We start from the raw sequence: 72089 nt of genomic DNA, 5'->3' as shown, positions 1-72089 counted from the left end.
ATATCACAGAGCTAAGAGAGGTAAGAATACCTGCCCTTAAAAAGGGTGAGAGGTGGACAGAGGGTCTGGAAATTTACAACTTAGAGAGCTTTGCAATGATTTACAGTTATTAAAATAAATGCACATATTTAGGAGCACCTAGAGAAAAAATATTATAAGAAACAGGAGCATGGAATTGTCAAGAACAGGTAATGTTAAAGTAATGTACTTTCCCGCTTTGAAAAGAAATTTACATCATGGAAAAGGGGAAGTAGGTATGATGTGTCTCAACTTTAGTAATATTTTTTTACATTTTTCTGATGTTCTCATGCAGAAACTTCGCAGTTTGGCCTAGCTGAAACTGCTGTGGGAAGGATGCACAAATACTTGGAAAATGCAATTACAAGGTACTCAGAAATTAGTTCTTAATAATTTCCTGACAAACAGGAATAGCTGCATACATGAGTTTTCATAAAAATCTGTCCTAAGCTTGGTACCATCCTTCATTTTCATAAATGATTTGAATGATGGAAGACCAAACATACTTGTGAAATTCACACATGACCACCACATTGGCAGGCTTTTGGGGGGGCCAGGAGAGGAATTTAAAATGATCTAGATAAATTTAAGAAATGGTCTGAAAGCAATTAAGTGAAATTCAATAAGGACAAGCACAAGGTCCTAGACTCAAGATGGGAAAAATCTATCACATAAAGACAAAATAAATGAAGGAATGTCTCTTTCCAAAAATAAGGCAATTTTTGAAGCAGAAAGGAATCAAAATTGCAGTCCAATTTTTGTGAATCCTGTGGGCTTTGAGAGTATCAGGTAATAAATGGGCAATCCTGTAAGACTTAAGCCTTAACTTTTCACCTTCATGAAAGATCACAGAAGTTCTCACATTTCCATTTCCTAAAAGACTGGAAAGGAGCAGTAGGCTGGCTTTGTTCTTCCCTGATACTGAGACTCTTCCCTACTGTGTTACTGCTATAAGTTAAGGTGCATTTGGAAACCCTAGGAGGAAAGAATGAGGAAAAATATATGCCTTTTGTTTGCTTCATAAATATCGGTATATCAATATTGTGATCCTCTCTGTTTTCCTGGCTGATAATATCCTGCTTGCATGGAGTTAAATCAAAGCAGGCTGTTGGTGAGAAGCTAGCAGGAAATGAAACAATGTAGGGCCATAAGTAAATATAAATATATAAGGTCCCATGATGGGGAGCACCGAGACTCCCTGAGAAAGCAATGGGAATTGATCCATGAGAAGCTGCCCTTTCCACGGCTCTGAGTGTGCGCGAGGTTTGTCACTGAAGGGAGATTTTGTCTCCTGGTGGGGAGGCACGATGGCCACCACAAGACATCTTTGTTGAATGCCAGCTTTCCAAAGAGTTATTCTGCCCTCATCCCAGCATAAGATCAAAAGGAGTGCAGCAGGCCAGGGGGGCCCTGGTGTGGAAGGAAATTTGAGCAGGGCACCTGGAAGGGGCTGCAGCAGGACAGGCCATCCCCAGGGAGGGAAAGGGGCACCTGTCCTCTGTGCAGTGAGGAGGAAGGAGCTGCTGCTCTCACCTTTGCTGCTCTGCAGCCCAGCAAGAATGAAGAGATGAAGCTTCATTTTAATGGTGTTAATGATCTTGACTCCCTCAGACTTGTTTATAGTGTTAGCATTTTCATTATCCTTTCAGAGATCAAGGCAAACTCAGCTTTTAGAGCAACAGGAGGGAGACACGGGAGGCTTTCTCTGCAGAGCAGGATGCGCTGCCTACAGCTTCCTCCGCTCCCTGGGGACTGGGTGTCCTCTGCCTTCCCCACTTTGTGTGGTGGGGCTCTGCATCTGCTATAGTTTAAAAAAAACCCCAAAACATTCTAGTGGATATGAAGGGCGTAGGCATTTCAGAGACCTTGGGAGTTAAGTGGGTGTAGGAGGTAGCGTGTATGTCCTACACAGACCGGCAGAGAGAAAGGGAGAGACGGAGCAATGCTGGAAAAACTGAGCAAGTGACAAATGTTCTCTCTCTTAGCAAATGAGTAAGCAATAAAAGAAAATAAATACCAATTGTTTTAACTCAGAGGCAGCTTTTGCTGTCTTTGGTGTGCATGCTTTTTCCTGGGCACTGCAGCCTCCAGCACCATGCAGTTTTAATGATGTATCCACACAGATGAATTTTAAGGAGACCACTGGGACACATGGGTTGCTACTGTCTTCTTTGCAACCTATAAGAAATTGTTGGCAATTCTGCAAACAAGCCAAGGATCTCAATATGCCACTTAGAGCCACTCAGCAAATAACACCTGCTTTTCCAAGGATGGCACTTGATCAAAATAAAAGCTTCCATTAAACCCCCAAAGAATCTCACTGTTAAGTCCAACTATATTGCAAGCAGTGGCACATTTTTAACTTGTCATTATGCTTTAATGACAAAATAGAGATGTTATTTTGCCTTCTATTAATTTCTCTGGGTTTGATTACACTATTAGTCCTGTAAAGACTACCAACAGCCCCTAGAGAGAACCAGGTTCATGACAGTAGGTCTGATATAAATGAACTGTGGCTGTGTGGTCAGATGTGACAGTGTTAAACCAGTACTTGCTGCCTGAACAGAGACAATATTTGCAGAGGAAACTCTTTCCTGTGCAGAGGTGTTTAAATCTAATTCAAGCACTTAAGATTTTGCAGATGGCTGATTTTCACTCTGTGTGTATTTACCTTCTCTCCTGCTGGTACCAGCTAAAGAGCGACCATTGCTGCCAGCTCTGAAGTATCAGAGTGGGTTGGAGGGGGAAACATCACCTGAGGCTGTTGAACCCAGAGCCCTGCACAGCAGCACTGCAGGTAAAGGGAACACCTGCACCTGGGCTTTCCTCAGTGCCAGTGAACACTGCAGGGAGAGAGCTCAGGGCATCAAGCAATGCCCACAAGGCTGCAGCGATGCCTGTAGCCTGGCAAAGAGACACTGAATTCATATAGGATATGAAGGGAGAACATTTTACTTGCAGTTGTGGGTAGGACAGTGCTGAAATACAACCACCAGCCTTTCTTATAGCACCCCTTTCCAGGCCCAGGTTTTCTGTGTTTCCACCATAAACACAAATAAATTGCCCCTCCTAGCTGTCAAATGTGAAAAATCCTAATGTAGGAGTCAAGTGGTATCAAATGCTATGGAATTTATGTTTCCTAAATTCCTTAGCTGAAATCACAGTGGTATTCCAAGACCATGCTGTCTCTAGAGGTATGGACTTCAGGCTGTGGTGCCTTTGCTTGCCAACTCTAAAAGAAAAAGGAAGGATAAATTAATCTCTTATGCGGTGGGAATGTGCTCAGCGAGCCACCTAGCTTGGAGGGGTTTTATGAAAAGGCTCAGTTCTACAAACATTTATTGCCTTATTACTGTGACATTGTTCAGACACAAAATATGGGCTTACTATCAATTACCTAGGAGAGAGAAAAACATCCTAAACCAGGATTGCAACTCTAGATTCTCCTTTTTCTTTTGAGGAGTAAGTAATTGCAACAGCTTTGGCTTTTATTTGTTCAGGCCTAAATCAGTTGTAGTCAATTAAATTTTATGTAAGGGGAAAAAATCACAAATGAGACCAAGAAGCTCAGATAATCTCTTAGCCTCCCTGTGGACAGGGTGAGGTCAATTCTTGCTTTAACCTTGCACCATACCAGTTGCAAAGTATTATTATTGTTATTGCCATAGTATCTGTTTCCTCCTGCAGAATGCACCCACATGGCAAGATGCTGAGTACATCTAGGTGATTTTCAATGATCCTTTCATGCTCCCATGTTTTTGCTTCTCTGTCCCTCACCACACTGTCCTCAGATGATTCTTTGTCACATGTAAATGGTCGATTTTTTTTGTAAAGCTGAGGTCTTGTGATTTTGAAGTATCTGCTTTTGCCTGTGGGAAGTCATTAAGCACACTGGTCAGCTAAAGAGTTGGGGGAATGTCAGTATTTGTTGGTGTACACCTTATAAACCATAAAGTAACTCAGCTGCAGGACTGTGTAAGTGCCTTCGCTACCTAGGTGAAGGTTGCTGCTAAGATCCCTGCTCTCCCTTACTTTGCCCACCCTTGGAGGTATGTAGTGTGAGTTTTCCATCCTCTGCAGAGACAGACATCCTATTTAGGATCAGCTGTGTTGATGGAAAAGATGCAACACCTGTTCACACTCTTCATCCCTGCTCATGGGGATGCAGGTCATGCTTTGGAGCCTAACCTGGGGATTTGCTCAGGCCAGCAATTTAAACTTAACTAATCCTAAGTCATACAGTAGGATTTGGGCTTGCCTGTTTGGAAGCACAGGGATGCTCACATCCCCTTGGGTGCTTACAGAGGGGAGGACAGCAATCACAGCTGCTCACAGAAAAGCAGGCTGCAATCTTGAATCTGACAAGTGCACTGGCTTAATGGCATCCATTTAAAGCTGCCAGAATTAGTGCAGATGCAGAACAGATGTGAAGTCTCACCTGACATTTTACAGTTGCATCAAATTGAATTTGAAGCACATGAGGAAAGAGCTTGCACCTTCCTTGCACTGGCATCTTTGGACACTTGCAATCCTTAGAACTGAGCCCAACATGAATGTTGTTTGTTGGCCTTGAAAGTGGAAAGAGACATTAGTGGGATAGTTTTCACTTAGAAATTACATCATGTTAGAACATGTTGCTCGAGACTCCTGGTGACTACTACCACAGTGTAACTTCCTGCCACAAACAAGGCCTGTGAGACAGCTGTGGGGAGGCCAAGCCTCATCGGGCTGGGCTGGTCCTGCTCTCCTTTGGAGCTCCTTGGGCAGGGGGTGACTCAGCTGCAGCCAGTGCAGGGCAGAGCCCCAGCACCATTCCAGTGACATGGTGCAGACATGCTCTGCTTGCTGGCTCAGGTGCCAACAAGCTTTTTGTTTGGTTTGTGGTTTCGCTTTTGATTTTAACAGCCTATAAAGAAGTAGATCATGCTTTCTTTTTTAACAGTCTCAAAACAAGCAAAATCACCCCTCTTCTAAAAAGTTTGCCTATGAAACCTCTAGTAAATTCAAAGTGTTTGTCTAAGATTATTCTCCACCGGATAAAGAGGAAGCATAAACTGTGAGTAAGAGTTTAGGTCTTGTAGGGCTACAGTACTTGAGCCATCCCTTTGGATCTTTCTCTACTTTATTTATTTAAAAACACTTCCCTCTCAATTCTCTTGTGGTGATTATCACACACAATTTTACTGAGAAACAGCTCACAGCAAACCACTTCAAAGGCAACGCTACATTTGCAAAGGAAGGGATTTCTCTCTGACAGTTCAGCAGCATCAGCATGCGCTGGAAAATAAGCATGCATCACAAGACAGTGTGCTACACATGGGGAATCCTAAACAAATAACTGCTTATGATGAGACTGCACACAGAGAGCTCACATGATTCTGAAGTAGCTGCTTTCAATGCCTTGGAGCATTGAATTAAGCTGCTCACAGCAAAGAGAAGTTGCTCTAGGGCTTTATGTGAAAATCATTATTAGAGAAAAGAATTATCGATTCAGCATGTTTGTACAGTAGGGTCTTAGTCTGTGTTGCCAGAATGCAAATTTTTAACAGTAACAAACACCAAGTGCCCCTTTCTTTTTTGAAAATATGAGGATTACAACTTCAGACAACATATAATTGATCAACTGAACTAATTTAGTGCAAAAGCTTGATATTTGCAACATGCTATTTAAAACAACTGACACAGGGAACACTTGCAACCCATACCTGGGGCTGATGGGTGACCTACAAAAGCTAAAATGCCTGGCAAATATGTTTCCCTTTTTCAAATTAGATATTTAGTTTTCTTCATTATTCTTTCTCTTTTTTGTGGGAAGATGTTTTTTCCTGGCCAATTTTTAAATGTTCATTTAGAAACCTGAGACTGGGTTCTGCTTTTTATTAGGTTTAATTTTAAAAACAAACAAAAAAAGCATGATTGAAAAAAAAATAAATCCATTTTGCAAGCAGCTTTACCACTGCTATGAGTTCTAATGGTAGTAAATACACATCTGGGGACATGCAAGACAAAAATAGCTCAAAGTTATTTTAGACCACTTAGACCCTGAAGGTTTGTGCAGTGCTACAAGCCCAAACAGATCCCACTCAGCAGGCTGTACCCCGAACCCCATCCTTGCACCCTGCAGCCCTGCAGGCAGCCTCCCCAGCAGGCTGCAGCAGAATCTGCCATGCAGCAATCCCAGCTGAAAGACAGTGTGTCCCAAATCCCTTTCCCTCTTGCCACCAGGGATGTACATCCATATTTTGACTAGGAAGGGCTTGTGACGCTGACTGGCTGCCTGCCTGACAATTGGGTTTTCTTGTCTAACCATGCAATACTTTTCACTAGCAATTTGAATTGTTTTTTTCTTCTTCTCTTCAGTAGTCTTTGTCTACACTTGGATTTTCAAAATGAGCAACCTCAAGAGCTATATAGGCTAAAAATTGCTATCTCAGAAGGATGGGATTACAGATAATGCTGTAATATATAAAGGATGGCTCAGAAGCCATGTTCAGGCTTTAGGGCATAATCTCTGCCATTCCCATATCCCAGGACAGAGGGGAAAAGGGGGATGTATACATACAAAAGATTCATCCTGACAGCATAAAAATAGAAAAGACAAGGGCCTGAGACAAGACTTTACAGAAATGATAAAACACAACTTGCATCCAATGTATAAAGTTATGGAAAATCTGTTATACCTTGCAAACTTCAAAATACTATTTCACTGAGAATTAAAATCACCCTCTAGGAAAAAAGGAAAAAATAAAACCTCCTCAAAATGTCAAAGACAAACTCCCCCTGGCTTACAGTTTCTGTGTGGATTTGAGCTATTTATAAAGCCAATCTCCACGGTTTCTGTCATGCATTGCTGTTACGCATGTCCTGAGCTAGCAAACTAGTGGATACAAACCTGATCTATATAACCATGGTAATAAGTGAAGATATCTGTGTACACTCCATGTTATGCTTATTAAAATAACAGGAATTGCTGCATTTGATTTATAAAGAGATGAGTAGGTTTCTGCATGAAACTCTACTAATAGTTGAAAAAGCCTGTTCCTACTATGGACTGAAAATGGTCTCTCCCCACCCACACATGCATCTGGGATTTGATCACCAACCTTTAGGAGAAATTCACAAAACCTATTCCACTTAGGAGATTATATTACAGGGCAAAGGAAAACCTTGCAGGCTCAAGATTTGGGTGGAATCCATTTATTCCATGTGTGCAAAGACTGGATGAGGAATTGGAGGATCCGCAACACCAAAACCTCTCCATGTGCTACATACATAAGCCATTCTTGATTGAAATCCTGTAAATCTTTTCCTTATATAATATATTTCCTTGCCTGGCATAGCTTGATTTCAATTTCAACTGCTCTTTTTTTCCTTTCCATCATGTTCAAAACTATCATAAACAGTCTGTAAACTCTGCATCACAAATGGCTTTCTAATAATAAAAAAGGTATTTTCAAAAGAAAGATCAGTTCCTCATGTCTTAGTTGAAAAAGGAACAGTATCATTCAGCTGGAGGTTAAAAAAAATCTATTAATCTTAAAATTATTATAATATGGTAAAAAATATAATAAATACAGAAAGGAATGTTCTGCAGACTCCCTATGAGAAACCAAATTTCTGGCAAGAAAATAAATACTCCAAAGAAAGTTAAAACTCATTAAGCATCCCTTATGGAGGTGTTTTTAATATATATATATATTATTTCTATTCTATTTTCTTGAATACATATTCTAACAAAATGGTCTATGTCTAAAAAACCCCATATCACAGTCAAAAATATTTTTCTCCACTAACAAAGTAAGGTTCCTCTTCAATGAAGTACTTAAAATCCATCATTTGCCTGAAGAAAATGTAATACACCCCCAGGACATACCCTTGCAAAATCCTGTTTACTTTCATGGTGATAGTATTCCTCACCAAAGCAAACATCTGCACTTCTGCAGCAAATGCTTCAGGGATCTCTACTTGCTCTTTCAGGAAACATCTGTGTCAATATACCTCATTGAAGATGTTCCCTGCAAAAGAATTCTATCACCATGTCCTTGATTTATTATCATTTATTGTTGTTCTGTCCAAATAATTCCAAATTTTATCTCCATCTCTGAAAATCTGTATGTCCTTTTCTTCCTTCAATGGCTTTACAAGGATGAAAGCAGCATTTCCAAAACATTACAGTGTGTATTTCTGTAGTTACAGCTGAAAAAAACCCCCAAAAACAACAAAACAAAACAAAAGGACTTTGATCTTTGGTATTTATAAAAGCTAGTTTATAATCAGGATATCTTATCTGTTCTTAGAGAATAAAATGGTACATTTATGAAAACAGAACTCCTAGGGAAATAAACCTATTAGATCTTAATTTAAGATGCAAAAGCATGAAAAGTCTTTGTCCTTCGTAATGTGAAGAAAGCTTGTTTCCAATTCTTCAAATATTTTAACAAGGAATATTGTGTATATACAAGGTTTGGGATATCAATTGACTGGTTATTAAATATATTTCAACTCTTCTCCTGCTCCCAGAACACTCACACACTCACAGACATATGTGATATTCATGTTAACAATTTATTTCTTGGAGGAAAGAAACCAGTGTGTTCTCAGTCCAGTTACCCCGGAGGTTGCCTCAGGTTATTTTACTTTTTATGTTTAATATTGCAGGGATTTTATGGATTTACCAAAATACCATAATTTTTATTTTTAAATCACTATTTTTTTAAAACAGATTCAATCCAGATCGGACCTTATCGTCCTCTGTTTCAGTTCACTGCCACCATATGTAAGTGTTGTCAAGGCTGTAATACATAAAGTATCTGGCTCCAGGGCTGGTTTCAGTGTGGTTTTGGAATACAGATTTTATAATATGCAGTTTCCTTCCTCTGAAGTCAGCGGGATATTCAGTGGAATAAGGTTTCTAAGGCACAGGTCAGCTCTTCAAAGGCACGTAGGCACCCAAATCCTGTTTAAGGATATTCCACTGATTTGAAACAAGGTGCCTGCCTTATTCCCTCCAAAGAGGGGGTATTTCCTAAACCATGGATAGAGCCAGGTTAAAGAGGCACTCAGGCACCCCCCAGGCAATCTCTCGACTACTCGTCCCCTACCCTTACTACTAGGCCACTTACATAAGATATAGGCAGGATGTGCCCCTCTTTTGAGACTCAATTTACGCAAGGAGGACCATCCTCAGGTTGATCCAACTCATGCCATGGATGAAACAGAAAGAACTGATGGATTGTTGCCCCTGGATTGCATGAGTTTCAGTGATGTTGCAGCATACACACGTGTGGTGAGTATGCAGCAGACCATCTGCATACACGTGGCTCCGGTGTGGACATCTGGTGCTTCTGGGGAACACCAGATTTGCTGAGCTGGAGCAAAGCAGCTGCATAGCATGCAGGCAATGGCGTTGATAGTGTCCAGAAGCACTGTGCTTTTTGTGTCTTCTCTATGAACGTACAACCTCTGAAGTTGCCTCAAAGCATCGTTTCCCCTCTGTTGGTGTGTGGTGACAACAGCACGTGCCTCCAGCAGAATTTATCTGCTGCAGCACAGTAGTCACGGCTGTGAAGTCTGGAGAGGTGCCAGTGCACTTGGAGCTGTTGCACTGGACCTTCAACTAAAGCTGCTCTACACCCAGAAAGTCAGCCAAACATAGTAAAATCCTCAAAACTAAATTAAAACTCCAAGACAGAATAAAGAGGACATGTGTTGGGAAACTTGGATGTATAGCTTTTTTGACTCATAGCACCAAAGGAATGTTATTTTGCTCAGTTGTCCCTTGGGTTCTGACTTTCTTATTTGGACTTTCTGATAGATCAATGTTTTGGGATGTCTGTGGACCGTGGCAAACCTAGGTCAGAACTTACAGTGGCAGAATAATGGTTTCAGCTCTGTACATGGTGATTAGGGAAAGCAGTTTTGAAGGGGCCTTGTTGCTTTAGCTATTTTAAATGGTACATATGACTGGAGGAAAACATACACAGAGAAATGTGTATATGTGTGTACAGAAGTCATCAAGCCATTATGATGTGGATTGGGCACATTTGGTTGTAGTACAGGTCCTGCCAAAAGACAGGTAATAAGAAGCAGGGAGGAAGCCTTGCTGCAGGCTACCTGACTCTGAAGAGCTGTGTCACTGATGTCAGTAGGAGCAAATACAACCCTCACATACCTACATTAAAGTAGAAAACTTCACTTGAGCAGATATCAAACTGGGTCATCCAAAGAACAGCTTTGGCCTTCTGGCATTTTTCAGACTAGGAAAGAGTATGTCAGGGAGTAAAAAAATTGCATCACAATTTTCCTGCTATTCATATTTTTTCCCTAAGTCATCAAAAACTATTCTCTGTGTCCACCTCCTTGGTGAGTTCTCATGTTCATTCATAGCCAGATACTGCTGCAGTTATTTGGGGTCAAGGTGTATCCTCCCTAACTACATATAGGAAAAGCAGGGCTCTGGATCCTCAGCAAGTTCTCTCCCTTCTTGTCCTGGATTTGAGGAAGATGCAGATCTTTGGGTCCATGATAGAATTCCCCATGGAGCTATAGGTTGAGGACAGGGCCAATCCAGGCCTCTCACAGACCTCTGGACAGGGAGAAGGGTTGAAGGCAGAGCAGATGGGCATGTCCCAAGGATGGAAGAAGTAAGCAGGTATTTAAGCAAAACATCGCAGACAATTTCTTCCAGCTAACCCCTGCCATAATTCTTCCCCCAGCAAGGCTGATCTGGTTCATCATTTCCATGAGACAGAAGGCATTTTTTACTGCTCACTTCTCAGAGGTCTTAGACACTTGCTTTTAATCATATAGTGTATGCTGACATCTGGTGGCATTCAGCAACAAAATCTTCATTAAACAAATACGTTTCAGTTTTAAGGAGTCGGCATCCTTACTTTCCCTTAGCTGTGTGCAGAAAAGAATTCCTCCCATACCACTTCAGACTGGGGATAACTTCAACACATGAGTGTGGGACTGACATGGTCCTGGAACTCCACATGTATGTGGGCACTGACCTCCAGATAAGGAAGGGACCATCAGCCAAGACACCTGACTGTGTTCAAACACAGTCACAAAATGGAAAACACTGCATCTTGTCATTCCCTCTTCTGAACACAGAGAAACAATGCACTAAAAGAAAAGTGATGCAAAACTACCACGGGTTTTAGCAGGAAGAGAACCACTGTAAAATCTTAGGTGGCAACGCTTCTGTCATTTCTTTTATCTTTATTTCCAATTGGAGAAAAAGAAACAAAACAGTATGTATAAATACCCAGAGAGATGTACTAAAACCTTGTTTCATGGTATGTAATAAGTAGTATGGAACCAGCTGTCATGGTTAAAAGATACCCATGATGTAGCTGTTCCATTAAAAGTTGGATTAAAATCACGTTTAAATTTCATTTCCTTCAGTCCTTATCCTGCTTTTGATTAGTTTTAAGAGCAGTTGATGGTCTTGTGATTTGAAGATTTTGCATTTTAAATTTTGTGTACATGGTCTGGAATTTTATGTGAAATTATGGGTTTGATCTTTGACCTCTGTTTACTACAGTCCTGATTTGCCACTAATTTGATAGCAAGACATAAGGGCCTACTGTAAACAAGCCGCTCACTTTACATAGCTGTGTTTGGCTCCTAAATGAAGAAGTATGTATGGAATATACTTTGAGTACTGTAGCCTCCTAAAGAAATAATAAAAACCACATCACTGCTTAGTTCTCCAGGTAACGTTTACATTTGGAGAAAATAAGCTGCATGCCTAATGGAGAGAGAAAATGCAGTTCTTATCCATTTTGGGTTTGTTTGCTTAAAATTATTCTTTAAAGTATTTGAAAGCTGAGGCTGGCTCTTTTGAAGTTAGTGGGAACTTTGACATTGATTTTAGAAGGATCAGGATTAAGCCTAAATTGGTAGGGTCTAAAAGGCAGAAATTAAAATGTCCAAAGTCTACAAATCTCTCATTGATCCACCATGCAGGAAGGACAAAAGCCTTCTCCAAGGTCTGTAACATACATCTTGATTCCAGGACTTGTATTTTTTATACTTTTGTAGACTTCAAGATGGAAAGCAACTTTCCAAAGGACTGTAATTGCTAGCATATGAAGTACATACTTGCACCTTAGTCTTGTAAAGCTGCTGGGGGAAGGGAGATGAAAGCTGCTTGTAAAAATCAACTGACTGTTGGTACACATCTTCCACAAATTGTCCTGCACTATCCATTACACAGTATTCTCTGCCTGCAACCCGCTCCAGGCAGATCCCCAGCTCACAGGTACAGCCTTACACAGAGTGAGTGACACAGCAAAAGTCTGCTTGTAGACATGTAACTCAGAAATACATCTGATCATCCTGCTCAAGCTCAGCACTTCTGGCACTCATCTGGCACTAGCAGCCAGCTCCTTTGAAGAGCAGGTAAAAGCAAGGTCTTCAACTCCTTCCTGTACCACCCAGCTGGAACCATCCACTCCAGGACTTCTCATCACCTGGGCTCTATCCTCACAGTGGAACACCGGAGTACCCTGGACAAAGGGCTGTTTTCTATTTGGCAGAGAAGGAAACCATTGACTCTTTAATTTTCTGTCTTAGGAAGTCTCAGTAACTGTGACCAGAGCCCAGTAGTCAAGGACAGGGGACCCTTCTCAGCTGGGACTGTGGCTCATCTACAGTGGCAAGGTGTAAGCTCAGAGAAGTGATGGAGCATGGGCAAGCAAACATGAAAAGCCCTCTTGTTTCCTCTTCAGACACCCAAGTGCATTGAGTATCCCCAATGAGGGGACACCAGGTCAAGCCCTTCATGGATGACTTCCAGAGGCTAAAGCCTCCAGGGGTAGGAAACTGCCTACTCTGTTGGTTTATGAGGTCCCAATGTCATACAAGCCAGAGTCCAGGGACACACACAGATCAGGCACTGTCCCACACCACCTGAAGCTGACAAAGCACCCATTGCACAAATCCTTGTGACCAAGCAGAGGAACACCATCTATTTTTAACAGCAACCAATGCTTGGCCCAAGAATATCAGATATATATGCAGCACCTGAGTGAGGGAATCCATGGAATTAACACCCAAAACAGTCTCTTGCATCTCCATTGTTCAGAAGTAACCCAAGGTGTTAAGAAGTGGATGGGAAGCACTAGAGAAGGTGGATGCAATCTCCCAGGCTGTGAAGTCCCTTCTCTTCTACCCAAAAATGATTGTCAATAGAATGAGAGCAGTCAAATTCTGTCACCATGCAGATTACTCTGTTTAACCAGCCTTGAGATTTTTCAGCAAACCAATTCAAGCAGCATCTACTCCATCTTCACAGGTGCTACCTTGTGCTGTGTGCTACTCCAAGGGAACAAGGTGCTTCTCACAGAGAGAAACAGTCCTGTCCTGATACTGATGTGGTCAGCCACCACAGACAGACACAAATCTGCACATCTGTTGCCTTTGCCCAGGTATAGAAACAGACAGATCCAGCAACAGCAAATCAGGTCCCCTTTCTGAAGATACTTTTCTTGAGGTATTTTTTTGAACTACCCTGGTTTTCCCACAGTACAACAAAGACAACAGCCAAAAATACACAGACAGGGATTTATACATGGTGCATTCTGCACCTATCCCCGATGATGTGACCTTCCTAATGTGTTGTACCCACTGAAAACACCTTATATTTTCATGCTTTTGAAATGGCTGTAGTCTATTTGGCTGGCCCAGCTGGCAGAGGACACCCCTGATTTGAAGGACCCTTAAATGGAACTTGGCTTTGGGAACAAATTTTCAGCACGGCTGTGCATCACTGAAAACTGTGAGTTTCTCAGTAAAATGTTCTCAGTTAAAACATCCTTCAGGTCCCATCTTCTGCTTTCTCTTCATAGGACATTTCCTCATGATATTTCAGGATCCAGTGCCAAGGACTTAATACCTTTATGCCAATGGTATAAATACCTCATACCTCAGCATCACTTTTAGCCTGAAAATAGAAATGCACAAGTATAGGGACTTTGACACATAGTTAGTTGTTTTTCCTAATGGAGGGTAGTAACTGAGCAGAAATACTTTTTAAAATATTCTTTAATATTTTAATGGGGTTGGGTTACAATGTAAAGAAAAGTTAAATTAACCTGAATAGCAGTTTTATATGTACGACAGTGAGAGATCTTTAACAAATAAAGATTGCCATAAGGGCCCCTGGCACATTTAGACAGAGTGGGTATGTCTGGACCCATCTGTGGAACAATGATCTGCCACCATTAGGTCAACTTCAAAAGCAATTCAACAAGGACTCCATGTAGACAGCATTACAGAAAACCTGTTCCAATAACTTTCTTATGCAAGAGAAAACCACAGTCACATTTGTATTTTAGGCAGTGAACCAACAAGAAGGAAGCAAAACAACAGCAACTGTCCCCGAGAGATAATTTGGGCTGCTCCTCTCCACCCACTCCCCTTACACTCCTTTTCAATCTCCTACCAATCTGGGCATTTTTGTTAACAGAGAACCATACTGCAAAGGTCATTGGCAGGCTGATAGGGACCACTGTGGCTTTTGGCTACCAAAACCAATTTCTCCAGCCCGGGGGAGCATCAACCTCTTTGCTCCCTATTTTGAGCTGGGGCAGAGGTGACTGTGTGAAGAAGGGTGAGGAATGGGAGAACTTTCCTCAGCTCAGCAACCTTTGACAATGCTGCTGCTTTTCCTCTTCACCCCAGGATCTGCTGTACAACAAGTGCAAATTGAGGATGACAAATAAGAACATTAGCCTGGTGTTTCTGCTCAAATGATCCGCCGTGAAGTAGCTGATGTTGACACTTAAATTGTCAGCAGACTCCCAGTTTAGCGCTCCAGTTAGAAGAATGGGTCCTTTCACACTTCCCTCTGGGCTATTGTTTCAACTCTCTTTAGACAGGAAAATATCATTGCAGCAGTTTACACTCCAGTTTCACTGCACTCGTTCTCTTGCAACCATAACCCAGATTGCCTAGAATTTTTTTCTATAATGTAAGTTTAGACTGCAGAGAATAATTACACAACACTGTAAAAATAATCTGCAGCAATTTACACAGCCATGAAATACTGGAGCTGTTTTTTTCCGGTGTACCTATATAGACATGGCTGCAGCTAATTCCAGTATTTACAAAGGACTCACTGGAGCTGTGATCACAGAAACTGGTATTTCAAGTTAGGCCACACACATGAACAAACCATTTATTTTTATAAGGCAAGATTTTGTATTTTGGGGTGTTAAACCATCATCTAACTGAAGCATTACCTTGCCACTTCTACCTTTTCTCTATCACCTTCTGTCTGGATTCAAATCACATCCTTGTTGCTAAGACATCATGAGTTCAAGCTGCAAAGTGTTAATTTAACTACAGTTTCTTTCCTGTAATTGTGTGTTTCTTCTATTTTTGACCAAATTAATCATACTGGCAGTCAGCTTTGCTGTTGCTCATTTCTCTTAGGGATCGTATCTCCTTGCCTGCTGGTAGCTGGGTCCCCAGCCTGCTATCCTGCATGCTGACTTGTTCTCTCTCCTGGTGCATCTTGCTGATGGTAGGACCACCAGCCCTACTGGGACTAAGCAATCAATGCCAGTTCTTCTTAAGGGCAGGAGAAAACCATTGTAGAAGGGATCAGAGTAACTGCCCATTGACCCTTGTCTGCTGCAGTAATTGTCAGGATTTTGGGTGTTCTCAAACCTAGCTAAGCAATGAAGCGAACTAATACAAGTCAGTTCCTCCAAGGTACAGTATGAGCTCCCTGGATTGTATTGTACTTGTATTGTCCAGAGCCTGAAGACGTGGTGTCTTAATATTCCATTCTATGCTTCTCTAGAAGCCTGCTTCTGTCTCCTGTGTAATTCTACCAAGCTCCTACCTTGCTAGGTCTACTCTCCCTTTAATGAGCTTGTTGAGTCGTTGTTTTTCCCAGAAGAAATAAATGATCAAATCAAAACTAAAAGAATGAATGAATAAAGCCACTGACTGGGAACAAAGACATGGCCTGAATTGTCTGCAAAGAAACTATTCAGGAAATAGTTAGAAGTGAAAAATACAGGACATAAGTGAGAATTTATGTGACCATCTGCCTTTGGGAAAACTTCTAAGTTTTGCAATCTAGCAGTGAAGAATTAATGCTTAACCATTAGATTTAGGCACTGATTTGAAGGAGTTAAATTCCCAGGCTGCCTCTTCAGAGCAGGGTGGGGCATTGGGGAAGTCAGAGACAGAAAAAAAGGCACCTGAATGCCCTGCGGAGGAGCAGGAAAACCTTCTGTCAAGCTCGCCTTCCTCTCCTATGCTCCAACTAGTCCCCAGCTAAGGGTGTCCTGGTGCCCACCAGCAACTGCAGCCTGGCCACACACACCTGTGTGCAGTGACCCATGTGAGGAGCCTTCCCCACACCAGGAAGAGTGCCACGTCCACCTCCTGTTCTCCTCCTCACAGCCACCCCTCCCCACTGGTGTGGCAGTGCATGGCATGGCCAGTGGCTGGGGCCTGAGGGCAGGGGCATGGACATCATCCCAGGCACATGGAATGCATCCTTTGGGGCACCGGGCACCGGGAGCGGGTCCCTGTCTGGCCCCTGGTACAGCACACACAAGGTAAGTGCCCACCGTGCAGCACAGGAGCAAGAGGGCTTGGGGAGAGGGGAGTACTAACTTCAGCCTCTCTCCTGTGTCCTCTGAAGAGCCCCATTCAGCACCTGTTTGCTGCTGGCTCTGCTCCTTCCTCACCCCATTGCTCAGCCTGCACCGCCCTGGCTCCCCTCCCCAAGCAGTCCTTTCTGAGTAGGAACTGGACAGAGCTGTTCAGTTCTGTGCTGAGCATCGCTGGTTTTTGTCATCTGCATTTCTGTCGCTGTCAGTGCTGACAATGGATTTAGGCAACTGCAAAAGAGAGACTGAAGCAGCCTCTGAGAACTAGCAATTTGAAGCATCTGCTAACAATAAAAATGAATTTGAGGTTGATTAAACCTTTTCTCTGCTTTTTGTTCCACAAACTAGATGGCATGGAAGGATACTCAACATTTTTTATTTTCTCTGCATAAGAAGCAAACCACTTTTTGATGATGTAAAGTATTGGTATAAATTGTGCATAAAATGACTTGCAACTAGCTGCTCTCCTTTTTCTAGGAGCAGCCCAATAGCAGGTGATAGCCTGAAGAAGATCCCAAAAACTTTCCCCTCTGGATTCTGCATTTGCTGCTGGGTGGATATCCATTTGGCAGCACACATTTTTCAGCCCCATGTTCTCAGAGCGAAGGAAAAGTGAGAATTCCTGTGCACAGGTCCCTGGTGCAGCAGGACTCCTGGCTGATGGCTGGTGGCAGTGCTTCCCAGGACCAGGGCTGGGGTCTCTTATTGGAGACATTGAATGTGGAGCCAGTGTTTTTACTGTGGGTTTATGAATTAGGGTCCCAAGGCTCTGAGCTTGCATAGCTGCCAAGAAGGTGGCAGCAGCAGGGAATTCCCTTGGCATGGGGATACCCACCTGCATATCAAGTTGGGGGGTTTTTGTTTGCTTGGAAAACCTCCCAGTCCTGCTCCTGTACTCCTTGGAGTCGCATGAGTATTTCTGTTTTTTAAACATAGTAATTTTTCTGGCTAGACTTTAATAATATTTTAGAGCCACTTGGGTGTCTGTGTGTGAAACTGATATTCTGTTCTTTTATTCACTTTAGTTGTAGCTTTGTAGCAGTAATGGGTAATGGTGGGTCATGTGTTGATGCCAACCTTAATTTTTCCAACAGTTAAATTCTTCTGCCCACCCCCATTTTCACATTTTACATTTTTGGAAGTCTCAGAAACAATTTCCTCCTCCCATTCATGGCTATCCTGGCTGTGATTCAGTGGATCATCCCATTTTCAGGTCTTCACATAGGGGCTCTTTCCCTTTTCCTTTTCCTGATGTCATTTCATCCTCTTGGTTTGAAAAGGAGCTCTTTGTTTTCTCCCTCTACAAGAGACCATAACTGCACTGGCTCTGGTCTGCATGGGAACATCCCAAGACAGCTGAGGTAAGTTACTTTTGAGGGAGTATTTTTCAGCCCCTTCAACCCCATCAGGAGGTGAAAGAGTGAGATCCCCTTTCAAGAGCCCCTAGACATGAGGGGCTTGGCAGGGCTGTCAGTCACATTGCCTAGTGCCACATGGGCATCAGACACATCCACAGAGGAGCAGCAGATCTGATACATTATTTAGGGAAATACATGGCACTAGAGTAGGCCTTCAATGATGTCTGTAAACACTCAGGTCCCTGGAAAAACTTGAAGTGGCTGTGTCCACATGGCTGTGTAATATAATCTTTGTGTTGGAATTTCTTTTCTTTGTCATTGATTTAATTGGAATTATTCTCCTGATTGGATGCTAGATGTTGGCATATTGGTAGAAGAGGGCACACATGGCCATGGGGAAAAAAAGGTGAAGGTAGGATTTCTCCTTGGCATCAGCATGGGTACATCTTGGTTGATACTGCTGGAGGAGCTGTATCTCTGAAACCAGCAACACACAAGCTGTGTTCCCACAGCCCTCCCTGTATAGGCATGGTGTGTTGTGGGACATGAATGTGTTTAATGGTGCAGTAAAACGTGATGAAATATGTACTTAGTTACCTGAAGTATTTCCTGCAAACTAATGTTGTAATATTTTTGTGTCTGCTGGAGTCATGAGTGTAGGAAGCCACAACATGTGGGCTTTGTCTGCTTAATAGAAAGTGTATGTAATTGCCTCAGTGTAATACATTTTTATTTCCCTCAGGACTTCTCATAGGTTTTTACTTATTTATGGTATTGTTGTTTATGGACAACACCAATTTGCAGGATTAGTTGAGATTATTATCTACAGTATTGATCTTGGTTTGACTTTGTATCAGAGCAGGAGAAAACAGCTGGATGAAAACAGTCACTGAGAGCTCAGATGTAATAGAATCATAGAATAGCTTGGTTGGAAAGGACCTTACAGGCCAGCTAGTTCCAAATCCCCTGCCATGGGCAGGATCGACTTCCAGTAGACCATGTTACTCAGAGCCTCATAACAACTCTTTTGTAACTCAGCATTTCACATTTCTGTTGTGTGTAGACCGTGTGTGTAATTGTTCAAGTGTAAGAAGCTGAGCCAGGATAGGAATTTATTTCACTTCTGCTTCTTTTTCCCTCTTTACCTGTCACGTCATAGACTCTGAGTTATTACTGGCTGCCCAGACGTCCGCCTCAAAAGATTGTCTTATTTTGTAGGTTGTAGGAATAAATATTTTCTGCTCTGTATTTAGGGGTTGACAGTGCTGACAGTTTCTTCAGATGGATCTGTGTCCCCTTGTTCCCTCACAGTCTGTCACAGCCTGTCAGGTGGTATGTTCCTGATCCCTTGTGTGGTCTCATCAGCAGTGGTGGCTGCTATCAGGTGTGATCAGAAATCCCACAGATTAAGCAGATTCTTGTAGAGATCTTTCTGCTCTGCCTTCTATTATATAGATGAAATCTAGATTTTGTGTGGAATGTCACAATCAAGGTTTTTAGCTCATTCTGTTCAAGAAGAATGTCTTCAGTGCTCCAACTTTCCCCTCTTTACTTGGGTCTCGAGGTCTACTGTTGCTGAGCCTCAGCAAGGTGAGAGCTTCGACTTTCAATTAGGAAAAGTTCCACAGCAAGTCAAGGTGTCCATAGGAAGTGTGGCTGGGAGTCAGAGAGCAGCATGACCACAACACAGGTGGATTTCAATCAGGACATCTTTCCTCTGCAAGAAGGAAGAGAAAGGCTGTTAAAGGTGAAGGCAAACCCTCCTGGGGTTTTTAATGCTATTTTCTCAGTCTCTATAGGATACTTCTTTCTCCAGTCTGCTCCCTGATGCACTGCAGACTTTAGCTTTTTCAGGTTAATCAGTAAACCACTCCATGGGGAAAGTAGAGACAAATGTCCTCACCCGGCTTTCACTGGTGTACTCATCTGTGAAGACTGCAGTGAAGTTTTTCCTGTTCAACACCATCCTTCCAGCTCTTTGTTCTAAAACTGTTCACTGAAAGCAGACAAGGATATCAAAACCCTGGGTCTATTTCATCCTGTTGTCCTTTACCTGTCAGATTTCAGACTTCATGCAGTTTCAGTTTCCTTTATCTTATTGGAAAATGTGTTTGGGAGAAAATGCATGCCATTACTCAGGTATTAGGGAAACATACATTCTTTTCAGCCCTAATAAATCAAAACTTAGGAAGAAGACTTTGTTCAGCCTTTCAAATACAACCTTTTTGAATCTCTCATAGGGGAATTCAAAACTTAAATGTTATAATGAAGCACGCGATCACAGAATGGGTATGGTTGTAAGGAATCACTGGAGATCATCTAGTTCAACCTCCCTGCTCAAGCAGGGACCCCTAGAGCACATTGCTCAGAATTTGTCCAAAAAGCTTTTGTATCATTCCAGAGAAGGAGACCTACAACCTCTCTGGGCAGCCTGTTTCAGTGCTCTGTCAGCCTCGTAGTAAAAAATTCTTCCTCATGTTCAGATGGAATCTCCTGTATTTCATTTTCTGTCCATTGTAGCTAGAAGAAAGAAGAAGCATTGCATGATTTTTCTGGTGTTGTTCTGCTGTCAAGAATCCAGCAACTTTCCATGGTTTAGTGCCCATTTAACTAGTTTCTGCTAGAAAACGATTTGTGGCTTTGGCTCATAAATGCAGGACTGTCAACTGGGCCGGTTTGCACACAAGCTCTCAGGCTCTGCCAGAGCTGTATGTCTGACCTGAGACACACAGAGAGCTCTGAGACACACAGAGAGCTGATCTGATCTGATCTGATCTGATCTGATCTGCTGAGGGTTGTGTTCTGATTAGCTCTAGTGTGACCAAAAAGCTGACACGAGAAGGCAAAATTGAACACTGGTTAGAAAATAGTGCCCATATTTTTTTCAACCTCATACATCCATTCTGCTGCGCTGAACATCAGCCATCCCTGCAGATGTAAAGATCACATCTCTGATGTGAAATGAGCACACAGCTTATAGACTGCAGCCTCCAGCTTAAAGAGAGATCAGCTGCTGCTTGGGAACTTACTCATTACTCAAAGGTAAGGGAAATAAGTACAGGAAAGCATTATCCCTTGCCTGTTCCTTTGCACAATAAGCATGTTTGTATCATCCCAGCTCTCAAATGCCATAGGGAAATACAGGGTTTTTCTATCAACCACTGCAAGCAGAGTGGGAATAAACCATGGAGCTGTTTATATCTCTGAATATGGAGGAGGCTGGACATGGGGCAGCAGGTCTGGAACAGTGGGGAAGTAGCTCAAAGACTGGAGGCAGTATGCAGTTTTATGAGTCTGCTTAAGGAGTGACCAGATTATCTGGTTTCCACCAGGCACTTCTCAGTGAAAATTCAGAACAGAATTTGTTATTGGTAGGCCAATAATAGTGCTTGGGTTCCCCCTACAAAGCTTGGAAGGAGTCATGTGCCCATGGCAGTTTCCCTGCCAAGACCAGCGTGGTGCTGGGCAGCAGAGAACAGCAAACCAACCCAGCTCCACATTCTGAGCTTGGCTCACACAGACTCAAAGCAAATGCTGATGATGGGAGGGCTCACAGTCCATCTATTCTGGACATTTTCTTCTCTTCAGCATTGCTGGCAGAGCTGCTTGCAGGAGTGTTGCCTTGCTTGATGGGCAACAGAAGCTGGTGAGCAAAACCCTTTTATTTAGGCTGATACCTCACAATTAATTTTGAAGAAGTCTTGGTAGCTCTTCCTGGACTCCTCATCCAGGACATTGGAAATGAATGCTCTTGCAGAGCTGGGGCCATGCTAAGCACCAGCTGTAGGTTGTCTGAGTGTTTGTTGTCTCATTCTCATTGGGCTATTTTTCACAAATCTCAGACTGTTTTCAATGCTTCCCTTCCCAGCAGATGCTATGGTAAAATGAGTTTTAATTTTTTTTCTGAGGACATTAAAGAACATTTGCATTTGTTTTTCTTTTTTTACTGATGATTGATTGAGGTGATTGCAAGTTAAACAGGAGCTTTGTAATTACACTAATCTGTTTTAAGAGGTGTGAGAATGTTAATTAAGAAATTTCTAGGCAGTAAGGAGCATTACAATACTTGTCATTTGTCAGAAAGTGGGGTGCAGAAGACAGATGCAAAGAAACTTGAGTCACTAATTACACATATCCTACCTAGTGCAGAATTCAGTTTTATTTCAGACTGCTTCAAAATAGTATGTTACAGAAAAATGGGGTGCATAGTGCAGGCTGTATCTAGTATCCAGCTTAGCCACTGACTAGAGGGCTTAAACTATGGAGCCAGCAGAGCAGGATGAGTCCTCCTCTTCCCTTAGTCAGCACTGTGGGAAAGACCAGGCCTGGGATGAATCTGAATCCCTACGCTGTTCTGGAGGTGCCTGGCTCAGTGTAGTGCTTTCCCTTCCTGTTCCCATCTTCTAGACTAGTCTACAAGTGATGACTTTAAATTAAATTGGCTGTGGCCACTGTGTAGATTTTTGAGTCTCACAGCAGGTCTGTGAGTTGCAAAGTGATGTAGGGTGAAAGTCTGGCTGTTCATACCAACACCTGTCTGTTCCTGAGATTTCCTGAGGTTGCTGTGTGGATCTGGGACACTGCTGTCACACAAAGGAGTAGTGTTGCTCCCACCTTGAATCTGTGCTTCTGCTGCTTCATTTGCCCTAGCACTCATTTGACTCCTTGATGAGACAATTTGTCTGGGTAAATTGATAGGAAAATTCTTATTGATTTAATTTTTAAAATACAAGTTGTCTTTCATGTAAAATCTCACCTGTAATACCAACCCCTTATGATTTTGTGATCCAAGACTTCATTGGTGTTTGGAGTTTAAGTATGATCCTTCTTTTACTATGGGCTTGAAGTCTGCTTTGGACACTGATAAAAAAGATGTCTGAATCTTATCTTTGCTTGACTCCAAGCCATATCTGCTTAAGTCCTCTTTAAGGAATCAAAAGAAAACAAATTACTCAAGCAGAAATCTGACCAAACTCAAAAAACAAGGCTTTAGAAAGATGAACAAACAGCAGACTGTGCACTTCAGTCATAAGGGAGGTGAGGAGCTTTGACTAACTTGGTAACTGAAGACTCTGATTATTTCATTTGCAGTTTTGGTGACATGTATAAACTGTTATGCTTATGTTTATAGTGTCACCACAGATTGTCCCAGAAGAATGACATTCACTAATGTGAGCAGCTTTCCATGCTTTGACTAATATGGACTTTGAAGCATGTGGCCAGCAGCTTCAAAGAGCAGCCATTTGGTATGTGAATCAACACCAGGCCTGGAGCAGAGCTCTTAAGAAATGGATATTTGCAGTGTGCTCAAAAGTAAATAGTCGATATCAAACTAAACATGTGTGTGCTGCTTAAACAGAGGTTATACTGGTATAACTCCACTCTCCTCAATGACGTTCATGGCTGATTTACCTTTGCCAGAAACTTCAGCTTTGTTTGGTGATGTGAACTGTTTTGCCCATAAAGGGGAAATGAAGAGAGGTTATGGAGCTATGATAGCAAGAAATCACAGAATTGTAAGAGTTTGAGTTTGTGCCTTGGACGAGGCACAGAGCCACTCTCTGGCTATATTTCCCTTTGTATCCTGCTGTATTTTGCAGAAGCAGCTCTGTAGTGTAGAGATCTATGGTGAAGTACAAAGTTTGTAGGAAGTTCCTCCACACTACTACTTGAAAACAATGACTCACAACAAAGCAAATACTGGCTCCTTGGACAGGACTTCTTCATGGTGGCTGAGGTAGAAACATAGCATATCCCTTTGTGGACAAGTCTCCCTCTTGCTGACATTTAATTCAGTCGAATCAAATCAACCTCATGGGAACTGAAATCTACACTAGAAACAAAGTAATTTTGCCAGCTGATACATATTGTAGTTGAAGCCCTTTTCTTCTACAACCAAGGATATCTCCACTGTAAAGATGTTCCTGTGAAAAACAACCAAAATATGGGGTTTGTGTGCATAACTTGTACCCACACAGTTAAATCCCAATTAAAAAATTTAACTCCTAGTTTAATTTGTTGGGCTCCAGTTTTGGAATAAATAGATGGTGGCTACATTTACTTTGCTTTATGACTCTAACCTACTATTTCTTAATGTTTCTTTTCCATTTTTATTTGGAGTATTGTTGTGAGTTTAGGGATATTTTTTCTGCTTTGTAAGTGTCACAAGGTTCTTGTATTTATTGACTTTTCATATAATTTTCTTTCCTCTGTTTCTCTTTCTTTCACTAAGTCTTTCTCCCAGCTGTGACTAAAGCACCATGAACATTTTCGTTCAGTGTCTATGTTTTCACATAGCAGTGACTCAGTCATCATGTCAAGATGACCAAGAGCAAAGCTTGTAGTGTCTGAAGAAGCTTCAGTCAAACAAATCATAGCAGCTTTCACCTGATCAAGACTTGCTCCGTCTCTTGACTATTGAACTGGTTCTCGCCAGAGTTAATGTTCTTCATAGTAATTTGTGTGATCTATCTTTTGGATTTGTGGTGAAAAAAGTATTGCTAGCAGTCAGGATGTTTAGTTACTGCTGAACAGTGCTTGCACAGCAATGAGGTGTGTTTTGTTTCTTATACTGCCCCATCAATGTGTAGGCTGGGGATGCACAAGAAGCCGGGCAAGGACACAGCTGGGACAATTGACCCCAAGTGACCAAAGGAATATTCCATATCACATGGTGTCATGCTCAGCATGTAAAGCAGGGGGAAGAAGGGAAAAAGGGGGCATTTGGCATTGGTGCTCCTATGTAACCATTACCCATGATGGAGCCATGCTTTTGTAGAGAGGAAACTGAGCACTTAGCAATGGGAAGCAGTGAATGAATTCCTGGTATTGCTTTGCTTCTCTTGCAGTGTTTGCTTTATCTATTAAACTGTTTCTATCTCAAGCCACACGTTTTTGTGCTTTTACCCTTCCAATTTTCTCCCCCATCTTGCTGGAAGAGTGGCTCCAGCTGTGTGAGGCTGAGCTGCTGGCTGCTGTGATAACCACACATCAGAGACTGCCAGGACAAACTGAAGAGCAATGCATGGTTTAACAAGCATGCATGTGAGAGATAATAGCATCTGGCTCATGAAGAGGATACTCAGTTCTCCTTCATCTCTTTAATTCCTGAAAAGGGATTTATCTTCCTGACCCCATTGCCACAGTCATGTCATCCCTGTCAAGAAGAAACTCTATAAGCATTATATTCTATACTAATGCTAAAATAGCAGAAAAAAAAGACAGCAAGTTCTATATTGGACAATCCACATTAGATACAGTTGCTGAAAGACCAACAATACTCAAAACTAGGGGGAGAAATATCACCACCTTGCTATCTCTGTAAATACAACAGAGCATATAAAAAAAGTGTTAAAGGTACATAGAAGGGATCATTCAGCTACACTGATCTTAGTTTTCTCTTGCAGAAGGCAGCTGTGAAATAGATGCTTTGGATTTTTGTGAACTAAACAGCTCCTCTTTATATCAGCATTCACTGTGAATTACAAAATGCTAATAATACTTTTATGCTTTAAACCAGTAAACTACAGCTTGTAGGAAAATGTCAAAGTGTACAACTGCAGTGTGTCACAGGGAGACAGCTGAGCAAACACGAGCCTGCTACCTCTATCTCAGGCCCTTGCAAGCAACTTGAATGTGAGGCCATTTCTTTAGACTTTATTTTTTTTATTCTGAGAATTGCATCTTATAGTTTTGAACATAAGTATCTGCAAATTAAAATCATCCAGATATGTGTTTGTGTGTATGCACCCATCTACATACGTGTGAATATTTCAGAGAGTGCAGGACCTCTTGTTTTAAATCACCACTGACAATCTAGCAGTTGTTTGTATTTAAATTAATAATGCTGTTAAGCAGAAGGATCTGACTTCTGGAGTCCACTATTTTTTTTTTGTTTTGTTTTGTTAGGAGCTATCTGTAAATGATTAACACTCTCTCTGGAAATGAAACTAGGAGAGCCAAGTGTAAGAGGTGCAGGAAGGAAAGCAAGGAACTACTGCAGAGGACCCCTCCTCTGCAGGAACAGCAGACTGGAAGGGCCTTTGCTCCTTCCCCTGCCATCAAATCAAATAATTATTTTAAAAACATATGGGCCTAACTTAATTCTTAATGCAGCCAAGTATTTTCTTTTTTCCCTGCCCTGTTGTTACTCTTGTTAGAATATTTCTGGCATGCCACTGGCTTGGAAGCATAGTGATTTCCTGCCTGTGTTTACCCCTGTCTGACATGGGTGACTCCATGTTTCAACAACTGAGCACGTTCACTCAGGTTGTGACATGGAGAAGCATTTCCAGTGAAGATCAAAGGAAGGGTTAGTTACAGCTAACAGAAGATTATTTGAGTTAGAATGGGAGACAAGCCTGCCTTTGTTTGAAAGTGATGCTGGAGAGGTGCATGCTGGAAGAGGCATGCCATTCCTCTCAGCTGGTAAAGGGAGATTTTTACGCAAAAATTCTTTTGAGGATTTGCTAAATAATGTATTAAGCTGGTTTTCTGTCAGGGTTTTCTGTTTCTGATTGAGGTGGAGTCAGAAATAGCTCATTTATACTTCAGCAGGACTTGTACTACAATAACAGGAGGGAACAAGCTCTCTGTGCTTGGCTTGGAGGCACATTTGTGTGTACATGCAGAGGTTGTGTGTACATGTGGAGTGAGACATCTCCAAGAGTACTCCTTGTGCCTTTCCCTGCCTGATGAAACACAACACTATTTACTCAGTTGTTCAGACAGGTCCCTTTTGAGCTCACCTCCAGCTTCCCATAAGCCTTGTGTCACCTCCTTGGCTCTCAGTTTAGGGGTCCAGGGAGCCACATTAAGCAGAGATAGGAACAGCAAAGCCTCTCAGTGTGAGCCAGACTGTAGCTTCTGGGGATTAATATTCCTGGGCTTGGAGTGGTCTGGCTTGGACCTTACCCTGTATACCAGGAATTAACCTAGGTCACACAGGAATATTCAGAAAGTCTGCTCCTGGGCAGCAATAGAAACGTATCCCCAAGCCAGCTGTCCATTTTGTGGGAGAAGCTGCTCAGACAGTGCTAGCTTGCCTCCCTGTTTCTCCTGTGGAACCTGGAAACTGGCAAAAGTTTATAATCCTATTCTTGCTTTTCCTGGTATGTAATTTCTGTAGTTGCCATGGAGATGATATGTGATAGTACTTGAGAAAATCTTTTATTAAGATGTTTTCAGCTATGATTGAGGTTTTTATACAGTCATGGGAGAGGTTTTTATTTGCAATCTAGCAGGCATTATTAAAAACATGAAATTGTCTTTGATTATGCAGCAAAATATCCCAGGAACTAAAGTGTCCCGAAGTATCACAGGCTGTTCATGGAAACAGTGTAAAAATCCATTCTGCCCCTTCTCTATTCTCCCATTTATTTCTAATTTTAAGATTTCATTCCTGAGAATAAGAAATTGAAATGTAGAAGTTGAGAGGTTTGGTTTTAACTCCTCAAAAAGGAAAAAAAAATTGCTACTCATAATGGTCTCTTAAAACTGCCTGAAGGTCAGTTGTAGTGAGGCGGGTGATTCTTGTCTCCTGAGTAACAAGTGATGGAACAAGAAGAAATGGCCTCAGGTTGGGAAGGTTTAAATAGCACGGTAGGAAAAGTTTCTTCCCAGATAAGGTTCTCAAACACTGGAACAGTGTGCCCAGGAAGGAGGTTGAATCATCATCCCTGAAGGTGTTTAAAAGACATGTAGGTGTGGTGCTCAGGGTTGAAGTGGTGGACTTGGCAGTTCTGGATTACTGTATTAATTGGTCTGAATTATCCTAGAGATCTTTTTCAACTTAAATAACTATGATTCTAGGCTTGTTAACAATACAGTGGGTGTATATGTCTGTATATAACCTTAGTAAGCACATAAAAAATTACTTTAGTTACTTTATTTCACAGTTCATATTCTCCAGCTTGGTTTGTTACCTGCTGTGTATATTAACTAAAATAATCGGAGTGATGAATATAAATAGGTTCTCATGAAAGTGATTAAAACACAGAGGTAAATAAGAGTCCCACTTCTGTGGCTGCTGTATCCTCTAAAGTTCCCCCACCTTTTCATAACTTACCAGGCTCTCATTCCAGCCTTTAAAGTTTGTAACTGTTCTGGAAAAAGATATATTTTAAATCTGTGAGCTGATGTAGTTACCAAGTCTATTCTCTCTAATCCTAACAACAATGATGCCAAATGTTTTAATTCTCTCCTTCTCATATATTGAACAATGTCCTTTTTCTTTTATGTCACAATGAACAAATCAAATGTATTTTCATTCCATGTTCTCACAATGGTAATTGCCCTCTTACTCTTATTTCAGCTGTTCTTCAGTACTTCATATGGACCTTAACTCATATCTGAGTATATGAATTGCACTATGAAAACCACTGGAACAAGGACCTTGTTTTATTTATACATCTGTAAAGTACTGAGTACAGCCAGAGCTCTGTGAATAATAATAGCTAAATGATAAGCCCCTCCCAATTCCACATGGTAGCTCTTTGAAAAATATGGTTTTTGTTAAGGACTCTGAATTCCTCTTGCTTCAGAGTTAACTCATAATTGGAAGTTTAGAACATGTTCCATCCCTTTCTCTTTTTTTAAATAAGATCCATTGAGGTCTGACAAAATCCCAATTATTGGAAATGGTGCATAGCTTTTGAAACAGTACAAGCCATTAAATTTGTTGGGAGCACCTTTAGATCATGAATACATAGAGAAATCAAGAAAAAATAGGAGCAACAGTTTAACTATCCTTGATGAGTGAACCGACAAGAGACATTTAAAGTGTTTGGGGTTTTTTCAGCTCATCAGTTCAATTTATAGGCATAGCAGGTTTCCATAAATAATAGCGTATACCTTTTAGTCAATGCAAATTAAGTTCCTTTTTCTAAGTTTTTATTTCACAGATCTGGCAACTGCAGTTTAATGTGCTTTAGGAAAACACACATGTAATATGGATAAATTGCATTTCACCATATTACTGGGTCTCCAATGCAGATTTTAGTCTGCAAGTGATAAACGTACTAGAATTGTTGCCAAATATACAGATTTCAGCCTGGATTTCATTTGCCATAAACCCCTTATTTTACTTTGACAATAAATAGAGACTTTGCATGTAAAATATAATTTCAAAATACTGTCAGAATGATGTGCAAAGGTGCTCTGGTAATTGAGCATCAGGTCCTACCTGAGTGCTGAGAGCAGGACCGTACCCAGCCACGTGCCACACCGCCACTCACTTCTTTTGAATAGCAGTGTGCTGCTACTCCATGTGACAAATGGATTTCTCCTGACTCATGGTTCAAACTTCCCTCCCCCATGCCTCAGCTTGTGCAGGACCCTCATGTGGCTGGGATGGGGATGCCAGGCAAGTGCTGAGGGTGCCTTGCTTGAGGCCAATTTGCCATTTCTTGAGCTCATTTACCCTGGCACCGCCTGTACAGGTCAGTGTCACCCCTGACAAATTGCACAGGGTCACCAGTTAAAAACCCTTGCTGTGGACTGTGAATTTTGACCTGCCTTCAGTGTTAAACATTGGCAGGTGGCTGATAAAGAACGTAATGGTAATGGGGTATGTTTGGATAGATTATTTCAGGCACTTAAGCAAGGCAATGAGGGAGCAGCAGGCCAGAGGAAAGCTTTCCTCAGGCCTGTTTTGCCAGCAAGTAAAATGTTGGCAGATCCACAATCTCAGTCTATGGTCTGTGTGCTCAGGAGTTACCTAGGAAGGACTTCAAAGTGGGTACGTGACTTTCATGGCTTGTTCCAAAACACATTAAAATGAAGTAAATTAAATTTCTGTATTTTTTATTTTCTGGAAAACTTAAGGGCAAGATGTTTCTGTGACAAGCCTCATACATTTGGAAGCACTGGAAGAATGTGTCAACAGTTTGAAATCTGGGGTTTGACAAAGTGGCCTGTATGCTCAGACAGATGTTTCGGTGATGAAGAAACTTGCATTTTATGCCAACAGTTTTGAATATTTAAAGCTCTTTCCTGTGTAAGTCCTTCTTTGACTGAAGTAGTACCATGGCTCTGAAGTTGTGTCTGCAACTGAATTCCCCAACTGAGGTTTGTCTTGACACTTATGTGTGGGAAGCTCTGCAGTGCTGTGGATGATATCACAACTGGATATCACAACTGGAAACTCAGAGAATATCATGTTTATTACTTATTAAACTGGCTGTTACACCAGTCCTTTAGCCTCTGAAGGATATTAAATGGCAGACACTGCACAAATAATGAAGCCTTTCAGATGATAAGGTGGGAACAGAAGGGCTCTGGTGGCCTTCAGGGCAGTACAGCAACCATTTGGTGATCTGTCTTCAGTTGCAGGTCATCTTTCATTCATGCATGGTTTTCCTAGCCCGAGATATGCCATGCTGTTTTTTCTCCTCTGAGTGCTGCTGTGTGTGAAAACCCTGTTTCATTAGAAATTGCTGATTTAAGAGTCATTCTGATTTAAGATGTTTGCGATGTAATTTTCCTCTTTACTGCATTTGTCCCCATTTTTTTGTTTAATATAAGCACGTGTGAGTATGAACCCTCATGAGACAGTTTTGCCATGCTGTAGCTGCATGGTGTTACTGTACTTTCATCTCATCTCCCTGAATGGATCCATGTGATATTTGACTCCTTAGGGCATTGTACTCTGCTCTTAATCTTTAGGGGTCTGTCCAGCGCTGGGTTGGGAAGCATGGTGCTATCACCACGCTAAGCAGAGCTCATTAACACCTGTCAGCCTGGAGCAGGCAGTGCAGTATATATGCCAACAGCAACACTCAGGTGAAACATGTGGTCATTGCAATAAAATGACCTGAGCCATGAGGGTGAGGTTTGAGCCCAGCCTGCTGCTACACATCTGACTTGATTGTACACATGCACTGTTTTTTCTTGGGTGCAGACCAGTGCTTAAGTTAGGCACAGAGGAGTGACACAGCATAATAATTTTAAGCTAAAAGATGGTAGATTTAGACTAGATACAAGGAAGAAGCTTTTCACAGTGAGGGTGGTGAGGAACTGGAAGAGTTTGCACAGAGAAATTGTGGATGCCCCATTCCTGGAAATGTTCAAGGTTGGATGGGGCTTTGTCCAACATGATGTAGTAGTAGGTGTCCTTGCCCATGGCAGAGAAGTTGGTATTGATATTTAAGGTCCCTTCCAACCCAAACTATTCTGTGATTCTCCAAGAAGAGAACTGACCTTTGTAAGGTTGTTTCTGTTCAGACACAGGCTGGTTGTCATGGTAGAAATCTTATGTGTCCCACAGTGATACCTGAGCCAAGCTCACTGGTGAAGCAACACGTACCACCACTTTGTGGTGCAAAGCAGTTGCTCTTCTGGGGAGGACACCCATGATGGAGGACACTGGAAACCCCACTACTGGAGATTTGATTCACAGCCTCTAGGGGCATGCACTCAGGTCATCATCAGTACCCATACCTGGATCTGATTTAGCACATTATTTTAGATGACCAGTGGAACACATGACCTCATCCTCTGCTCATCTGCATTCAAGAGCTGGATGGAGACCCTCTTGTGGTCTGGCTTAAGATCAGTGGTGTTTCCTCCCTGGTGTGCTGGTTGCCTACTGAGTCCTGTGCAAGGTTTGTGACCCCCAAATGAGAACTGGGAGGAAGGAACTGCAAGGGGTTGCATCCAGAAATGCAGCCATTATGGTAGGATCAGCCTCTGGAACAAAAAAGCCATAGTGTGACTGAGTTCTCTGCTGGGAGTAGTGGGGATTTGTTACGATTACTAATGTAAGTGCCATAAAATGATGGGGTAAATGAGGGGGCAGTTTCTGTTTTCTATTCCCTTCTGTCTCCTTTTTCTTAAACACTTTGTGACAAGGCTGACAAGGCCACTTCTCCACCTCCTCACAAGGGAGCATGTTGTCATTTAAAAAGTACAAATCTTTGGGAGCAAGAAAACAGTTTTTATTTAGTTGCTGCCTTTTGAAGCTGTTGTGTGTGCAGGATGAAGTGGTCAAACTTTGGACAAGATCATTGTTCAGGATTTGATGCCACAGCATTATGGCGTAAGGAAGGAAACCCCATCCCCTCTGCTTCTGCGAGGCCTGGGTGGTGTCCATGTGGCAGCATTTCCCCAGAGTGTGAGGAGGCTGCTGTGTCCCTGTAGCAGAGAGTGCTGATCTCAGCAAGGAAGTCTGTGCTGCGCTGTGCTGAGATGTTGCGTCACACCCTTCCCACTGGCTCCAGCGAGGTGAGCTCCCAGAACATGAAAAACACAGTGTGTGTGTGAGAGCCCAGGACATGCTGCTGGAACACCCACTGGGATGCTGGGGAGAGGATGCAAGAGGGGAATGACCTCCAGTGGCCATGCACCAGAGTATGGGCTAAAATCTTGTGTAATGTTTCTCACTGAATGCTTCTTGTACACAGGCTGTGGCACTGATGCTATAATAGTTAGCAGAGGGAGCCCTCTCACTTCCTGCATTCTTGTCTCTGAATCCCCTTGGACCCATCAGTCATGTCTTGGTGACACCTGGCAGGCAGCCAAGCACTTCTCTCAGAGCAGTTCTGTTGTCTGCTTCTCCTGCTGACTCCAAGCCACTACAGAAACACAGGCACTGGAAACAGTTGGAGCCTGCTGTTTGGCTCAGATATTATATTGAATTTGTAATAAGGCTGTTGTTTCTTCACACTTTTGGGGATGCCTTTTCTTAGTCTGGGAACCATCTAGCCACAACAACAATCCCCCCTCCAAGTGCTTTTGGGACAACATGTTGCTCTTCATAAATGTTTTGGGGTAGCACTCTTTGTAGCTGGTAGGCACTGCAGTTCAGAGTTGTGCAGGACCTCCTTGGATAAGTGTCATGAAACCTGAGGCACAGGCAACTCTGTAAGCACAGAGTTGGATGCTCCTTTACAGCCTGGAAACAGTTGTTATGCTGGGTTGTATTACCATGACCTGGTTTATAAAAACTGTTGGCATGTTTGTCTTCTCTACAAGCTAGTGAGGCTCCTCACAGCATGATAGAAGTGACTTTGCATGGGTTTTTAATACACTTAGGATGGCTTGCAATGTGTTAGAACATTTTAAAAGTGGACACGGAGCTCTATCAAGTTCCTGTTGTTTGACCTTGCTAAAATGGCATGTTTAAATGACTTATTTCCAAAATAATGAATCCTGCTTGAATGTTTTTAATTTCTTGGCTTTGTAGAAAGCTTGCAAATCTTACTAAAAATTAGACAGTCTGATTAGGAAATTATTTAATGAAATAACACAATACATGAAACTGTCAGGAGACCTATGTTCCTAGCTGCCCTGTCAAATAGTGGATATGTTAACACATAAGAAAATTGTATTCCAAAAGGAAGGGTTTGATTGCTGATTATTTTCCTTCTGGATAATGTAAAAATCAGGTCCTTGTTGGGGGAAAAAACCTTGTCTGTGATTTTCAACTGAAACCTGCCTAGTTTTGCCTTTCATGAGATTTAAGGTGTTCTACTGAAGGAAGCAAAACCATTCTCACACCCTTTCCATTCCCACTTGTTTACTACTTAAGCCCTACTCAACTATGCAGAGGTATTTCTTATCACTTTACTCTCTGCAGCATGAGCTCAGTGACTGAAAAGTACAATAATTTGGTTTTGATTGGGTTATATATGCTATCAGAAAACCACCATCATATTGTTCTTAAACTAATACATAATTTTATATTTCCTTGTTTTGTGATTTGCAGACTCAACTCTTGGGAGTTTTACTTGCTGCTGCTTCAAATTTTCTTATCAGTGTCTCTTTGAATATACAGGTATGATATGGTTTCTCTTTATTCAGAGTTGTTTATATTTAGCAAGTACTTACATTGCAGTTTGGTTTTGATGAAGTTCAAAATGCTAATTTTGTTGCATTTAATAGACCTTCTCTTTCATTACCTGTAATCTAGCAGTGCCCTGCTGTAGTTGCTAGGAGCTGTGAGTTGTTGGGAGCTCTCAACCCGTTCTGTCCTGTGATTGTCATACAGGAATAGAAGAAATATTCATAACTCCTCCTCCTCTTAATGTGCCAGAGAGAAATACCAGCTGTGAGTTACTTGTGGTCCCACTGAACCTGGGAGTAAGGAAGGATGTTATAAGAATCAGAATCAAAAGCTTTGCTGAAGTCCAAAAAGATTGCATTACCTGGCTTTCCTAAGGGTGGGTTTTTCAGCTAGGTGAGTTACCCTGTTACAGAAGGAAATCAGGTTTGACAAGCAGAACTTTCTCCTCATGAAGCCGTGCTGGCTGAAACTGAAGACTGTGTTGTCCTCCAGGTGTTTTTCAATACTTCCCAGAATAATCTTTTCCATGATTTTACCAGAACTAAAGTGAGACTGACAGGTCTGTATTTTTCAGGGTTCTCCTTCTTGCCCTTCTTGAAAATCAAGACAGTGTTCACGAGCTTCCCGTCAGCCCTCCAGATTCCCAAGACTGCTCAAAAGCAATGGAGAGAGCTTTTGCAATTACATCAGCTAGTACTTTGAAAATTCTTGGATGAATCCCATCAGGCCCTATAGATTTGTAGGGATCCATCTGGAGCAGCACAAGTTCAGAGTCAGCTGGGATTTGATCATTCTCACAGCCATGGTCCTCCAGCTCACGGCACTGAGACCCCCTTAGTCCATCATCTGAAGACAGAGGCAAAGAATGCATTAAACACCTCTGCCTTGTCCATGTCCCTGTTTGTGAGGTGCCCATCCTCATCCTGTAACAGGCTGACATTACTTCTATGCTGCCTTTTGCTATCATATATCTGAAAAAAATATTTTTTTTGTCCTCCACATTTCTGGCCAGCTTCAACTCCAGCTGATCTTTAGCTGCATGAATGTTTTCCCTAGAGTGGCAAGCTGCATCTGTATTCTTATAGGTCACTTGACCTTGCTTCCACTGGTCACACACCTTCCTTTTCTTGCCTTAGACCCAAGAGAAGACCCCTGTTCAGCCAAGCCAGCCTTCTGCCTCGTCTGCTTGGCTTCTGACCCTGGAGAATTGCTGCTCCTGTGCCCTTAGGAGGTGATGTTTAAAAAGTGACCAGCACTACAGAAACATTTCCCAGAGGACTTTTCCGACTAGTTCCCTGAGCAGCCTGAAGTCTGCTCTCCTCATGTCCAGAGCTGAGGTTTTCCTGCACTTTTCCTCCTGTCAACAAAGATTTTAAACTCAAACATTTTGTGGTCTCTGTGGCCAAGACGGCGCCAGTCACCACGTCACTCACGAGAGCTGACGAGCAGCAGATCAAGAAGGGCATCTTTCTGAATCAGCTTCCTGAGGACCTGTTCCATAAATGCATAAAGACATAAGGGTTTTTACAATATTGGACCCCAAAACAACTTCAGCCAGTTTAGTTTTTCTTTTGTAATTAAGATGAAATAATCTGAGTAGACACTATTTAAATCACAAAAGTAATGGGAGGTGTTGCCTTTACAACTGTGGTAAAGCGTTGTAGGATGTCAATTATAAAATCCTTTCTGTTTTAATAATCAGGATACATACTTGGTAGAAGGTTAAATTTTTCATTATAATCGGTATCTTTTATACTTCATTGTATTTTTAGGTCTTCTAATTAAAGTTTTTAAAGCACAGGAGACATTGTTGTGTAAATTGTCCAGAAGAAGTATTTTTGCTAGCTAGTATTTCAGAAGTTGCACAGGTCTCATATAAAGCTACTTTTTTTCTTTTTCTGTAAAGGATTAAATAGGAAGTGGAATATGAAAGCTTCTGTTCAGTTTATTAAAGCTAGAAGGTTCTTCAGTGATTCCCTTCTATTTAAACATCATCAGCTGGAGAATCCCATATAAAGAAACCAGTTTGGCAAGAAGTGGTAAGCAAGTTGAGATGAGTGCTGCCTCTCCAGCCTGGGTTCCAAGCTGTGGATGGTGACAGTGCTAGGACAGGCTCCAGGAAAACCTCTGAAGTTGTAGTGGAAAGGTAAAGGTGAAGTAAAGAAAAGTGAAGGTGAAGTGGAAATTCAGTTTAGCCATAATAATGAGGTTGTTCAGATTTCATAACTTTTGTCTGCTGAGGGTTCTGGGTGCCAAAGTAGATGCTTTGCAAGCGGATGTACAGAGGCATACAAGCAGACTTCTGTTGGCTTGTAATCATAACAGCCCCTACTGAATTTGAACTATCAGCTTTTAAAATGCTGATTAGGGAAACTCAATGGCTCTCATTGCCATTTGACAGAAAATTTAAACTGGGGTTTTTGGGTTTTTTTCCCCCATTAAATTAGGTTTTTCTTTATATTGTAACAGTAACTTCTAAATATGAATATATGAATAAGGATTTTCCCTAGATCTCAACATTTATTTTCACACTCCTATGAAGTGGACAGGCCAAATTTTTTAGTCCCTTTCTGACCATGTAGTCCATATTCCTGATCCTCTTCCCACTAGCAGGTTGTCTTCTAAAGAACAGCTCATCATTTACAGTGTATTTCAGCTGAGTTATAAACAGCCTCCACCTAGATACCATTTGCTCACAGTGCTGTTAAAGAAGACAGACATCTGGAGAAAGAAGGCTGTAGGGGAGTTGCTGAGCTCACCTTCCTGTGTTTGCTGCACATCTTTTCAATCTCTCTGTGCCCTCAAAAGTTAACCCTACAAGAATCTGGGGTGAAAATACATCTCAGGATTCAGTTAAGAATTTGTCCTATTTAATTTTTGGCAGAAACTTGGATTCTTGAATAATAATTTGAATATTATTTAATATTAATTTAACTTGTATCTTTATTGGGGTTTTTTTTATAAAAATGTAAAATCCTGGATGTTACTGTGAAGAACATACAGATCCATGGCTCAAGTTTTATTTCCTTTTGCTCTATTTCTCCTTGGAGGGCTAAACTTCTTCCTAGAATTTCTTCCCCTGAACACATTCCACAGCAGGAAGCTGCAATAATGTGCTGCATCTTCTCAATAAGATCACTGTCTAAGACTATAGGGTATTACAGACTTAGATTACTGTTTGTCCCATGCTCTGTCAAGTAGCCCTACAGAGAAGAATGAAAGTATGAGGAAAATCCTTTACAACCTCCCCAGGCTCTGCAGGGAGATTTCTAAAATAAAATATCAAGTGATGGAGAAAAAAGTTTCTTTTACTACAGTTTGTACTGTAACTGTGTCATTTGATTTCTACCTTTTTTGACCCACGCGCAGAAAGGCTGGAGAGTAATTTGAGAAAGGAAATGATAATCTGCAGAATTAATTTGGTAAACATTGCATCATTCCCAGTTATGACACTTCCTTGATGGAGACTGCCTGGACTCTGTTTCAGAAGATCAGTGTGATCAAAGACAAATTGTCTTGCTATATGCATGTTCTTGCTGTACTGCCAGAGAAAAACAATTACAGCTTGTGCCAATGATACCTTCATGTAACAGGAAGCGTTGATGAAGTATTACTTGAGTATATGTTATACCTGTGCCAAGTGTTTTTTCTTTAGAAAATAATGCTTTACTTATGATCTCCTTCTGAGGTCAAACAGGAGATTGTGGCCAAATCATAAATTCTATTTAATTAGAGTGCTCCCTACAGAAGATGTGATTAAGTGCTGCCTTTTTAATTTTGAAAGTGTATTTCTGGTGAAGATAGGTTTCACGGACAGGAATACCCTCTTGCCTGTTCCTCCTGTCTCAGTTTGTTGCCACAGTTCTGATTCTGCCCCGTCTCCTTCCTTTGATTGTTTCCAGATTCAGAGCACAACTGCTGAGTTTTGCTTTGAGGCAAGAACAGGTCTGTGCAGTGATAGCTATATAGCACTAGCTAATATTCACTTTCCATTTTTCAGTTTTATTCAGAGACCTAATTTTTCAGCCCTTTCCACCACAACTAAGAAAGCACATCTGAAGCAGCACTGAGTTAACAACAGGCTCAAAGTCATGTTTGGAAAGAAAACCTCAATGCACCTGGAACTTGAAGTTGACAGCCCCCTTAATTATTCCACTTTTGTCAGACATAAGAGCACAGTGGAAGCCTTTCTATTCATGCCTGTTTCTAATAATTAATTTTCTAGAAATGCGCTCATCTCCGACTGGTTTGCCGAGCAGAGCAGAAGCCCTACTACACGAGCAAGCTCTGGTGGTGTGGGGTTACCCTCCTGGGGCTTGGAGAGCTGGGCAATTTCACAGCCTATGGATTCGCCCCCATTACTCTTGTCGCTCCACTGGGATGTGTTTCTGTTATAGGTGAGACGATTTGCCATTTCTTGCTCGGGTATATGCTTCAATCAAATGCTTGCTTCTGGTTAGAGGACTAATACCACAGAAACTGCAGCAGGAACACAAGAGGAAAATGTTAATGTCGTGGTCTGAAAAGAAATTATTCAGATAATTACATTTCAAAAAAACTGTCTGCTTAAATCAAAGACTCTTCTAAAATATTTCTTTTTCCATGGTTTTGTCTTTTGCCTCACTCTGTGCTCTGCTAGCTCCTGCCCAGTGCTGTGACAGTATTGCCAGCTCTGCAAGCCCCCAAAGAGGGGGACTGGCATCCTGCTGCATGCACAGAGCTGTGCTCTGGTCCTGAGTACCCACAGTGCATTTTCTGTGTTACCATCACACCAGGTGGTTCCTGCTGCCTGTTCCCTGCCCGTCACCATGATTCATGTTGATACGGGCAAACTTGCTTGACACTCACAGTGTGTGACACAAAGGGCCTAGAAATTTCCAGAAATGTTTAGTACATTTATGAACATTATTAAACATGTACAGATTAATTGGACCTTAGCTGAAGTGATATGATCTCACTCTTTACTTCATGTGGGGCTTTTGTTATTTAGGTGTATGAAATGTCTGTTTCTTTGACAAAGTAAAACATTTAAAAATATATCTTCATGTTGTGCTAGTGTAAAGCAGGGTAGACAGGGCACTATTGTACAGGAGCTGTAAAAATGGGAATACAGGGTGCAGCTGCATCCCTTAACCTGGTCACTTCACATCCACAGCTGAAACTGAGAGATCTCAACTGTTCTGAATATGCTGGAACTCATTTACTTGCGATTGGCAAGTGATAACATTTCTCCAGCTACCAGTTGCACGCTTGGAAGTGACGTTGCAGTGAATGCCTTTTCATGGGAAGGTATAAAAAATGAAATACCTTCCCAGTGGACTGCCTAGCTGCAGTGGAAGGAAGCAGCTAACAATACGTGGGTGCAATTTAGCGGAGAGAGAGGGGGAAGGAAACTGCAGGCAATTTACTGTAAACCTTTAATGTTAAACTATTGCAGAATTTCAGATATAAAGCCATGTTAGTTCATCATAGTAGGAAAGAGTTGTCAAAGAAAGGAATGACATATTACCTGAGATGGAAATGTAAATAAATATTACATATCCCAGTGTGATTTTGGTGGCAGTAGTTACATCTGTAACAATTGTAGACATCGTCAGACATCTCTGAATATCAAAGAATATTGGCTAATCTCATTAGTTGTCCAACCTGAATAAAATGCAAATACAGAAAATTAGAAAGGAGAAACAAAAAGCAGTGAGTAGGAAGAAAAATCCCAATATTTATTAAATGGAAAAAGATGAGATCACATTTAGGGTTGATTTTTTTCCGAGCAGATTCCTTACTCGCTTTTGCAAAATGTGAGGAAATGTTGCATCTGATGATTCCTTCATTCTCCCCTTACTTACAATAAATACCAAGACACCATCTTCCAAACTGTTATTTCTTACCAAAATTCTCATCCATTGTTATTTTTTTTTTAACTGACCCAGAATGCTTATTCTGGATGGTCCCAGAAAGCACTTTAATATCTTATATTTCATTCCTATCAATCAGCTGACAGTATCCATTTTATAGCCCAAACAATAGAAATATCTGAAATTTTATTTTGTCTAGCAAACATTCCCTTAAGGAAGAGCAAGTAAAAATTGTGTAGACAGCCAATTACAGCAATAACTTCTCAGTAACACTTCCTACTACAAGATACTTTCCTGTCTTCAGATATTAAAGCCAGTGAGAGATCATCCTTCTAATTTTAAAAGAGTTCATCGTTTAGAGCAATGATAAACTGCCCAAGTCACATGTGCATCATCTGCTAACAACTGGGCAAAGGGTAGTTAGGCAACAAGTCTTCCAATTTAAAAGATGAAGAAATATTTTTCTCATTAAGTTGTGACCTTTTTTAAGTGGTGAAGGGTGGCCTTTGCAGAGTCTAGCTGACAGTTTTTTTTGAGGTATTGTTGAATGTATGTCTTTCATAAGATAATTTTTTTAATGAACAAATTAAGTACTTAATAACAAACTCCAAATGCGTACCTCAACTATAAGACCAAACTTCTGAGAAGCATTTTGTTCCCAAATTCAGTGTCAGCATGTCCCATACGGTAAGGGCTGACTCTCACTGACATTGGAAATGCAGTACATATGGTGTACTGAGGAGAAATGTGCATTGCAGTGTGTCCAGTCATCGAGGGGATTCTGTGCAGGTCTCTGTGACTCGAGAAAAAAGGAGAGGGAAAGTTTCCTTTGCTTGGAAACCAGGGTTTGGAGGAGGATAAATCAGACTGGAGTCTCTGCCCAGAATGGATTTGGGCTGTACCCATCATATATCTCCAGACTTCTGAGACGGGAAGCATCTTAAAATAGATGGAGCCAACATCTATTATGCTCTGCTACCACATTTAACTACATCCAACTGAATTTGCACTTAAGCCGGTATCAATTAAATAGTGAAAAGTTTGTGCCTCTTTCTATTGAGCTGGATTGTTCCAGCGTCTTGTTTTAAAAAGAATAAAGCACCAAAGATCATGAATTGGCATGACACCAAGATGTTTGTTAATGTTTGTTTTTTTAGAATTAAGATAGAAAAATTATATTTTTCTTCTTACACAGTGGAAGTATTTCTGCGTGTGGTTGCAATGATGCAAGCTCTACATCTGTTCAGGGTTTTAAATAGTTTGAGAAGACAGCAGTTGTTTTCTCCAAGAGGAGAAATTAGTAAATTTTTAATTTAAAAGTGGAGGAGTAATACATGTTTGATGTGATCATTAAGAAACTTTCTATACTTAAAAGTAAAACTCATGTTTTACACGTAGCTTGGGTAATTTCAGGTTGCAGTGGCTTTTAGCTCATCTTGTTCTTGCCTGCAGAAATGACTTGGGGATGGAAAAGGTGAGGAGAGGCCAGTGGCTTTGGAGATGACTTCTTCTGCAGTGTTTATCATTCTATGGGGAGTTGTTTTACACTTACTTACCTCACTTACACTTACTTGCTTCACTCAGCCTGACACTGTTAAGATCGCCTTGCATTTTTATATACTCCTTGTAAGCAGCAGTGGGGGGCTTTAGGCTTTGAAAAGTTATAGTCCTGATGTACTTTAGGAAGATTCTCAGGTAGTCTTGTAGAAATGGATTTCTCCCACTCACTGAAATGTAACACCTTTTTGGCCCAAGAACTTGGAATTCTGAGGACCCTGTTACATAATGATGTCTAGGAAACATTTACCAAACTATTCTTTAAAATACTTTGATTTGTACATGTCTAGAAGATACAACAAAAGGATTTTCAGGTTTTTTCCTTTTCTCTGCAGTGTGCATGTCCTATAATCTGGGTTCCAGAATTAATCTCACCTTAATGGTCTCTCCTTTGAGCACTTTCTCAGATGGAGAAAAATGTGTCATATTTTGTTTACCACTTTTCCAGTACTAATCTCTGATCATGTTAGAAATGTTACAGGTTCATTGTGCAGGACAGCTGTCTAGAGGTGTCTGTAATGCCTTTATTTGTATCCATCACATAAACTAAGAGCAGGTTTTAGAAGCCAATTTGATGTAATGAACTTGTTCCCAGGTGTCATTTGACCTGCAGCAGTTAAATGCAGTACATAACTCATCATCTCTCCAGATTTTCCTGACTCTGTGGCGGGCAGCTTTTGTTTGGGGATGGATTAAAGCAACTTCAAGTTTTTCGGTACTGGGAGGGTTCTGAATCACTTCAGCTTGAGAGATAGGCTGAGGGTCTGTTCATATAAAGCATACTTTGAGGTCACATCTTGGAATGTAACTGGCAGCAACTGCATCCTTGTAACTTGGGCACTGCCCAGCTGCTTTAGGGCAAAATCAACTGGGTGAAGTTAAGCTGCTTGATTAGATGGAAGCACACCCTAAAGTTGCATAAAACAGAGTAAATGTTTGGTCTCAAAGTGAACTATTGTTGCACAAACTGAGAGAGGTGCAATAGTCTTTGAATCGTATCTAGTTCTCCTCCCTTGGTATTTCAGCCAGACCACAAGTGAAGTGTTCTTCTGGATAGGCAAATTTAAATGCCTTTATCTGAGTCTGTTAAGAAAATGAACATTTAAAACATGTATAAAATTTTGTGGGTTTTGTTTTGGGTTTTTTAAAAAACTGTTGGAGAAGACAGAAGTAGTGCAAACAGTCTATGCATTTATGAGGAGAGCACTAATCTTTTTAGATAATACATAAAGCTCATCTAGGAATCAAAAAGAGGAAAAGAAAGGATGTACAAATGTTTGAAGTTATGAACAATTGTTACAAAAAATATTTCGTGTAAGATTATACAGTAAAAATAAGAGGTGAAAGATCATATTCATAAATAACTTGAGTATCAGGCAAACAGCTTAATAGTGAAATATAGTGAAATAGTTTTGCATAGGAAAAATGTATCTTGCACACTCACTTGAGTTTTTTATGGCTGGATTGGACAAAATACAGAGAATACATACTATGACTCAGTATGTATTTTCTATCTTTTACTTCTTCTGTTGTGCATTATCCCTTTCTTAAAGGAACAAACAAAACCCAATCCCAAGTGCAGCTTTCATGTCTAGGAAGCAGAGGAGTTATTTTGTGAGCTGGATTCTCACCATTCATTGTTTGCTAGTGGCAGAACCCACACATCACACTGCTTTTTATTTCTATTTGGGCTGGAGAAAACCTACATATGGAGATAATTGTAAACGACCACTCTCCTAAGAGAATGAGCAGCTGACTGAGCTATGTGTAGCACCATTACAGCCCTTCCTCAAGTCACTTAATTGCATATAATGAAAAAACTCAACGTTTTTTATCATTTTTTCAATTTATGTTGAAATTCACATGCTGCAACGAATACACATTCATTCAATAATGTGACTATATGATCATTCAATATATAATTCATATATTCATTCAATAATGAATGTAAACCAGCCTGGTTTATGCTGATGTATGAAAATATGAAGATTTTTAGATAACAATTAAGCTCATGAAGAAACCCTTTTACCCCGTCTCCTACCCAACAGTTTTTATTTAACATGATTTTGATGTAGTGTCAAATCATATTTAGCATTTGAGTTTCGTGAACATTAAGAAAGGCTCTGTTATATATATAGAAGCATTTTACAGGACCTACTTACTTCTCAAATTATGGATATTAATATGAGCATGCAATCGAGGCATGAAACAAACTCAAGGATTACATCAGGATGTGTTGGTTCTGTAACGTTTAATCTTTAACAGATCATCTCACAGATTTTCTGCCCTTCTCTTCATCTAGCAGGCTACCATTGTCACTGGGAATGGGAGTTGTATCTCTGCCTACTTTTGAAAGTTTTACCTTAATAACTAGAGAAAAAGCTAAGAATTATTCTGAGTTCCCCAAAAGTACACAAGTTTTCTCAAATGACCAGGGATGCAATCATTGCCTTGATGACTTGAAGGCTGATAATCCAGACCTGTGGTTGTCCGTGTGCTTATTCCCAAAGCCTGTGTTTCAAAACCAGTGAGGCTTCAGAGCAATGATAAATTGCTTTTGTTACTGAGCTACTGCCAGCTTGCTCTTTGACACAATTTTTTGTCTGTGTTTCTGTATTGTTCTATTCTATTGCTACCCAGTTTTAAAAAAAATGACAAGAAGAAAACTATTCCTCACTCTGACACAGATCTCAATCTCTTTAACTGTCTATGGTTGTTTTTTACAAAAAAGAAAGCAAACAAAAAACCCATTGAAAAGATACGTTCATACTTTTCAGCACAGCAATTGCCCAAGTTCCTCAGTCTATTCACTCACAGACTTAAACATAATGTTCAATAATTTATTTCTCACATCAATATAATGGTGGAGGAGGAGGAATTTTCTGTGGAGGGAGAACAAGAGAACTCGAATGGGAAAGGAAAAATTTGGGCTGAGTGGTAGGGAATTAAACTCACTCAGTGGTGATGGGGTGAAATCAAGGGGAAGTTGGCTAGGAGGAAAGTACAGGGGTATAACATCACTGGTAGAAAGGAGGAGAGGTGGGAAGATGTGAGACACCCCACCTGTGATCTGAGGGAGGGTGGAAAAGGAGAGAGGAGTTGGGGAGTTTGAGCAGGTCTGCATTTAAGAACTGAATGTGGGCTACAGTAAGGGCTTATATTCATGTACCTGGTGGGACTAGTTATTAGCCTCTAGACGCCCACTTAATCTCCTGCAAAGAGTTCACAAGTCCAAGGGTAATTCAGGTTAGAAGGAACCTCAGAAAGTGCCTAACCCAACCTCCTGCTCAAAACAGGATCAGCTTGGAGGCCACCCAGCAGAGAGGAGAGCAGAGACTGTGTGTTGGCCTTTTAGCAGATTGTCTTAAACTGTGTTTTCAGGAGGAATTAATGTCTAAAGCAACTGAGTGCACCTGAGGTTGTAAGTGGGAGCACAAAGGAGCTAAGGAAGAGGAGCAGAGCAGTTGGGAGGGCTGTGGAGTTCTCACTGGGCTCCTGGGGAGCACTTTGGTGTCTGTCATTTGTCTTGCCAGCCAGAAAAGGCTGCAAACCCAGCAGAAGGCAAAACTGCGAACACCAGCCTGCATTCCCAGGACTCCTTTCATACCCCCTGACCCATCTGCAACAAGACAATCAGCTCTTGGCTTCTTTACTTTAATCTTATTCAAGCTTACCTCAAAAATTGAAGAATATGGAAGACTATACCAAAGTCAAGCCTGGGAGTTTAAACCCCAGAATACCAGCAAAAGTAAAATTAAAATATCATGGTCTCTTCGCCATGCTACCATAACTCTCTTTAAATTTATTCCTGGAGGTAACAGCCAGAGTTTGCGAGGCTTCTGATCAGTAATGTACATCTTTTAGCATCTCAACAGGTCTGTGTAACTGTTCTCTGCTTTTTCTCTTAGATTTACCCTATTTCCTTTTCTTCCTCACTTGAATGCAACTGGAGCATTGGCAGCTTACCCACAGGGGCAGTTGTCTCTTGTGTTCAGAGTATCTCCTGGGTCTCATTCTCCTCACCTTGGTGTTGTACCTCCCCTCCTACTTCAGTTTTTCCTCCTCTCCTATTTTTAGATTCCTTTACATATTACTCTACATCATAAAGAGTATTAATTCTTTAATTAAGATTCTGTTAAGCTCTTGATCTCTGGTGCAATACCAGCTATCTCTGGAGACAGAGCTTGCTGCATTTGAATACATTATTAAAGCAGAGTGACAAGTTTCATTATCTGGCTCAATTCCAGCACCTCCTTGTGCCCACTGCCAACCTCAGAGGTTGTGATTCCCCTAAGCTGACACTTGATCATAACACACCCCAAATTGGATGCCAACAGTGCATTTTGCAAATTGCATTTACTAGACCTCTTCTGAATGCAGTGAGCTCAGACATGGAGTACTCAAAACAAACAAACAAACAAACAAGAAAAAAAAACAGCAAAAAAAATCACTGAGGTATCAGTCCTTTAAACAACAGCTCTTTGCTGTCACAGAGACTGTCTAGGTGAGTGGGTTGAGGTGGGATTTGTGAAAGCTGTGAGAACAGGGAGACAGAGCAGTAATTAATTCCTGAATTCCTACACTATCTTGGATGCTGCTGCTTCTTTCCTGGCTTTTGTTTGTCCCTCTTTTTTTTTTTTTTTTAAATTTAGGTAGCTCTGCTATTACCAGTGTTGCCTGGATACCATCAGTGTCTTCACTCCAGCAAAGTCGTCACTGAAAAATTGAATAAAGAAAACCATATCAGGCAGCCTAATTTCAATGAGGCATTTTCAGTTGAAGATTCTTTTATTGCACTTACTCGTTTGCACAGATACCCATCACTCTTGCTACAGTTTAATTTTATGACTTCTGCTGTATCTGATTTTCTACTGGCTGGAAAACAGAGGCCTGATGCTGAATTCCAGTTCTCTGCTTACCTCTTGGTATGAATCTCTAGATTTTTGTAGAGTACATCTACTAGCTAACCATGAATTAATTTTTCCATGAGAACAATAGAGATAAAGAGGCAAAGATGGTTGTAAAAATGTTGAACTATTATTTCAAAAATAAACCATGCTGTGGATGAGTAGAGAGCTCTTGTAGCAGCATCCCATGACTCTGTTTCAGTGTGTCCCTTTGCTGTCCTTCCTAAGCAGTCTTTCTTCGAGGTTTCTGAATGAATCTAACATTACTGATGCACCTCTCACAGAGGACTTTCCTCATCTCTTTAAAAGAAGATGATCCTGCCTCTTCTTCTTTTTAGAGGTAGATGTTGTGTGCTGGAATAGAGCCATGCCTCCCAGTCTCATCCATCCTTCAAAGCCCTTCTTTCCTCTCTAGCACATCTCCACACCGAGCTCCTAACCACAAAACCTGCCCCAACCACTGCTGCTGCTCATCTCCCCACTGCTGCCCATCCTGACGAGTTAGGAGCAGGAGGTGGCAGAGGTCAGATGCAAGAGCTGAACAAGAGAAATGTGTTTCCCAGAAAACAGGAAATAATTTCTAGGACTCACTTCCAGTTTTCTCCTTCCTCAGAGCAAGTAACCCTGAAAGACAAAGACCATGGACAGTGATCCTGTACAGCACGTGTGGGGTTTTCTCCCTGTTCATCTGCAGATGCCATGAGCATTTAGCTCATACTAAGTACTGTGTTTTTGCAGTGACTCTCTTCTTCTCAGTTGTACTGCTGTTGCTCTGCTTATAAGCCCCTAACACACTGAAGACTAAAGAAGCAGAATTTTATTGTTCTATGATGCAATTTGCCTTGAGCAAGTCCGTACAGTGACTTGGTAGCAAAATGGGGAGTGAAACAGTAAGGTTGATCAGTGCCCAGTTTTCCTGACATTTCCACATATGACTGAATCAGAGCAGTTTAAGCAGTGTCCCTGCGTGGGAAATAAGAAGGCTATTGCATCTTTTCAACCACGTAAAAACCTGCTGGATACGTCTGAGATATTACAGAAACCAAGTGTTGGTGGGTTGAGGAATGGACTGCTGGCTGTTTATATCACGGTATGGTGCAACAACAACACCCATTAGGTATATTTAAACTTGTCCCAGGGCAGGTTTTTGCTATAGCACTTGATATTCTAACAAATACATGTATATATATATATATATATATAAAGGTCTTTATATTTCTGTTCTAGGTAGTGCATTTATTTCTGTCTTTTTCCTAAAGAAGACCATGAGGACTGCTGATATATTGGGTAAGTAAGCATTTGCTAATTTAGACATGTGTGCTGCCATATGCTTAGCAAGCTGTAACTCTCACGCAGCCCCCCACCTTCACACTCCCACTTTCCCAAGCAAGTGTTTCAAGGCAGATACTTTCAAAATTGGGAAAAAGTGATAAAAAGAGAGAGAATCTTCAATGCATGAAGAAAAGACTGTATTCCCAAGTCCTCTACTCTTACAACGATAACTTATTCCTTATGTGTCCTTATTGCTCAAATTTATTTTCGTTTTCTATTTTTGCCTCTGAGGTTGTCTTTAGTATTATCTTTATGAGTACAACACAGAATTAATAAAAACAGGGAAGTTATCGAGTTACTTATTCAAATATAAGATTTTTTTTCTTACTGCATAGATATTGCACAAAAACTCAAGCTCAATTTAAAGTGATAATTTCCCTTTGGTTTTAGTTTTATCACCTCAAAAACAAATAATCATATTGTCAAGTGTTCAGTTGGGAAATGTGGTCTTCACTGTAAAAGCCTGTCAACTTTTTGTCTGTGTACAAGATTTTTTTGCATATCAAAGCTGCCTACCTCTAATGCAGTATTAGTGAGAGAAAAGCACATTTCAGGGTTTGGACTTTACACCAAGCCATCTCAACTGAGACAGTGCACCTGATGGAGGGCACCGATATTTCTGTGGGCTCCGAACATCTAGGCTTGATTGTCCAAACTGTAGTGAGGACAGCTGTTCTCACAAATGTGTTGGAGAGATCTGTTCAGTATCATTCCAGGAATACTATATACGATTTATTTAGGTTTGGAATCCAAGTTTGCCAGCTCAGCTGCTAAATTCAAACCCCCCCTCCCTTCACTGATCATATTTCCCTTATGGCCTTATACACTGTGTGTTGCTGTATCTAGTGTTCAGCTGATTTATTTTATTTCTGTGAGTTTGACTTTGCAAGATGGATTTAACAATGTTGCTACATTCCATAAGAATGAGCTGTATGATGGGAAATATGGTGATGGTTTTGCAAGCACATAAATATAACACAGTTCTGCTTTTCCAAGGGAACTGTTTGAGATAGCAGTGCCAACAAAGCCCTCCGGATGTGCTTTGTTTTGAGCCTTGCATTCCGCACCGATTTATAGGTTTACCAAGAATTTTAAAGATTACTTGAAGAAAAATTGATTAACTAATGTCTTCCTTAATCCAGCACAGTTTATGATCTTAGGATCATCTCACTTCTGTCTTCAATGAACATCTGTGTTTGTCACAGGCAGATGTCCACAAGGCAGAACTTGGAGGTTTTTATTAAAAGCATAATAATGCAAGTTTGACCTTGAAAAAGAGCTCTGGCAACCTAGTGGCTGAAGAGTCTATTGCAAATCATCCTTTTATAGAGCAGTTCATAGATCTGCAAGTACAGCAGGGAGCAGTCAGAATGCTGGCCCTATGACAGCTTCAGTCGAGCATTGGACTGACACGTGTGTCTTGCATCTGATGCTTCCAGGGCAGATTGATTGTTGGTGCAGATCTCTGTGGCCACAAATGACTGTGGGACATTTGAGTTTATTTACAGTGGTTAATGATCTAACTGACTGCTCTAGTAGGAAACTTGTCCTTTCAGTTCAGGCTAAGTTTGTGTGATGTACTTTGTGCCTGGGAGAAATACAAAGGATTAATTCTCCTTTGTCATACACTTGGGTTTAGAATTGACAATACTTTAAAATGCATTATTGAGTTGGAATCCAAACCCACATGACTTTACTGACAATTTTTTTTTTTCACATTTCTAAAATTCTTTGAGTCTTTAATAAAAATTAGACCAGATAAGAGCACAAATGCAAGGCAATACAATTGCCTAAGTATAGATCTGTTTAAATGGACTTAAATTTTCTTCTAGAAACTATTTCTGAATTAGCTGGAGGTCAAGTGTGACTGTGGTTACCAAATACTGTATTGCCAAAATAACATATCCTTTTCTTTAAAGGAGGAGCACTGACAATAACAGGGACATACTTGTTGGTGACATTCGCTCCAATTGTACCTCAAGAGCTCACAGCAAGACAAGTGCAGAATTACTTAGTGAGCTGGCCTTTTTTGGCATATTCAGTGAGTATCTGGTTCACACTACTCCCTTAATTAGAAAAAATGGGGTTACTTTTAATTAGAAAAAATGGGCTTTTTTACAGCATTATGAATTAGTGGTATAAAAACTGCTCCTGGAGATAAATTGTATGATTTTCATAGGAGAGAAAGTTCCTTATCATCCTACTGAATCCAAACTGAAAATATGCAGCAACAAAATATATTTTTTAACTACATGTCAGGGGAAAGTCATAATTGAGCAGGATTAACAAGAGTGGAAAGATTTTGATATTTGGGGAACTTGAGGAAAAACCTAAATATTGGTACTGTATAAATTTCCTATATATGTGCTCATGCCACCCTGTCTGCCTGTACATCTAAGTTTCAGGGCTTTTCTGGAATGTGATGGAATTGTGCTTTTAAAAATCAGGTTATGTATGTTCTTGGTCCTGCTTTTTGTCTTTCATATCACTCTGTTTTATTCACACGTTGTTAAGCCTGGCTGAAAGGAGCTCTGTGTGGAGCTGAGATGTGAAGGGGTGGCCTACTTCACTGCCACTTATGTTAATCTGAACCTGAGATAGAATTCAAACACAAAAAGTACCATTTTGATTAAAGTATCTGTATACAAACTTCAAACACCATCCATCTTCTTTGATGTGTTTAATTAACATCAGGAACAAGACCAGAGTGAGTAGGGTGAACTTCTGTCCCTCTTCTCCTCTGGAAAGCTGAAAATGTTTTCCTCTAGTTGAATGTAAAAGATGCAGTAAAGGAGCTTCAGAAGCAGTTACTTTTTCCCAGTAAAGGGACTCATTCCCTTTAAAAGTTGAATTCTTAGTGCCCAGTCTTTTCTTTGTAGGAATCTCAGTTAGAAAGCCACGGAGTAGACAGTTCAAGGATCGTAATCTTTTAGCCAACCTGCAGACTTTACATGTATCTAACTATCCATGAACTACTGATTAAACACAAATCACGTACTGCCATAAAAAATGTTGATCCTCCCTTTCAATTTGTTGAGCTTTTAAAACTGTCTTTAAATTTTTTCTGCCCCTTAAACGATCCTGAAAGATGGTGACACAACTCAGTGGAAAAAAATTAATATTCATGCTGCATAATTCATAACATGTACTTTCAATCAGGCAGTAGAGAGGCTTCTGAAGGCAATGCCCAAGAATTTTGGGGTAGCCAGTAAGGGCAGCTTCAGCATCTCCAAGAGCTTCAAGAAGCCCATGCAATCAGCAGAGTAAGAGGAGGGAGTTCAAAATAGGGATATTGATGCTCTTTCTTTTCTACTGAATATCACCCTCTGCCATGCAGTTCCACTTACAGATGATGAAGTAGCCTGACATTTTAGGCACTGATTTTAAATTGTTAATTCACCCATTTGTGTAGAAATGGTAGAGAGAGAAAACTCCCTATCCACACCCACCAGGAATTTCTGTGTGGTATGCCAGTCACATTTTCTTGAAAACAACAGGTTCCTGGAGAAGGGCTTTTCCACACCTGAGGACTTTTTTTACTTAATTTCAGGAAAAGTTTTCAAGAATAAAATTGAAAGCATGGGAAGACTGCTGTATTCTTCTTAGGAGATATTTTGAGGAGGTAGTAGTTAACCTCTGAACTTTTTTTCTCCTCTTATCTCTTTCCCTACCTCAGCCAGCACCTAATTCTAGATAGCATAGGTTGTAAGGAAGGATGGAGCAAATACACATAAAATCTTGATTCAACAATAGATCAGATTTTATGTGTTCCTTCTGTTCCGTGGGTTCATCTGTGCTGAGCTTCCTCTGACCAAAGAAAGGGGACGAGTGAAAGGCTCCACAAGAGACTCAGATATCAGCCTCATTACCCTGGTATGCTGCTGGAAGATCAAGTAAACCCTGCTGTAAACATTCTTTTTGGGCAGGGGACAAGCTCTTCAAAACTGGTTGTAAAGTGCCAACACAGGTTGGCTGTTGAGATATAAAGAAGTGCAGAAGAAGCTGCAGAATTTCCAGTATAAATATACAATGAGGAGACAGTACAGACGTACAGTGCAGTCCAATGATCTTTCTAAAAGTAGCCCCAAAGTGTGGTCTGCTGAGAAATACAAAGCTCCAATGATATGAAATTCTCTGTGGGTGGTAAACCAGTGGCACTCCACTGATATATTCTGCAGAAGTAGCCTCTAATTCCCAAAAGACAACTTTGAGTCACCTTCTGAGACTCTGCAGTAACATAATTATGTGTGAGCAAGAATGACTCTCCTAGCTTGTTTTTTTTTCTCTTTTGCTTATGTGCACTTTGAGTCTCAACAGAAGACATAAATCATAGATGAAGCTCTTAGATTTCCCTAAACAGAAGCCTAGTAAGAATTGGGTTGTTAATATTTAATCTCTGCAAAATCAGGTTCAAAACATTTCTGCTTTTCTTTCAAAGTGACTAGAAGACCATCCTGTGTATGCCAGAAAGGCATTTGAGGCAGACAGTATGGTATTTTGTTTTGGTGCCTTCTGGTAATGCTTAGAAACATGGAAAACATGATTATTAAAAAATGTTGATGAGATGTGGGCTTGAGGAGACTTCAGTAGAGATTAGTTGTCATAGCAAAGATGATTGCAAGCTGGTGAAGTTCTTCCATTTCCTCTAAACAGAGTACGTGAAGCTGCTATAATCTGTGACCTTATTCCTGGACTTGATATTTATCACTACCACAGCTATCAGTGATGAGGCTAAGGACTGTTTTGGGTAATTCTCAGAAGACAATTTTAGGCAGCAGCTGGGGTACCCCAGCTGTGTGAGGCTCTGTTAGGAGCCATGGACTCTGCTTGCAGGGTAACTTCATTGTCACAGACCCTCCCTTGTCTCCTTATTAAAGACAACCTGTATGTGGGGCACCAAGTGGTGGAGAACCATGGAAGAACAATTAGGCTCCTGAGCAGCACTGACAACTAACTGGATTTCCAGCTTAGTATGTGAGACTTGACAGAGCTGATTAAACTTAAACAGCAGCCCTGGAAAGCAAGCGTCGTTTATGTCCCTGGGTTTGGCCACAGGACTGCCATCTCTGGCCTACACCATGGCTGCTCTTGGGGTTTCCTCAGGATGTAGAGATGACCATGCACATGTGCACCCCATCCAGAGCTGCCATCGGTGGCTCCAGTGTCCTTTTGTCATTTTGCTTGGCTGTTTCCTTTCAGATGTGTCTTCTTGGTGGGCTGGTTTGCTTTTAAGCAGGAGGAGATCACAGAGGAGCTTTATTGTAGCTTTAGCAAGAGAAGAGATGATGAAATGATGAGAACCAACAGAAGGCTGATGGACAGAGCCAGCTCTGACGACCTGGTTCAGTCAAAACTGGTGCTGCTTGGCACTACCTGCCACTCAGGGGGTTGGACTGAGGTAGAAGAGGGTGAATGATACTGTGATGGAACAGTTTGAGCCAGTGACTGTCCCTTGGCTTGGTTTTGGATGATTGTTCTTGCATAGTTTGAGATCTCAGTGACAGGACAGGTGATGTTGCTTCCCCCTGCTGTGATTGTCTAGAGGATGTAAAATAAATCAATAGAAGGGTGGCTGCTTGCAGTAGGGGTGTCTCAAGGGTTTCTGCACCTCTGTGGTAACCACACCAAGGGTCTGGGAAGGGTGACTGGTGCTCAGGTTTGCACTGGTCAGGGAAGCAGAGTTCACAGTGCTACATTACCTGGTGCTGTGGCCCAGACCCAGTCACCATCCTGTGTGCCAGTCCTGAACTGGTGTGTCATGGAAGAGGATACCTAGGACATCCTTTCTTAATGTGGCTATCTTTCTGAGTGGGGAATATTTACTTAGCACAGATTTTTTCTGTTCTGTTACCAATTGTTCCCTGTCAGAATAGCAAATGAAGCTACCTGGTGGCTGTTGTAGCTGCAGCCTGATAATGTGATATTCCCCTCTGGCCCTAAGACGTGTTTGGCAGTGGCACAAAAAGCAAAGCTGCCACCTTTACTTCTCCTCTCAAGTCACCTCAAAACCCTGTCATACTTTTCAGCAGGGAGGCCAAGATGAACTCACCTGTCTGAAGATCTTGACATTTATTGTGCCTTGCCTGATTTAGATTTACCCGGTGTTGCACTGTTGAATAAAGCTGAAGAGGCTGGCCAAGTTACTAACTGTGAGTCTGGGGCAAATGCCTCTTTTCCCCCAGCTGGTGGCCAAGTTTGCATCTCTGGGTGTAAACCTGGTGGGGAGGGACATCAATCTGGAGGAAGATGAGACCAGCATTTCACAAGAGATTGTGAAGATTATTCAATTAGGATTAGCCTGGTAATCCAGGAATGGTTTGTTCTATTCAACACATTTGAAAAACAAACAAACAAGCAAACTCCAACTGAACATCTCTTCCCCCTCAACTTTGTTGTTTTGGTTTTTTTAATCTTGTGATAAGTATTTCACATTTTTTTAAGGAAAGGGGGTATAAAATCCAAATTTGTGTTCTTAATGTTTTGAAACACAGTTGTCTTTTGGTTGTCTTTGGGAGCAAGGGAACCATGTGAAGGTAAATAAAAATGGAATTAAAATATAATTATGTTTTGTTAATATATTTAAACATTACTGAATTGGGGAGGGTATAAATGTGGCAGAGACTGGGCAGAGCTGACAGCTTTCCTGCTCCAGTCACTCTCCAAAATGACAAATGGGCCACTTCCATTATATAACCATTGCTAGTAACTGAGCACCCCTTAGCGCAGAGGTGCAGCACTCCTGCTTTCATAAGTCTTCCAGGTTTCACAGATGCTTTATGGCCCTTGCACTTGCTGTTTTCTTTAGGCATAGAGGGATATTTGGGCAACCCCTTTGGGTTAGGTAGGAGGCAGAATACCCATAATTTTGAGATTTACTGAAGGAGTCTGCAGAGACATATGAACAGGAGGTCAGCAAATTGAACTGTCATTTAGCTGTCAGATGTTATTGAAGGAGCAAAACTGGACCATGCATGGTGCAGCTGGAGCTGCTTCAGCATCTCAACATGTCCAATAGTGTGGTCTGCTGGTGTGTCATTGAACTTATCAAGGTAAGGTCCTGGCAGGTACCTGTGATTTGAGAACTACCATATGAAATAAATGTTTTCTTCCTTATGATGCAGGGCAGAAAATTTGGACAAAGTTTTGAGTGGAGATTTTAGTTTTGAGGGAAGAAGGGCAAAGAGGGTAGGAAAAATAAGCTTGCACATAACAAAGAGTGAGTGACATTAGGAATACAATAGCTAAAATGAGAGATTGCTCTTTCTTAAGCTAAGTGCTTTACTCTATAGGAATTATAGACAGAATTTTTGTAAGAATTATTGTTGATTAATATTGGTACCTTTGCTGTCACACTAAAAAAAGTCTTCTTAACATTACCAGTAACAAAATATAGATAGAAGCGCAAAATGAAAAACTGAAGATATAAAAAATGCTCAAAGTTTAGCTTTTGCTATAACAGGAAAGATAAATGACAACAGTTGTTTGATAGCTCAGTCAACTGTCAATAGTTACTTTTTAACAGAAGATATTTCATGAAGACATTCTTTGCTTTGAACAGATAGAGCAGCAAAAATGAATGTGACATCTCAAAGACTTTGAATGAAGCATTTATTACATAGTTTCACAGCTCTAACTTTCTTTTCTTTTATTTTCAGATTTTAGAAATTATAATATTCTGCATTCTCCTCTATTTTTACAAAAGAAAGGCTGTGAAACACATTGTGGTTTTGTTAATGATGGTAGCTCTACTGGGTAAGAACATATTATTCACTTTAATGTTCCTGTCTATTACTTGATAATTCACTCCATCTCTCCAGACAGTTTAGATTAGAGCTATTTCAAAGCAGTGTGCTAAAGAAGAATCATTGAAACATTTCACATGATTTTTACTGGGGTGTCTTTTTTAAGAGAAAAGCTGATTATTAAACACAGTTTCTATGCTTATTGCTGGGACTATTTCGTATTACAGATACCCTCAAATTAATATGCTATGTGCAATGGTATTCTGAAACTTGTTTTAAATAGCACTTTAGGTTTAGATCCTGGCAAAGTGAACTATTCAAAACTTTGTTTTGGAGAGCAGGCTGTGAAAATCAGTTCTCTAGAGCAGAACGGCTGAAGACCTTGTAAGCGCTCTCTAAACAAATGCAGTGATATGCTGTGACTGTACAACAGCTTTTAATTATCTATGACTATTTGTATATGCAACATTTCATATTTTACCACCTTTCCTGAGGAAGCACAAGAACTCAGTGGGCCACTTAAGTTCATTTTTTGTCATTGTCACTGCAATCAATATCCAGGGAAATACAGGAGATCATTCTATCAGCAGCTTTCAGTAAAGTTAAACTTGAATCAGTTTGGAGAAATGTCAGGGGTTCATCTCTAAAGCTTCTATGCTTGCAGAGTTATATCAAGAAATTTCACCACCCAGTGTGACAAATTCTCCTGTCTTTGTCTTGTCATTTCTCTGTGAAACCCTCAGGGGACACAAATCTTTGGTTGAAGTGAAAGGTACCATTGAAGTCAAAGGTTATTTTTTCTCTGAGTTCAGTGGGTTCATGTATCAGCCTGCAAAGACTTAAATTTTTAATGGAGATGACCACGAGGGTTTTAATAAAATAGAACTTTACTAAAGTTTTCCAGGTAGAAAATTTGGATTTAACTGAATGTGAAAAACCCTCACAGATTTATTAACTCCCTTCCTTCAGATCCCTGAGTGGTTTCTTACTTTTTCTGAACAACCTTCTGGGGACAGTCTTCCTATGTAGATTCCCCAGCCCTAGGACCATCAGGATCTGTGGCTCTGCAGAAGCACTGAAGGATTTCCATGCTCCCTGCATGAGGCAGAGATGGGAGAGCCCCCAGAGCCTTAGGTGTAATTGTTCTTGGTTAGAAGGAGGGAAGTGTGAGTGTGGCTGTCCCCCAGCTCCTAGCATAGAGCCTTAGATCTTTGGCAAAGCTTGTCTGAGCTGCACTGCAGCTTCCAACAGGGCCATGAGGAGTGTGAAGCACCGTGCACTCCTGAGCAAAGGTCCAGCCTCCTTCTGCATAACTGGAAGCCTGAAGATTTCCAGATGTGTTCCTACACATCACTGCTGCAGTTCTGGGCAGGCCCACCATGAAGCTGCCCTGAGCAAGCCCTTGTAGAGGTGGGCAGTTGTTCTGTACAGCCCTGCTGACTCTGCCTTGCCTCCTGCCAGCGCTGATGCTGCTGGTGGGAAAGGGGCACGCTGCACGGCAGCACTGCTGCAGACCTGTGCCCTGGCAGGCACTAACTGCAGTCCAGTGGTCTGGCCACAACCAACCAAAAATGCATTTTCAGCTGGTGACTGCTGAGGTTTTTGTGAGCTTATGCAACGTGAGGAAAAATGTGTCATTATTTCTGCTCTGTTAAAAAAGACACAAACAAATCCTGGTTTACGGGACCTTTTGAAATACTCACATTTCCCTTGAGCATGAAACTCAGAACTGCATCTGACTCTGGTTCCTGCAGCTGTCCTGGAGCCTGGAAGTCCCCACAAATCTACACTTAGAGCACTCTGGTTGGACTGTGACCATCCTGCTGAGTGAAGTGATGGAGGGGCTGAAAAACTGTCCATTGCTTTGCTCCCAGCTGTGTGACACAGGCACTGCCCTTGCAAGGCCCTGCCTGCCAAAGGGATGGGTGCTCGTGGAAGGTGATACAGTCCTGATGGAGTGTTCATACAGATACAAGTTAAATGTAGAAAGGTTTCTTTACAGAGAGGGCAGCCTTGTGAAAACTGGATATTCAAGCTACTTTCATCATCAAGAAAATACAGAAGGGATCACAAAATCTGATAAAGTTTTGCTTAGTACAACTCTGCAAATTCAATTGGTGAGAATCACCTTACCTCATGTATATACTCAATAATTGTAAGTTTGGGGAAAACATTTCCTATTATAGTGGGATTTCAGAGGTTTCTACCCTAACAGCTGGAAAGTGACATCATTTGTCACACTAACGTTGAGAAGTCATTCAGACAGAGAAAACAACTCCTTGGTTTGAAACTTGTTTTGGAGTTACTTTAATGAAAAAGATCATTTCACTTCTCAAAGAATATAAACCAACCAACCAAACAGCCCCCCTGGTGCTTTCATTTCTGTCTTGTTAAAATTATAAGGCATGGAAACTGCCCTTTTATCAGAAAAAAAAAAATAGCAATCTTTACCCTTGGCAGGACAATTTAAAGTAATCATTTTTACCCATAAGTGTTCTTTTAAAATAATAACTTCCCCATGTTAGAGGGCAAATCTCTATGTGGATGTCTTGTTGGGGTTTGTGTGTATTTTTGACTTTGCATCATAGCATTTGCACCACTGCAGGCCAGTGTTTGACCTCTGCTCAGTTTTACAGCTGTGTTTGTTAAAACACTTCACCTGTTTCCATTACAGAGAAAAACAAGTGAAGTGCTGGGTGGAAAGGTTGTCATGAAAGCAGTGAATTTCATGGTGATGAACAGGATCATCACAGGATGTATGCAACTCTTAAACTCCCCCTGAACTTTTGGACTTTCTATAAGAAAAATGTTTGCAATCAAACCCACAGACCTGCACTCATTCTTCTTCCCCCTCGGTTTCTCCCAGCCTTTGGCCTGAACCTTTTGCATAGTGCAGGTCTCCTTGGCAATCTGAATGCTGCAGGAGGATGGACCAGACCACTGAAATCCAACACTCCTCAGCTCTGCACAAGGGTGGAACTGGATCTCAGCTGGGGAATGGTGCTCCTGACAATTAGCTACCTTTCTTCAAAGGTCATTTCTGCAGCCTGACTCTTGAAATTTTTTGAGTTTTCTGAATCTGTTACATTTTATTTGCAGTAATCACAGATTTTGTGGGTTAGCTTCCACAAACCAAGAGCTCCAAAAGGAAAATCTAAAGTAACCCTTAGCTAAACCCTCAGCCCCTTTTCTAAAAGATTTGTCTTGCAAAACCTCTCTGAACTGGTGACATGTATTAAAACCATTGCTTGCTGTCTGAAATTTGTTTGTGGTGATGCAATGATAGTGATTAAACGTATTTACAACACACCACTGAGATACTTGTTCTGTGGGATAAATCCAGTAAATGGTCTCAAGAGCCTGGCCCTTGAAATGAAATGCAGACTGTGATATATATATATATATATATATATATATATATATATATATAAAATGCATGGGGAGAGTTAGGTGCTTTGGGATGTGATCCCAGAAGTTTACTTTGTCCAGCTCCCGTTTCAGAAAAGAAATCCTGAGGGTGATGAGTTATTTGAGGCTGCCAGTGACACATGCAAGCTGCTATAAAGAGGCATCCTAACTGCTTTGAACAGATAATCAGACCTCTCAGATATCTCCTGAATAGTGTGACGTGGGCTCCAGATTAGCAGATGGAGTTAAATAAACTATATGTGGAAGATGTGGATGCTCTCGTACCACCTTCAGCTGGGAGACTAATGTGCTAAAAAGTCCTGAAGGCAAAACACAAAGCATACTGTGATCTAGGGCCATTGAGCTTAGACAGTACTTAGCAAGCATTGATAAAAACATACACTTGTTTTAGGTGCCCAAGTCCTTCCTCAGTCTTATTTTAAGTGATTAGGCCTGTGGCTCTGACCTAGGTCCTTGTCCTCCCTCACTGATGCGCTGAAGACACTGCTAGTCTGAGTCCTGCCCTGCTGATCTCTTCCTTTCCCTTTCAGCATCACTGACTGTCATTGCTGTTAAAGCTGTGTCCAGCATGATAGCACTTTCTGTGAAGGGGAAAATGCAGCTAACCTACTCCGTTTTCTATGTCATGAGTGTTTTAATGGCAACTTCTTGTGCTTTCCAAATCAAGTAAGTGAGATTCTACTTACCTACTAACCTTCATACATGTTTTATCTGACAGTTTTATTTGTTACTGATAAAGATTCCAAATAAAAGTTGAATTTTAAGGCAACAAATTCTGTCAGAGCCTTGACAGATGCATAAATTGCCTCCAGCTGGTTGTATTGTTTATTTAAACTTTATTTCTTAGTTTATAATTGATTGCTATGGACACCGCCTCCTCTCATTATCACCTTCAACAAGGTCTTCCCAAATGTACTTGCCTAGTTTTGGCACAGTTCTTAACACGCTAAGTGAAATTTATGCTTATGTAGTTGTTTGGAGGTTACTTTTAGATATCTTTATTGCTGAATAATCAAATGGCCGTGTTTATCCTCATTATTCATGTCTGTTCCTTAGCTTTATGGCCCGAGTCAGATTGAAGAAGAGAATTTATCCCATTTTTTCTCCCTACCTCTGTTAAATCTGCATGTTGCACTTTGCTATCCTGTATGACTGTACCTTTCAAGTTTCCCCTGCAGGTCTCTGGTCTGTGAAGTGATTGGTTTATGCTGCCTTTGTAGATTGCTGGGGGTGGCAGCATGGTAAAATATGTCTTGCAGCTGAACAGAGCCTGTTCCCTTTCTGCCTGTTCCTCTGCTTCTGGTGCTGATAGCAGCCTTCAGTAATCTCATCTAGACTGCTCCAGTGTGAGCCTGAGTAGTTACTTGCATGATTATTTTCCGGCAGAAAAGCCAACCCAGCTTTTTCGTGGCAGAACATACCATTCCCATGTGGAATCAGAAAGTCCATGCATTATTATGCACTGACTCTCCATGGCTGACTCAGGAACTCCCCTGTAACAGATTATAAAGTGATTTACATCCAGCTTGTCTTCGCTGGGAGAACAGCTCCGGGCATTTAAATAGGAAATAAGAGCTTGGTAAAGAAGAAACTGCTGATCAAACTCTCCATCTTGTAATATTTTTCTTTCTTTCTTTTGCTGGCCAAAATTAAAGCCAAAGTGAAACATGCCCATTTCATTCCTTGGGCTCAGCATCCCTTTTTCTCCAGTCTTTTGGATGCATTTTTAAACAGGGACATTGTTGTCAGACTGAATTTTTCATTTTATTTGTTTTTTCTCTTATTTTCTTTGACTGTCATTCATTAGCTGAGAGCAGCCTGTGCTGCAACAATCTCCTGGATCCAACTCTGGGCCTTGCTATCACTGTTTTAGTCCCTGTGACCAAGTTTGTTGCAAATGGGAGAAAATAATGAGGTGTTTTCAATGACTTCAAAATCCTGACTATCCTGTGGATATGTAGGATTTCTTTATTTTTAAAGCACCATGGAGACTGTTCAACAGTTGCTAAAATAACCACGCAATTATTTTAATGGCTAAAACAGATCCAAGCTTGGATTTTTACTGTGCACATATATTGCACCAGTGAAATGTTCAAGTGTGGTTCTTTTTACAGGCTTGAATATACTCTGCAGATTCCTGACTTTTCTCTCTGAAATAACAATTCACATAACAGAATATCTACAGGTGCATCCACAATGTCAGCTCATGATTCATCACCCTATGGGTGAATGTTGATGGCTGTGGTCTATGTACAAGTGGGTTAATTGCTTTGCCTTTTTGCAGATTGTGCAGGCTGCTCCACAGCCAGAGTCTCAGCCCTGCAGGTCTGTGTGCAATGTATGCTTCTGTGGTCCTGCACACTCTTGCTCATGATTCTGGTGAGAGTTCATGTTGCCTCTCTGAAGAGCAGAGCAGAGAGTTTCCAACCCAAGGAGCACAAGCTTGAAGCCACCTTCCTGAACTTTCCCAGCAGGACAGAGTGTTTCTGGGGTGTGATTGTAAGGATAAGTATATAAATAAGTGTTTCAGCTAAGCTGGATTGAGCAGTAGCAGCAATGTGGACTTCAGCAAAGTGGAACAGAAGAACTCACATGTTCATGTCCATGATGCCAATATACCCTTACACAACCTGTTTGAATTAGAGCAACTTGTCCCTGGCTGCTTGCAGGCAGCACTGCTTCCAAGAACCAATACAGATCATAAACAATTATACTCTAGCATTCCTCCCTTATCTGTGGTAGATAAAAGTTTTCCAGCAATGCTTCAAAAACCTCTCCAGTGAGACCCTATGGCCAGAAGAATCCATGCCAACCTTCTTGCTTTCTGCAGAGTCAAAACCAGAAAGTAAATTCAATGTGTGTGCTGTCCAGGGCTCCTTGCTGTTGTGCTAAGAAATGGTCACAGTTACTGACAAGAAGTTAAACTGACAAGAAGTGGCTTAACTTGACCTAAAGAGCAAGGAACCTCCTGTAGGCATGAGGTGCAATAATGCTTTTCTTGCAGGTTCTTGAATCAAGCAATGCATCTGCATGAAGCAACAGCAGTTGTCCCCATTAATTTTGTGCTCTCCACCTCCAGTGCCATCATTTCAGGTTTGTTTCTGACCTTCTTTCTCTGGAGAAAGGTTGTTTAAACATCAGATTTTCAGGAGCAGGAACCCTGTGAATTAGAACCCAAACCAGTCATATTTGTATTCATAGAAAGAAGTTTTTTCCTAAGTCATAGGTACTTAAGTTCTGAAAAATAAATAAGTTCACAACTTCTGAAGCAAAATAAATGGCAGGGTGTTAGAACTAGATCATCTTTAAGGTCCATCCTGACCCAAATCTTTCTACAATTCTATAAAAATAATCAAATTCTAACCTTTCCAAAATAGATATGTGTGATTTACTGTACCTTGCTGGCTTACTAGAAGTACCTGCATTTACCCATGCCTCATATTGACATCCAGTAAATGCATTTACCATGTGCACACCCGTCTCTCCCTGTACGAACTGGTAGAGTGATTTTAACAGCCTGGCAAACTACTCAAATGACAACCAGCTGTGCTTCATAGTAGTTAGCGTTCATTCCATTTCAGAAGGTGGAATTCTGGGTTAAGTGAAGGAAATAAAATGACTACAAAAACTTTTTAAGCATTTAACATTTTATTCTGGGTGAGAACTTTGAACTCAGCATTGTTAAAGAGGGACTGCAAATCTTGGAAATGGTGTGCAGCGTAAGAACATGAGCTGGGAGGACGACTAAGATGCTGTATCAGCAATGAGCCAAAATGATCATGTTGTTAGAACATTTATGACTCATTTTAACACACGCTGGGGGCTTTCCTGTCATTGCTGTGCAGGAGTTTCTCATGCAGAGCTGCCATTAATGAGAAGGGGAGTTAGCTTCATGCACAGATTGCCTCAACACCTGTGTTAGAAGAGACCTACACTTTGTGACAGAGAGGAAACTTGTGCCAAAAGGGATTGTGTTCCTGTGACCATATGGGGAATTTGGCCTGGTGCCTCCTTAAAAGATCAAGTACCTATTCAGGAATGGCTTAATAGCTTTGAGAGTGGATACACATGCATTTGCACCAGGTTAGTTAAACCAGTGTAGGGCTTAGAAGAACAACCTCTGCTGAATCTTGCTGGTGTGCTTGTCTCATGATTCCCCCATTCCCAGTTACACCTTTGAAGACACGGTCACACTTCAGCTGCTCCGGGTCCCACTCTAGCGTTTCTAAGCAGAGCTATGCTCATCAGTGGTTTAAAGCTAATATACTTGGCTGTTAATAGGGGCAGCTGAGATCCAGATACACATCTGGTTCTGTCACCTCCACTACAGAGGTGCTAATTCCTGGAAGAGGGGTGACCAGAAAGAGCTAGTGATCCATTCAGCCAGAAAAATTTGGCAAACTTGGCCGCTGGAGCATTTCACATGGTGTAAACATCAGGGACACAGTTAGTTATTGAAAATCTGTTCCCAATTGGAGTTAAGATGTCCACATGGTCTGCTGGAGTAGCTTAACGAAGTCCATGAAGAACCTCTTAGCTGTATTGGTGTGTCTCTGCTTGTGAATAAGACCTCAAGTTTGACCTGCACAGAAATTGTTGCTGACAATGCAAAAGATACATGCATCTGTGCAATTACCAACCCACCACATGTTCCAACCTGACTGACTAAATCTTCACCAGTCCTATGCAGTATCTTGAGAAAGCCTAGATTATGGAATATAGGGCATAAAGTGAACACATCACAATGTGTATCAATACCTTATTTGGGATTTTTTTGCTCCGTTTAAGCATGACACTTCTCCTGACCCTCTCAGCTGTAATTCATATCACTTGGAAGCCAGTCAAGATCTGCAATTCTTGTTTCTGTCACATTCCAGGAGTCATATTTTATCGGGAATTCCAAGGTGCAGCTTTACTGAGTGTGTTCATGTTTCTGTTCGGGTAAGTGTATCAGCCTAAAATCTGCACTAAGGTTTGTACTGAAACAGCATTGCCTTATGGAACCTCTTCTTTTCTCAGTAAGAAGAAACCTGAATTGTTATTAAAGTATTATGGAATAGCCATTATAGTAGGATAAAAAAAACATTAAAGGCAAGATTGATGTCTGTGCCTTGGGAGTTTGGAGGCCTGGTTTTGAATCCAAATATGTAAAAATGTGAGACACTTGTGAACTACTAATCTCATGATGGAATGAAAAACCAGCATCATGTGTTCCTCCTGCAGGAAGGAGAAGTCACTGCTCTCCACCAAATATCAAATTATAGGGGGTGCTTTTACAGCTGTGATACATCTCCTCCCATGTTACCTTCCACTGGTGTGTCTGGCTGGTTTTTTCTGCCCCTAAGCATGGGCAATTATATCAGCTGCTTGCCTACAAGGCAGTCCTGTAATCACACTGTAAGAACTCTCCCCCATCTTCCAGTGTCAAGAAAGACACAGTGTGCCTGCAGAAAAATCCAGAGCATGCTAAATAACTTTTTGCAGAATGGCCTAGGTCTTGTGAGAGCAGAAACCTTCTCCTGGCTACCAGCACCACAACAACTTTTGGGAGAGGTGACAATTATAATAATGGCCACGAAATATTTAAAAGATCTCCTAGAATTGCTGGGGGTGTCTTGCCACAGTGCTGTCATATAAATGGGGCTGATAGCTACAGACATCTTCATCCTCTGCAGTTGGGCTGGAGTAGGTGCACACAGCTGCTATCTTGTCTGACTGCTGGACATGAGACAAAAAATGGAGATGAGCAACCATGTATTTGGCAGATAGGAATTAGGGGCTGTGTTTCCAACACACAGCGGATAGAACTTGTGTCCAACCACAGCAGTTTTTCACTGCTCCTGGCTTACAGCCTGCCCCTGAGACACACAATCAAATGAGAAAAACAACAGAGATGATGATTGTCCGCAGCTAGACTGAGTTGTTAATGAAATTGCACATGCTAGAATGTTAGCTTGGATGCTCTGTGAAGATTTGCTTAGGGATTCAAATGTTGAGGTCTCACACTCAAAGGCATCTGATTAGGTATATATTGCTGGAAGTGTAATTTTGGCTGTGGAGCCTTTGGAACTGATAATAAAGCTTCAGGAGGGAAAAAGTAGGCTGAAAGAAGCCCAAAATAAATTTACAGAGCTGCCAGGAAGAAGTGTTTCTTTATAAACTCAGCAACTTGGGTTTGGAAGTCCCTGAAAAAGAAACATGGAAAGAAATTCTCATCTCAATGCAGTGAACTGTTTCTAATGATACTGTGCCACTGTTATTTTGCAGGTGTCTCCTATCTTCCCTTGGTGTGATTATAATTGCAAGAAATAAAACAGAGAAGCATTTACAGTTTCCTTTTATTGACTGTGGACATATTCCTGGTAAGTAGGACTTTTTTTCTGTCTCTATTTAAATGAGGTATCAGATAATGGGATGACCTAGGAGAATTGAGTCACAAATGTGCTCTAGTCATATTTAATAAATATACTGTTCCCTTAATTTCTATTCCTGTTCCCAACAGATTTTTCAAATAATTTTTCTGGGTTTTTCCAAGTTATTGTTACAACTGGTCAAATGAAAACAATGATTACTGGAGCAAAGAATGTTTAAATGATGGATTGGTGGGGGATTTTGTTTTACTGAAATTCTTTACAGAGTTGTTGTTTTTTCCTTCTCTCACCATATTTCCTTAGGACAAAAACTGACAGGCAAAATACAACCAGGTTCTCACAGTTCATGCTATGGCACACTGAATAAGGAAGATGACTCAGTGAAAAGGCAAAGCTGAAAGAAGAAAGTACTTCACGTGCCAATTAACAAGAGGAACACCACTGGAACAAGGAGCAGTAGCACATTTTTATTGAGCATGTTCAAGTATACATTGAACTTCTTTATGCTGATGAGTCATAGTATTATTTAATACTAATTTATTTATCCCATGATTGTACCAAATGTGATCTAAAGATAAAGGAAGCCTTAACAGAAACCAAATAACCATTAATGAAATGAAATAATCTCCTAGTATCAAGGCCTCTTGAGGACATTTTTAGAGTTTTAATTGCTTTTAAATGCAATGAGCACAGAACAGGATTATAAAAATTCCCCTTTGGAACTCCTTAGATCTGTGTCAATGTTTAAAGACAAAGGTGAGAAAATGGAATATTTCTAAGTGATTTCCAAGTATTCTGCAATACATATAATCCCTATTTAAACCTCTTCCATCCTGTTCAGGAGTCAAAACTGTATGCATATATGCAGTAGACTCACACAGGTACACAAAAAGAATTTTGTATTGTGTGTAGAAGAGCAATCCTGATTATCCTACCATCAGATTAATTCTCTTATCTTCCAAGGAAATCAGTCATCGTGTGAGGAGTGGGAAGATAGTGTTTGCCATAAACACAGGCACGTGGGCACACGCACACATTTGAGGTGCCCAGCCAAGGCAGGACTAGGGTACTATACCTGACATTTTACATCCTTCCAGAGGAGTCCTGTGCACTGGGCTGGACTGGGCTGGGCTCTGTGATCTGTTGGACAGAGTCTGGTCTGAGTTTTCACTTCTGTTTTCAGCAAAATAAGAAAATGCATTTTTCTTCAGAGGAAGTGAGGTAGCCAGGGTCCCTCTCTTGGGATGTCTTGGGAAAATACCCCTAAAAATGTAGGGCAACTCCTGTTACCACTGTTAATTCTGTATGAGGAAAGGCTGTAAAGAACAGGACCACTAAGAGTCACAGTAACTGTACAATTTCTCCTTCATTAATGGTTGTCTCCACAGTGATTTCAAGAGCCAGCAGCGATGGGAACAATGACAGTACAGGCTTTGTGTTCACATTTGGTGTCTCTCCACCCCAGTGTCCCATCAAAATAGCTTCTTCTAGGCATTCATCATGGATGTACTTGTCCCTGCGTGGTAGTATTGATCCACCTCAGGCAGCACAGTGGGGATTGGTCACATCCTCTGCATAAATAGAAGAAAGTGCTCTTGAAAAATGTTTATGTCTTGTTTTAGGATTGAATTGATCTTCAGAAATGGGTAGGGGAAGTAATGGGTAGGGGCCACAGACTGTATTTTGTTTCAGGTCTATTTTTTTCTCAAATAATTGTTTATTTCATTTTAAGATAGGTACAGCTGAAGATCCATAAGACAGTTTCATTTTAAATGCTGCAAAGCACACATAGAGCTGCAGTGTTTTGTGTGCAGCAATGTCCCAGGAACTATGGAAGTTGGGGACTTGTGAAGATGTTTTTCAATGTGGGTCTTTTCCAGCTGACACAGGACAAGACTCTGTGTCTGCACCTTATTTGTACCAACTGTTTGGCTTTGCCTTCCTTTCCTGCCTAACCTCTCAAGTTCAAGTTTCTAAAGATTAAAATTTTTTAAAAAGCATGTGACTTTTACAGGCTTTCTCCAGGGAGTAAAGACATGCCTGTCTTTCTTTTGCAAGTCAAATTTAAGCTGCTCTCTAAGTCTCAAGTGAGAGTATGTGCTAAGGATGGAAATAAGAGGCCTACAGGTTTTCATTCTGTGACCTGAGAAATGAATGGTGAAATGGGTAAAAGGATTTTGTGTTGTTGGTTTTTTTAAATGATTGGCCTTGGGCATCTTTCTGAAATCTGTTTCCATGGCTCTGGAGTGCTGCAGGAGGTAATAAAGATTATCAGGTGTAGGATTTTCTCTTTAGAGCAAGAAATCTGATGTAAAAATTTGTGGCAAAAGTTAGTTATTTTAAATTGCTGTATTTCTTCTTCGATTTTTTTTTTCTTTCCTGTGCATTTCTTAAAAAAATATAAGGGTTAAAATGTTTTATATTAACTCTATTATTGTATTTCAAAATAATTTGTGGACCAAAACACTGGTAGAAATTATGTGCAATTAAAAGTTCTGATTTGACATGATCTTTGAGATGTTAATATATTCCAACTAATTGATGTATTACAGGATTGGAAAAACTCAGTTATGAGAATTCATTACTGTTCTGCCAAGAAACAGACATGACTTGTTTCAAGAATCAGTTTCAATGTTATTTTCAGATCCTGCTTGCCATACTTAGGTTGCAAACACCACAGGCAAATGCCTGCTAAAAGAAAAACCTTTGCACTGGAATAAAAAAGGTCTCAGGAGTCCTTCTGATTAAAAACGAGTTATTTTCTTGCAGTGGTTTTCCTGACATCAAAAATGTGGGCCAGAAAATAAGCTGCAGAACTTGTGCCTGCAGACTGAATTTTCCTGAACAGATCTTCCATGGGATCTGCAGAAACCAAACCAGGAGAAGGTGTGGTGGGCAGGCAGCATCTCATGTGGTCCCTCAGGCTCCAGCTTGGGATTTTTGACAGAGCAGGACCAGCAGGACTCATTTAGCACTTGTTCCACTGCTGGTCACGCTGCAGCAAGAGATGAAGTATTAACTGGCTATGGGCCTGGAAATGGGAGCTCTGGAGTAGAGCAGCACAGTTTGATTTTTGCCATAAAATATCAGGATGCATTTACCAACATTTTCAGCTGGCAAAAAATAAAGTTTGGATTGGTTTTGTCTGTTTTCCCCTGGGAGGAGCCTGGTGTTCACCTGCTACTCGCTCCAGCCCAGCTTTTGGCCGACTCGCATTTTGCACGTAAGGGCACTGGTCACCTAAAACCAAAGGAAAGAGTCTGAACTTTATAAGGGTTTGAGTTTCTGTGCTTTGAAGCTGTGATTTCATGCACCTGGCAAGCTGCTTGAATGGATCAGCACTACCAAAAGGCTCATCCTCTTTTTCCCAAGCCAGTTCAGCTCACCCATCCTGCAGAAAGCATCTGCATCCTTCTCCTTGCTGGGGTGGCTCTCTGAACTGCCCCAACCAGACTGACTGGGAGGTGTGATTTGACAGATGTGAAAAGGGGGAAAGGGAGTGCAACCTCTCTTGCTTCGGGGGAACTGTAATATTATTTCTCTCCTTCTGAGGAGATTCTCTATATAGCAACCTTTCTGCTAAGACTACTCTTTTTGTACCACCATGCCCCAAATGCAGCTGACAGCTTCCTGAAGCTCTTTTAAATGCCAGACTCACTGGTTTGTGTATACTGAGTGATGAATAGCCCAAAGTGGGACTGGGATAGGCAGCTCGTGGCAACCAGCAGTGTCCCAAGGACAGATAAAGGCCTGGACACATGTCTGACTGGAAATGATTCTCTAAGGGCTATTTTTTTCATTTTCGGTGACTGTTTGCAATAAGGTGCATAAACAGTGCTGGAAGAATGGACTGAAAAGTCTTCTGTACTCAAACTGTTGTCACCCATGCAATGTCTCCTTCCAGCCCTATTTATGCAGGATCGATGGTTGCTGGCAGAGAAAAACGCTCCCTTTTGTAACACTGGGGTGCAGATGATTAGACTGAGCTGTCAGTGTGCCCTTTTGTTACTGTCCTCTGAGGCTTGACATTTTTCTTGTTCAAATGTGTTTGTTCATTCCTTCTGCAGAAATCAGCTGGACTGTGTTAGCAACTAGCTGAAAGGAGATAGAGGCTAAGTACCATAATTATTACTGGAGAGCCAAGCTGGAAGATTTACAAACCAAGGCCACTTAGAGAAATGTTTAATGCTCTCGATTCTCAGGAGTTTGAGAAATCCTGAGTTTGCAATGTTTTTGGTTTCTGGGATAGAGTGAGGGACATCAGTGAATAAATGGTGATTTCATATAATTTTGTTGTGGTTTTAGTTCAGGTCTTGGTTTTTTATTTATTTCCCACCAGTTTGGGAGGGAAGGATGACTATTCTTTGCCTAGAGAGGAAATACGACATTCCCTTGGCAGATGGGAGATGTTTCAACCTTTTGAAGCTGGGAAATTTGTAGAGGCACCTCCCAAGCACCTGGCTGATGTAACCCTTTGGTTATAACACAAAAGGAGGCAGCAGTGGCAAATACATCGCTACATATTAAGCACTCCTGACCATGAAGGAAGGATCCTTCTCCTCTTGCCGTGTGTTAAATCTGTTCAGAGCACATGTAGCCATTTTGGCCCCTGAGCTGCACATAAACATATTTTTGAGACATGCTAAATGGGATGCCTTGGGCATCATATCAATGCCTCTTGGGCATGTACTGTCCTTCATGCAGAGCTCTTCCTGGGTCTTCCCTATAGGGAAATCAGACTATGTGCTGTCTTTATGGCACAGGATTGCTCTGATAAGAAGATACAGTACTGTCAGCATATTCCCATGACCTGGGAAGTGTTTATAGAGAGTGCCCAACAAGGAAGTTGTGTAAACCTGCAGTCTTGGATTACATTCCCTTTACTTTCTGATTACTACTAGAGTAAGCATGGACAGTTTTCGTATCCACACAAGCAAAATTATTAGCACCTCAAGAATCTCCAGCCCTGAGTAACAGATTAGGTGGCTGCTGAGTAGGTTTTTTACTTAGTCTAAATCCCAGTTTTGCAGTCAGGCCCCTAAAGCTTGTCTAAGACTTTCAAAGTGCATTTCATAGTACAAATCTCCATCAGTATTTTGGTTGCTAATGGACTCAGGCATCAGTCCCAGGGGAATGTGTGTCAGTTCACAAGGCAGCCATGAGAGGGACGCTGTTGGGCAGCAGACTCAGAAGTTTACTGTGGTGGCAGAAAAGTTTTGCATGAACACAGAGAAATATTACTCCAGGGCACCAGTAATGTACAGTGGTCTCTTGGGCTCCTTTTTGACAGTGTCAACAAGGCACTTGTTGACAGTTTTCAAACTACAGCTACTGTAAAGGAATGATTAAACAGGTGGTGCTAACACTGACTGCTTTACGTGAAGTTAATATATCACTCTAGTCCATGGCACTAATACCTTAAACATGAAAAGTGGCCTGTGGCCATTGATGAAGGAGCCAATTTCTGTACTTTGCTAAATCACTTTGGGAAAAATAGAAATGATTGATTTAAGCCTCCAGCACAAACATACACTTGCCAGCTCTGCAGTTGAAGATTTCCACTCTTGGAATAGGCATTGCCTTGCCTAGATGAAATCTTTGGAGTCTGCTACCAGGTCTTTTGCCAGAATCATTAAACTGCTTGAAATAACAGCACTGTCATTTGTCTTCCATTTGATAGCTTGTGGGCATAAATCCAGAGCAGCATGAGCATAAGATCAGGAGTTTTCTGTCCATTTGAAAAAAAAAAATAAAGTTTTTCTTGAGTTTCAATAGCATGTGTACCAGCTGCAGAGCTTTGTGCTGTCTAATGCTCTCCAATGCCCTCAGCCAAGAATAGGAGAGAATGCTTGCATGGCACAGAGGCTGCCAATTAAGCAGCTATTACCTGTCACTGAAGGTCATTGCTGGTAACACATTGTTCAGCAATAGAATACAACAAAAAACTACTGACCTTCTATTGATTTTTCAAGAACTGCTGTTCCGTGCTTTACACAATGCAAAAGAGTTGAGGAATATAATTTACTATGACTAAGCATCGCCGTTACCCATATGTTTATTTTTCCCTGACAATATTTAACAGTAAACTAGCAACATGTCCCAACAATACTGACTGGATTCTGGGTGCGTGGATGTGTTGCAGGACTTGATTTAGCACTGTGAATAAGGAAGGTTGTTGATACAAGAAGTCAGCTTTATGTCATCTGGCTTGGCCTCCTTTACAGCTCAAGTCAGGCAACCTCCTCCAAGCACTTGTGTGAACCCTTTGACCCATCTACAGAAGAAGACCTCCCATCCTCTCCTACTAGTCAAAGTAGAGGAACCACCAATGCCATTAGTAATTTTTACTAGCAATGAGTCATTGTTTGCTTTTAAACTCTGCCTTATGTCTATTTTAACTTGTTTAGCTTGCAGCTATTTGCCTTTTGCCAGTGGTTTAAAGCACTTGGTAAGTCCCTCTAGCAAAATACATTATGATGGATTTTTCACTAAGCTGGAAACAAACTTTCTAAGTCTCTCACCATCAGATATTTCTGTCAGCCCTCAAATTGTTTCCTGTGGTTGTTTTCTGCTTTCTCTCCATTTTTCCAGTGTCTGCACTTGGCCAAACACAAAGTAAAAATCAGATTGTAGCAGCACTGAAGAAGTAGCACAGAACAGGATGAGACCCAGCGTGCCGTGGTTGGATGCCTGGCTTCCCCACTTCCCACAGCTGCAGCCCTGCCACCTCTCCAGGGGTGTGCCTGTGCTTTGTTTTGACACTGTAATTTATCGTCGGCTGTTTTGCACACCCAGAGATGTAGCAGCCTCAGTTATTTTCAGTGATTTGGTTTCTGACTCATTGCTGAGTTTGGTGGTGGTCCAAAGAGTAGGTGCCCCTGCCCAGAGGTCTCCAGGAAGTCCAGCACAGTCCAGACTTTGAAAGCCCCAGGGTCTGACACAGCTATGGTGGTACCTGGCAGTGGTAACAAGCAGCATCACAGAGCTGCCCTTTCTTCAGCACCTGAGAGATTTGAGAGCTCAGCCCAGATTTGGGAGGAGGGTGACTAATTCAGTGTCTGTTTGAGGTGTGGTAAGTAAATAGGCTCTGGGAGGGGTG

The 72089-nt window shown here is 41.2% G+C and overlaps 1 protein-coding gene across 1 annotated transcript; it reads left to right on the top strand.

The window, feature by feature from the left end:
- The first annotated feature begins 16219 nt into the window (after positions 1-16219).
- On the top strand, positions 16220-65643 carry NIPAL2 (NIPA like domain containing 2). The gene is made up of 11 exons (XM_015620124.2): positions 16220-16604; positions 33720-33788; positions 38023-38194; positions 47344-47403; positions 49368-49489; positions 55104-55200; positions 59150-59285; positions 61624-61712; positions 63497-63560; positions 64887-64981; positions 65294-65643. The coding sequence occupies exons 1-11, from the start codon at positions 16512-16514 to the stop codon at positions 65386-65388; spliced, it is 1092 nt and encodes a 363-aa protein (XP_015475610.1). The 5' UTR covers positions 16220-16511; the 3' UTR covers positions 65389-65643.
- The last annotated feature ends 6446 nt before the right edge of the window (positions 65644-72089 follow it).

This window comes from Parus major, chromosome 2, assembly GCF_001522545.3.
Source record: "Parus major isolate Abel chromosome 2, Parus_major1.1, whole genome shotgun sequence".
NCBI classification, from domain to species: Eukaryota; Metazoa; Chordata; class Aves; order Passeriformes; family Paridae; genus Parus; species Parus major.
This window is presented reverse-complemented; position numbering and strand designations above follow the sequence as displayed.

Bases quoted from the DNA above. Each gene is read 5' to 3' on its own strand.
- NIPAL2 (XM_015620124.2), top strand. From the start codon at position 16,512: ATGGACATCATCCCAGGCACATGGAATGCATCCTTTGGGGCACCGGGC. The intron at 38,195-47,343 runs GTGAGACGATTT...TTTCTGTTCTAG, and splicing joins GGGATGTGTTTCTGTTATAG to GTAGTGCATTTATTTCTGTC. The intron at 55,201-59,149 runs GTAAGAACATAT...TTTCCCTTTCAG, and splicing joins AATGATGGTAGCTCTACTGG to CATCACTGACTGTCATTGCT.